The 65,358-nt window shown below is 49.2% G+C and overlaps 3 protein-coding genes across 13 annotated transcripts; 1 reads left to right on the top strand and 2 right to left on the bottom strand.

Moving 5' to 3' along the window:
• Positions 1 to 9,420: 9,420 nt before the first annotated feature.
• On the top strand, positions 9,421 to 17,615 carry SERINC3 (serine incorporator 3). The gene is made up of 10 exons (XM_040079799.2): positions 9,421 to 9,551; positions 10,035 to 10,196; positions 10,652 to 10,845; positions 11,563 to 11,642; positions 12,353 to 12,490; positions 13,322 to 13,491; positions 14,210 to 14,300; positions 14,705 to 14,882; positions 15,707 to 15,934; positions 16,687 to 17,615. Exons 1-10 carry the CDS (start codon positions 9,513 to 9,515, stop codon positions 16,823 to 16,825), a joined length of 1,419 nt encoding a protein of 472 aa, XP_039935733.1. The 5' UTR covers positions 9,421 to 9,512; the 3' UTR covers positions 16,826 to 17,615.
• A 348-nt stretch (positions 17,616 to 17,963) lies between these two features.
• Positions 17,964 to 27,483, bottom strand: TTPAL (alpha tocopherol transfer protein like). Of its 8 annotated transcripts, none has more exons than XM_040079805.1 (7): positions 27,402 to 27,483; positions 25,374 to 25,826; positions 24,463 to 24,656; positions 22,595 to 22,705; positions 21,672 to 21,869; positions 20,351 to 20,392; positions 17,964 to 19,960 (listed from the first exon to the last, which is right to left on the bottom strand). In XM_040079805.1, the coding sequence occupies exons 2-6, from the start codon at positions 25,810 to 25,812 to the stop codon at positions 20,381 to 20,383; spliced, it is 954 nt and encodes a 317-aa protein (XP_039935739.1). In that variant the 5' UTR covers positions 25,813 to 25,826; positions 27,402 to 27,483; the 3' UTR covers positions 17,964 to 19,960; positions 20,351 to 20,380. The 8 variants fall into 8 exon arrangements, with proteins under 8 accessions (XP_039935739.1, XP_039935740.1, XP_058278666.1 ...); XM_040079806.2 differs by lacking the exon at positions 27,402 to 27,483 and adding an exon at positions 27,274 to 27,330; XM_058422683.1 differs by lacking the exon at positions 27,402 to 27,483 and having other exon boundaries at positions 22,595 to 22,711; positions 24,469 to 24,656.
• Positions 27,484 to 35,512: 8,029 nt separating this feature from the next.
• On the bottom strand, positions 35,513 to 53,460 carry HNF4A (hepatocyte nuclear factor 4 alpha). Of its 4 annotated transcripts, none has more exons than XM_058422711.1 (10): positions 53,346 to 53,460; positions 49,705 to 49,882; positions 47,760 to 47,854; positions 45,538 to 45,644; positions 42,909 to 43,064; positions 39,939 to 40,026; positions 39,377 to 39,532; positions 38,868 to 39,104; positions 38,084 to 38,206; positions 35,513 to 37,456 (listed from the first exon to the last, which is right to left on the bottom strand). In XM_058422711.1, exons 1-10 carry the CDS (start codon positions 53,458 to 53,460, stop codon positions 37,314 to 37,316), a joined length of 1,398 nt encoding a protein of 465 aa, XP_058278694.1. In that variant the 3' UTR covers positions 35,513 to 37,313. The 4 variants fall into 4 exon arrangements, with proteins under 4 accessions (XP_058278694.1, XP_039935853.1, XP_039935854.1 ...); XM_040079919.2 differs by having other exon boundaries at positions 35,513 to 37,497; positions 38,080 to 38,206; positions 49,705 to 49,879; XM_040079920.2 differs by having other exon boundaries at positions 49,705 to 49,879.
• Positions 53,461 to 65,358: the final 11,898 nt, after the last annotated feature.

Here is a 65,358-nt window from a genome sequence, read left to right as displayed (position 1 = left end):
TAAATGACCTCTACAGAGACAGATTTTCACCCAGCCCAGAACATTAACCTTGTCTGCTCTGTTACTGGCAGCTCTTCCGTGGCTATCACAGATGGATGGCCCGATGCTCTCATGGGTCTGTGCCAGCAGACAGACTTTCCTCACCTAATCATGGCCAATCTCACTCCCTGCTGCTTTGAGAAGTATTTTATGTACTGCTCTTTATGTCATGACTATTCCCTTATGGCTATTCCAGCATTTCCAGTTTTCAAAGGGTTCTTCTTGCTCTCTTAGTTCACGATGTTTATTTCAGATTCTTCCTTTCTCCCAAAGCTGGGCTGGGTTTTCTTAGACAGGTGTAAAATTTTCACTTTTATGCAGGATTATGGCTTTTTGGAGACAGTTAAACATTTTCATACAGACCCCTGATGCCACTCACTTTTGTGGATCAAAAAATCTCTTTTTATAATACTCTCAAGCAATTGTTTTCAGATTTGTAAAATGTGGCCTGATAAAGTATCAAGTGTCTTTATTCAGATTGTCCATTGCAAGAATAATCCAGCAATAGGATTTAAATAGACATCAGCTTTCTTGAGCTATATGTTAAAAGCTTAGCTCCACACAGTCCTGAGTTAGATGTCCCACAGGAAGGTCTCGCAGAAGACCCTTTAATAAAAGCCACCATCCAGGCTGTCTTGGGCCAGGAACTTGCAGTCATATTTGATCTAAAATCTGTGTTTGGGGCTGGCTCCTTGCCCTCGGAGTGAGAAGTAACTGGCAGTCATCACCCAAAGTCCCCTTTGCCCAAATTGCTCTTGTGCCTCACTCACACAACGGTGGTGGCAGTGATGTGACCTGCCAGGTATGCAGCAAGCCATCAGTGTGACGGTGGTGCTCCTGTTTCTCTATGGAGAGACACATTTGTCTGTCTGAAGCCACCCTGATGTGCTGCCCATCCTGCACAGGCGTGTTCCAGGGAGGAGCTCTACAACACCTGCACATCCCACACCGGCCGCAGGTCCAGGGACTGAGCTGCTGACAGGGAAAGTGGTACCAAACAGGTATTTGCAGCGCAGAATTGCTGCACAAAAGGGCCTCAGCTCTCCATCTCTATGGCAACCAGCAGGAGATCTCGCAGGTCAGACGAGGTGTGTGCTCCACTGTAGCACTACCTGCCTTCCTGTGGGAATGAGGGCTCAAACGGAGCTACCAGGAGGGAAAATCCACTTTATTGTGGCTAAGAGGCCCTTTTAGTTATTATTTATCCAAGTCTCCAGGCACTGCAATTTATCATTAATAATATAATTAAATCTCACCTGTCTTCAAGAACAAGAATGTACCCAGCTGGGCACCTGGAAAGATTCTTTTATGCCTCTTCATTGCAGGGGAAGTTCATCCCTATCTCACCAAGAGCTCCACCAAACACATCACTTCTGTCCTGAAGACAAAAAGTCACCAGCTTTTCAGTATCTAAACAAATTTGAGAAGTAAGTCTGCTAGATGTTGTTTCACTGGTTATCAAGAAATTGTATGAAACTGAGAACTAGAATTAATAGAATAACAGACCTGCTTTTCCCGTCTTTATTAGCACAAGAGAAAAAAACAGACTCTTGAATCTACTGGTTTAGATAGATAGATATTAGATAAAAGATACATATTAGATTAGATAGATATTAGATAAAATTAAGATGCAAAATTAGAGCAACCTGATAGATTTGATACTGAAATGTTGGATGTTGGAGGGAGAAGTGTGTGATCCCACATGCAAAATAATTACTATTTTAGAGTAAACCACTACATGATAGGGTTCTTTACCCCAAGAAACAATGTGGAGGGGGTTGTGTGCTATGAATTTCATCCCAATTTGCTTCATGCTGACTTCCTCATGTAAGCAGGTCATTTTTGGCAAGGCTGGTGGAATATTTACCACTGTTTGTTCCACGGTCTTCAAACAGGGACACCACCATAGTCCAAACAACTGAGCTGTGCCTGCTGGCCATGGATCCAGCCCAGCAAGAGCCAGGAGCTGGCACTGTCAGGGATGGTATCCAAACAAGCCACATTTGGGAAGCAGTTAGGAGTCATCTGTAATCATTCAGCACTTTCAGTTGGGTTCGTTTAGTTCCAAGCTGGGTAATTACAGCCTCATTATTTTTCTTTTTTACAATGAAGACAAGCCTGCAAGCCAGGCAGAATAATTTCTTCTGCTACTGTTGCCAAGATATGATAGCACATCTACGCCATAAGGAATTTGTCATGGTATCAGTTTTATTAATGGTAAATAATGACTCTTCAGTCAAGCAACATCTTCACATCAGCTGGTGCCTGACCATAAAACACTAAGTAAATTTGAAACCCTACAGACAGGTAATTGAGTTGAGATTCCCAGTGCCAAGCATGTTTCTTGCTGACCAGCATGTGTCAGGTTTTCCACGTCATTTTTTTCACTGAAATTAATACCCAGCTACAATCAGACTTTAATTTTAAAACCACAAAGGCTCATCTAAAAATACAACATCAAAGTTCCCGTGACAGTAAATAGAAGCCAGGACTAAGGGAACGGTGGTAGATCAGGTATCAGAGAGTAATTCATCCTGTCTGTCCACCTTCACTGGCTGGAGGGAGAACTCAGTTCCTGCAGGGACTATTTCTCAGCCAGAACCCACTGTCAGTGTGGCATACACTGAAACACACAGGGGCATTGCTTCGATGGATCTTGCATTAATTGTTTGAAGACGGTAAAAATACAAAATACACGTTTGAAAAAAACAGCTTTGAAAATAAAATATCCACAAGAAAAACAGCTTTGAAAAGAAAATATCCACCTGGCCTGTCCAGGCATTGCGTTCTGCACACCTGGAAAAACAAGGTAGGAAATACAGTTATACCAGCACACTTTTTAATTAAAAATTTTAAGTCGTCTTGTAGAGTCTGAAGAAACTTCTGCCATTATCTCAAAAAGCCAACTAATTCAGAACTGAACTATCATTTGTAACGGGGGGAAATGACTCTGTTTCTGCCACTGAAACACCTGTGTACGTCATGCTGAGCACAGTGACCTGCTTTTGTTTCCTCTGGACACGCTCATGTTTGCAGGAACACGACACAATTAACGTGCTCTTCAAAATGACTGCGTGCATTTGCAGCTCAGTTTTCTCAAGTGTGTTCTGCAGCAGGAAGCTGGTTGTAAGATCCCCTGATAAACCAACACTCAGCCCTCAGTTCTTCCCCTTCCTTCCCTTCCAGGATTAAGCTAGTGGCTGTTTCTGCCCCCAATGCACGTGGATGCTGTGAATGCTGAGCCTTGTCAGCTCTTGCACTGGGCTGCCTCCTGCTTGATTTACACCCTCTTGGGCAACAACCCCATGGAACCCAGAGATGTGACTAGCATTGAATTATATTATTAGACTTCCCCAGTGCACTTATTCTTCTAAATCATCTAGGATGGGAAAAACAGTTAGATAAAAAAGAATGTCATGACTCATTCCCCAATGCCACGGAGGTTCAGAATAACCAGAAAAGAGTTAACAGCACAGACACCCTGCAGTAGTATTTCAGAGTTTCTAAATACAGAGTTTCTTTCTGAGCTGGATGCCCATTTTGTTTATCTTGAAAGTATTTCTGGAACTCTTGGCCAACTTTAAACAAACAAACAGGGAGAAATATTTGTGAAGATAACACAGCTAAGAGTGTTTGGTTAATGAGTCTTTCTAAGATGAAGGTCTTAGTTTTTAGACTATTTCTTTAAAGCTTGTGAATAGAAGAAAAAATTGCTCTGGAGATGTTAAATCACACAACCATCCAAGCTATGGCTTTGGAATAACAATCATTCAACTTAGCAAATATCAAACGTGGGAAGGGATTTATCTGACGCATCTATATGATCATGTGAACTCCTTTCTCAAGGAGAAACAGTCTCTGCTGGAGACACAAGAGGAAGGAACTGTTTTGCCTTCTTTAAAAAAATATAACAACATAAGCAACTGTAACATGCTCAAAGCTTCCTGGCACAAATGCAAAAATGCAACATCTGAAATGTCAGCTGGTATGCTGGGAGGATTTACATGATTTAAAAGATTTATGAGAAAAAACTATCTCACTGGTTTCAGAGCATCTTGGAAAGCAGCAGTGGTGGGGGGACAATGGAAAAGAAGGAAAAAAAAAATCTCAAGCTAAGAGAAATTATCATGGCCAGTATGATTCTGTATTGCTCCTTATAGTGCAAGAAAAAAAAAAAAATGTGTCAGGCACTCATTGGATTTTAAGCTGCATTTAAGATGAATGAACAGAGCCTGCCCTGACTCTGGGATATGCTCATTTTCTCACATTACATATTGACTCACATCGTCCTGCGGCTCACCTAAGCCACACAACACGTCGCTGCTCAAGGCAGGATTAAATCAAGAAATTCCTGACTTTTCCTCCCACTGTTGTTTCACTAGGAGCTGTTCTGCTGATACACAAAGGCTGGCCAGCTGGATTTCAGTGCAGGCTCTCAAGGGAGAGATGGGGTCAGAGACAGGGGAAATAAATCCTGCCTTAATAAAAATATAATATATCAAGCAAGGAAAAGGCATGAAACCATTTGAAACTATAAACTCTGCAACACTTATAAGTGTGCTTTGGCAATGTTCAAGTGGAAGATTTGCTTGCTTTGTGGCTACCCAGTCTTGAATTGGCTACTTAAAAGCATGGTCCCCAATGCCCTGCACAGCCTGAGGTGCTCCAGCACCGAAGGCGAGCCCAGCTCAGCTCTGTCAGGGGAGCAGGGGCTGGTGCTGGCTCTGCTGTGCTCCAGCAATGCCTCTGGCTCCAGGGCTCCTCCTGGGACTGGTACAACCAGCTCACATCAGCACAGGGCTGGGGCTGATCCAAGCGTGCCAGCCCCATCTGGGTCAGATCCTGCACCCCTGGGAGCCCTGGCTGAGCAGTCTGTGCTGTTTGCAGGGCACCACAGTCACCTAGCACGAAACTGTTCACTCCCTCCTCCTTTTTACCAGCCATCTGTTGCTAGTGCCTTCCATGGTTCATTCACAGATGTCACTGCAGATCTTTTGTGAAAAATATTCCCTCCAATCTATCTCTGTCTGTGTTTTATTGTTATGGTGGTTTTTTTACATAAGCTTTTATTTAATTTTGTTTAAATACTTTTCAATACATTTATGTTTCACTAATGCTTCCATAAATAATGAGATGAAAGAGATCAGTAATATCATTCCAGTGTATTAGATTAAGGTGAACATTTTTCTCCATCTGTTTCACCAATAACCTAAACTAATGCAGTTTCCAGACCAGAGCACATGATCTTAAGTGAGCTGAAGAGAGTGAAAAGGTCTCTGGTGACATATAAAGACTTAGTGGAGATTGAACAAAGGTGTCCTATAAAATAAATTTCTGGCCAAACAGAACTGGAAAGACACAGAGATTACAATTCCTCTATCATAACAGCAGTGACTCATCCAGTTGCATAGTCACTTGGGGTGAAAAAGAAAACAGTTACTCAATCTCTCAGGGATTTAGACACAGAAGAATATATTATGCAAGTTTTAGCTGCGTTACTAATGGCCTTGAAGCACACAACTCTACTATGACTCTCACTCAGCTCAGCAGATCACAAATAAGATGACTCATGTATCCATGACATGATGGGAAAATGGAGAGCCTAAGAAGTGCAGAGGCAGGTGCTAATACAGTCACAGAGAATGCAGTCAGGGGAAGAAAAGATTTATAAAATCATGAGCAAAGGACTGCAGAGAAATCACCTTGTGTATTTGAAGACTCGAGGGCATGGACTAGGTTGATTTGTCTTGGTGTCTCATCAGGAGGTTGTGAGCGTGAAGCCAGGCTGTGTGCAGAGATGAGCCACCACTCACCTGCGTGTTCCCAGGGAATGGCAGCAGAGAGCTGGCCCTGGGCTCTGCATGGCAGCGCCGAGCGAGCCCTGTACGCACAGCACACGCTGAGATCACGCTCCACTGAAAGTCATCCGCAAACTTAACAATATTTATACTTGGCAGGACTTCCTACCCTGCTGGTACATCGTGGTTTTGTAGAAGCTGTTAACTCTGGTTGTTTAAAGACTAATTAAACCCACTGGTGGTGCCAGCCATAGCAGTATTTTGCCCATTATCTCATGACTTACCTCCTCATGGATGAGGGTTTGACGGCTGTTCTCAAAGCACTGGTTAAAATCTGAATGGTTGGGCAGAGTTCAACTCAAATTCTGGACTAAACAGCAGGAAAAGCTGTTGTCCCAAGAAAACTGAAATTCTTTACTCTCTGGAATTCAAATCAAAGCACAGACGTAAATGTAAAGCTAAACATGTTACAGAAGTCCAGTGATTAGGAGGATTAGATATATTAGAAAGGTGATGCCGATACGTCTAAATTTGGAAGTTTATGCCGGCCAGAGTGCAGTAAGAGGCTTAGACCTGCATCTGAGTCAATCTAATGCTACTGTAGAAAGACAGACAATGTCTGATTATAATTTTTTAATTTTTACAGATGGTTTGGCACAGCCATTCCAATTTGCAGTTCCCATCTCCTGACTGAAAGATTCTGGGTGGTCAAATATTCAAAGGGTTATTCAATTATAATGTGTCTGTGGGATCTATTACCTGCAAAACCAAAGCCCATGCAAAGCAGGAACCCTCAAATACTCAGGGGAACATCAGGAAAAATTCTGCATTTTTGTTATCACAGAAAGGAGACCCTTGAGAGTAACAAGAATAGCACTAACGCACAAGCTTGAGTGACATTTTTTTTTATGAGCTCAGTTGCACAAAGGAACTGCAGAGAACTGCTTTCAAATGACTAAATCTGACACATTTCCTTTAAATATTACCTAATTCCAAGGGGTTTATTCTAGGCATTTCAACTCACATATGTATGGGAAGTAACATATAGATACAGAAGGGATGCACCATTTCTTTCTGCTGTCAGAGCTGATTAACAAACCAGAGCAGGGTATTTTTGTACAAACCAGGATAACCTCCTGCCATATCCTGTCTCGTTCCCAGAGCTGACAGTCCCTAGGCTGACTTCATCCTTATCTCCTGTTAAACATGTAAGGGTTTAGGTGATGTGATGCAGAATCAGAGGGGGTTTATGCTGGGAAGTAAAATGAGCATTTGGAAATCTCTTGTTACGTGGACAGTGGAAGGAAAAAGCTTTTTATCTGCATCCCTTGTCTCTGCCCAGCATAACCCAGTGGAGGATCATCAGTACTTAACAGAACTATTTGTCTCATAAATTTCCTGAGCAGAAAACACTTGCAGGTCCAAGATTTAGACGAGTTTCATCACTGCATTACTAATACACAATATTTCAATATATTTGAATTATTTGCCCAGGATTACTGGGAACACTGAATTTGTGATTGTGCCTTTATTCTGCGTATATTCATTGGAACAAACAGTGAAGGAGCAGGGCTATGGCAAAAGCCTTCTTAGAGATCCAGCTGGTGCAACCAGAAGGGTAATAAAAAAACATTAGCAATAAAGTAAAGGCTCATCCATTATCTGAAAGAAGCACAGTTTCAATGATTTATGGAGTGACCTTTTTCTGAAAGAAGCCTGTATGTCCTCATGAATAAGGCTGATTGCAAGAGATGATACTGTTAACATAGTGTTCATATATTCTGAGTGTTAAAACTGCTGTGGAAAATAAGTGGCAGGTTTACTGGATGGTCTTTGTCATTTCTTGGCAATTTCAGATGGCAGTAAAGCTGTCATTCCGATTGTTAGTGCCCTTCTGTGATGGAAGCAGGTTTTTTGGACAGGGACTGTGTGAAGGGTCTGACAGAGTGTAAAGTGATGTGCAATAGCTGGAACTGTTACAGCCAGAAAATATCCTGTAACCCCAGCTGGTCAGTTCTGACCCTGCCCTGTGATATTTTGCAACACTAATGCCAATTGAAACCAATGCAAACTGCTTTCCTAAACCTCTGCAAACTTTTTTAAATCCTCACACTGTTACATCATCACAGCCAACTCTCATCCATTTCATTTGCCCCCAGACTTTTGTGAGGAGGACTGAAATCACTCAGCTGTCCCTCTCCAACTCCTCCAGGTTGCAAGTTGTGTGGTGTGCTGGGAATCCAGACCCAGGGAGGCCCCTGTGCTCTGGGCAGCTGTAAAACAACGTCTCCTTTCACCCGGCTCCTCTGCCTTCTTCTTCTTCCACATTAGAGGAGCCCATCTGCGGCTTTTGCAGCTGTGCACCTTCCAAGTATGAACTGAGCCTGGTGTGAACTGCTGCAGAAGTGTCTCCTGGAGAAACTCCACCTCTGAAAGGCTCCTGAGCTTTCCCACTTCCACCCAGATTCCCTTTAACTATACAGGCCAATATTCATGGACACCCTTCAGTGCTCAGCAAGTCCTAAAGGAAGAGAGGGGCAGCAAAGGGATACCCGGAAAGTGTTCTTCATCCAAAGGTTGAAGGACAGGCTGGAGCAGAATCCCCAAGGCAGTGGTCACGGTCCCAAGCCTGCCAGAGCTCAAGGAGTTTTTGGAGAACACTCTCAAGCTCACGGTGGGATTCTCGGGGCTGTCCCATGCACGGCTACGAGTCGGGCTCGATGATCGTGATGGATCTCCTCCAACCTGGAACATTCTGTGTGATGGGAGCCCGGGGGCACAAGCACTTGTGTCTGTTTTCACTGTCGTTGGAATGGGAACGAGTTACAGATTCTGCCGCGGTCAAACAGCCTCGAGAGGCTGAGCGGCCCGCGGCCCTCGGGCAGGGCAGGTGACAGCAGTGTCGCCAGCCCCTGCGCCACGGCCATTGTCCGCACCGCGACCAGCAGGCTCGACATGAAGCGGCAGGAGGCTGCCCGCTCGCTTCCGCCGGCATCCCGGGTGTGGCGGTGGCGCCGGTGAGCTTAGCGGTGACGCGGGTGTCCCTCACACGGCCGTGACGCCTGTCACCGCGCCGGGTCCCGCCCCGCGGGGCCCGCGGGCTCAGCGCTACCCGGGCCACGAGCCGCGCCGGGGCGCCCTGCGAGCCGCTAGTGCCCAGGGCCGGGAAAACGCGGTGCGCTCTGTCACAACGCCGGGCGAGGCGGGGATGGCCCGGTGCCACCCTGGTGCCATCCGGTGCGGCCCGGCGCCACCCTGGTGCCACCCGGTGCCCGCCGCCCGCACCGCTGCCATGGCAACGGCTGCGCGCTCAGGCACCGCCGAGCGCCCCCAGCGGCCGCGGGCAGGTATGGAGCGGCTGCCTGGCTGCCCAGCGGCCTCACTCATTGGCTGTTAAGCTGTAGGAACCGCCCACTCACTCTCCTTTTGACCAATCAGAGTCCTCCCTCCCCTCGGCGACGGCGGAAGAAGTGTTGATAAACATCATCGCTCCTCCCGCTCCTCCTCCTGGCTCGTGGCTGCATCGCGCCTTCTCATTGGTGGGCCGCCGCCTGCGGGCCGGGAAACAGCCAATGAGCGGCGGCAGAGGCCCGTGCGGAGCCCGGCTGGCACCGCCCCCTGAGGCCGCGGGCTGTGGGCGGAAGCAGGAAGCGGAGGGGCGGCGGCGGCGGCGCCATGGGGGCTGTGCTGGGGGTCTGCTCGCTGGCCAGCTGGGTGAGTGCGGGGCTCCCCTCACACTCCGAACCTGCCCCTTCACAGCCCGAACCTCCCCTTCCATCCCGGGGAGCGGGTCTGGCCCGGAACGGTGCCTCCGCTGGCGGCCCGGTTCGGGCCGGGGTCGGGTGACCACTCCTGAGTCCCCGCGGCCGCAGTCCCGGTCCCGCGGGAGCTGAGGCCGCTCCTGCCCCTCGGAGCAGAGCGGTGCCCGGCTGGAGCCATCCCTGTCCTTCTCGGGGCCCGCCTGGCCGGGGCAGGTGGCTGCCGGACGGGGCCCGCCCTGGCGAGGCCCCCGGGGCAGCCCAGGCCGATAAACTCGGTTATCTGCGGGTGTTCGCAAACGCGCTGTCAGTCCGAAACGCCGGTTAGCCGCTTATCTGTGCGGTCCAGGACTGGAGTGTCTGTAAATGGGGTTCGGGTTTTCCTCTCGGCGTCAGCTGCGAGGGGAATGCCCTTACTATTCCTGTCTCTGCCCTTCAGATTCCCTGTCTGTGCAGCGGTGCCTCGTGTTTACTGTGCCGATGTTGCCCCAACAGCAAGAATTCGACAGTGACACGTCTTATCTATGCCTTCCTCCTCCTCCTCAGTACTGTGCTTGCCTGCATTATGCTGGCACCAGGCATGGAGGAGCAGCTGAAAAAGGTATGGAGAGGGAAAACCTCTTACTGACTGTTTTAAATGCCATTACTTGTGCCAGTGACTATTGATTTTCTTTACTTGGAACGGATTATGTGTGAGACACAAACACCCAAGTGACCTTGTTCCTGAGTTAAGAGGGTGCGTGTACTGAATGGCTTCTGGCAGAAACAGCAAATTCAGTGAATGTTCCTTTTTTAGCACATGCCTGGTCTGTGAAATCTGACCAGACCTGGACACCGTCAGTTGTTATCAGAGGCCTGCTGCTGTGGTATCTCAATCTTCCTGGGTGAAAGTGTTGACATGGGGAGAGACAGATGATAATAAGGTCTGAGCACAAGGTCTTTTGTTCTCTGATCTCTCAGGAGTTTGTTGACTGAAAACCTTGGCTGTTACAGGACTTTAAAAAATGTAATTGCAAATGCAGATGTAAATTCACGACGAAATGTGTCTTTACCCAGATACCTGGATTTTGTGACGACGGGCTTCACACTCAGATCCCCCACTTGGATGGGTTTGTCAGCTGTGATGTGTTTGTGGGATACAGAGCTGTCTACCGTGTCAGCTTTGCCATGGCTGTGTTCTTCTTCCTCCTGTCCCTGCTCATGATAGAAGTGAAAACAAGTAATGACCCGAGAGCCTCCATACACAATGGGTATGTGTGAGCCAGCTGGCTGCCCTGCCAGCTGCTTTCTTCCTCCAGCTCTACTGCTGAACACAGTAGAAATTTATGCATAGCAGGACAGCCTGGGGTTTCTTTTGGACCCAATACAGAGTAGTGCTTTGGTCTCCTTAAAGGCTTCCTATTTATGTCAGATGTTCAGTGTCCTGGTTGAGGGTGGCACTCTGAGGTGGGGTAACCAAAAAGGCAGTGCTCTGTGCTTCCATAGAGATGCCAGAGTGCAGCTACTTTATATCTCCAACCTTGTGCTGCCTCTGGCACTCATTGGGTCATTCTCAAGGACAGTCTGACTCAGCCAGCGGAGACTGGTTTCTGATTTCCAGTTCCCTGATTTAACTGAGATAGTTTTGTGCTAGATGACTGAATCATTATAGAGTCATTTAATTGGAAAGGGACCTTTAGAGAGCATAGAATCATAAAATTGTAGAATGGTTTGAGTTGGAAGAGACCTTAAGATCATTCACTTCCACCCCCCTGCTGTGGGCAGGGACAACTTCCACTAGACCAGGTTGCTCAGAGCCCCATCCAGGGTTGAGAAGTCCTCAACCTCCCTGGTCAACAGGATCATAGAATCCAAAGCCCTGGTTGGAGCAGGACCAAGCTGTTTACAGATCATGTAGCACATGAGTGCTATGTGTGAACTATGTGCAGAGTAAGACCAATATTTATGACTTCTGTCTTCTTTTAAAGGTTCTGGTTCTTCAAAATAGCTGCCATTGTGGCTATCATGGTTGGAGCATTTTATATCCCCGAGGGACCTTTCACAAGAGGTACAGTTAATGTTCATTGTGGAATTCTGACTTGTATAAGCTCAAACCTTTTCACAGATTTTCTTGGCAATAGTGAAATTTCTCTTGTAGAAGATGCAGTTTCTGCCCATCTTTGGTGGAGTACCTTGGTTCATCCAGTATTTTAGTTACCAGCTGAAGTTATGGCAATAAGAAATCCCTTTTCAACTGCATAGGTTTTGGTTATTAATAATTTTCTACTTCATGAGACAGTCACTACTGAGTGGAGTCTTCTGACACTAGACTGTGGGTAACTCAGGACACTGAAAAGTGCTAAATACTTCCCTAGAGTCTCTGAAAAATCTGTGTGGGAAACTTCTACTGTCTGGCCACATCAGAGGAACTTGAAGGGGTTGCTGACCCTCCAAGAATTATGGCATGATGGCACTTATGTACACAAAGATGCCATGTGTGAGATGTTGCCTTCATTCTGAAAACATGTTGGGCTAAACATTCCCATGCTCAGCTTGATCAGCATTGCCTGCATCCCTGATTAGCTGGAACTCCTTCCATTCTCCTGCCAGATTGAGGCTAAAGTGATTAAGAGTATCTGCATTTCTAAATACAGTATCAGATTTTTTTCATTATTCGTCTGCAGTATAATTAGGAGCTTTTTTGTTTTTAAACAGAGGTATTATGCACATGATGAAAGCTAACCTTTTTTTTTTTTTTTTTCTTGCACCCTTTTCTAGCTTGGTTTTGGATTGGTGTTTCTGGAGCCTTCTGCTTCATTCTTATCCAGCTGGTTCTACTTGTGGATTTTGCTCACTCTTGGAATGAGAGCTGGGTTGAGAAAATGGAAGAGGGGAATTCTAAATGCTGGTATGCAGGTAAGAATATTAACCTGTAAAGGATTTGCTTGTACTGCCAGTACCCTGCAGAATATTATTTACTGGTTTGCAGACATACCTAGAATTAAACTTCACGGTGTCCCTGAGTCACTGCTGTAAACACCTGAAATTAATAGCTGCAGTGTTTCCATTTTCTTGTTCAATAAAATGCAAAATATTTTAGGCTTGTGAGTAGGACATCTGACAGTCCTAATAAACCACACTTGCCTGGTTTGCAGGGCGTGTGCAGAGCTCAGAGCCTGGTTCTCTTCAAATCCGAGCTTTGCTCTGCTGTGTCCCCAGGAGCTCAGTTGTGTCTGTGACAGTGGCTGCAGTACCACACTGAGTGTGCCTTGGTGCCTGCTCCCCAGCTGGCCACTAATTACAAAGTGCTAATTGTTGTGGTTCTTAGCTCATAGCTAAGAATGCTGCAGCAGCGTTTTGTAGCTTCTTAAAAAGAGCAGAGTGGAAACAAAAATGGGTGACCTCGAGCACAGGAATCCAGGGCAGGTAAATGTCCATGAGAAGTGTGCAAAAAGCACTCTCTCATTATGCCACTGTGGCCTCATGCCAGTTAAACTAATTAAACTGCTGCTGAAAGGCAAGTCCTGTTCCCCTGATGGCAGCACTGGCCTTCCTCTGAGCTGTGCTCCTTAGTGAGCCCAAGCAGAAATTTAGCCATACCTTACAAAAATGCCATCTGTTAGTCTGGTTTTGTGACCCCGACTGCCAGGTGAGGAAGAGAGACTGTCTTATTGCAGTGTTGGCTGTTCATGTTTAGATGTACTGTTAAAATTATATGTGTAATGTAATTTTTTTTTTTTCCTCCAGCTCTGTTCTCCTGTACAAGCTTGTTCTATGCCTTGTCCCTGGTTTTTGTTGTTCTCTTCTACATTTTCTACACGAAGCCTGATGACTGCACTGAGAACAAGTTCTTCATAAGCTTTAACATGATCCTGTGCATCGCTGTCTCCATTGTTTCTATCCTTCCAAAAGTTCAGGTATTACTTTTCTCTGCTCTTTTCTTCTGACATACCAAGCAGGGAAGTGAGAAGGATGTAGTCCCAGTTCAGTCAGACCTAAGAGCTTTAAAATTTGGCTATCATAGCTATGCTAGTTAGGAACTTTAAAAAATCTTGCTCTGAAATCATTGCATTAGATAGTGACGCATTTTCTGAAGAGAGGCTTTTTTGAGCGAACATGATTTTGGACCTTGTTTCCACGTGAAGGACTGCTAGCATGGATTTAGTGGTGAAGGCCCTGGCAGAACAGAGAAATCTGTTAGGGAGTAGCAAAATAGCTGGAGATTTATTTGCTTAACACTGTGGCTGTGAAATTAGGGGTATGCTTGTTGAATGTAAGAGGAAAATTGCATGTTACTCGATTCTGAACTGGTATTGCTCAAATCACATGCTAGATTCACATCTACAAAATTGTTTGAAAAGGTTGAGATTAACTCAGTAAGAGCCCATAACTCAGTCTTGGGCACAGAAAAAATGGATTTGGTTTGCTTTCTGTGTTTGAGTTGCTTTTTGCACAAATTATATGACTCTTAAGGAGTTTCTTCCAGTCTTTTGAACATAGAGCAAAGCCCAATGCATTTCTACAGCAATGGTTTTCATGCTGGTAATTGTTTAATCTGTGGCAGTGGGGTAAAACTATCCATCTCTAGGTAAAACTTGCCCTTTGACATTGGCTTGCTCTTCTGCTTTGGAACAGGAACATCAGCCTCGCTCTGGCCTGCTCCAGTCCTCTGTCATCACACTCTACACCATGTACCTCACTTGGGCAGCCATGTCCAATGAGCCTGGTAAGCAACACGCTGTCTTGAGTCACATATTTTGGTGTGAAAGCAGAAGCTGCTGATGGGTATTACAGATCACTCTGTGGGAATTGCTGATCTGTCCAGATCAAATCCAGTGAGGCTGAAAAGCTGACGTGACTGAAACCATCAAACTGCCTCTTTGCAGAACTAAATTGGGGTGTTCGTAAGGGGGGAAAAAGAAACAGTGTCAGGGCATTCTGATGTTATTTATTTATTATGCCCTTGTGTAGCTCACAGGCAGGAAAAATATTGCAGGCAATTTCTGCCTCTGGAGAATCGAAGAGATCAGCAGTTAAAGGGGATGAAAAGTTGCGAGCTTACCTGTCATCTTTTCTTAGCTAAATGCTGGCAAAGCCCATCTCTCTAATCTGCCTTAAAATCCCTTTCAGAACGAAACTGTAACCCAAGTTTGCTGAATATCATCACCCAGATAGCTGCACCCACAGCTGTTCCAGCCAATGCCACCGTCCCACCTGCCACTCCTGCTCCGCCCAAGTCCCTGCAGTGGTGGGATGCCCAGAGTGTTGTTGGACTTGTTATCTTTGTCCTATGCCTCTTGTATTCCAGGTAGGATCTGCATTGCTATCCAGTGATAAAGAATTGGGATTTGTCTGCCTCTTTGGTTTGAATCCGTGTCTAGTGCAAAATGTTACCTGCATTTATTCACATCCAGCTGCTGTCTCGGGCCCGAGGCCAAATGTGGCTCATAAACCTGTGTTTTGCTTTGTGCATGAGGATAAGCTTTGTTAAGCCCAGGCCAGATAACAGAACAACATGTGTTACAAGATGATTAGAGGGATGGAGCACCTCTCCTGTGAGGAAAGGCTGGGAGAACTGGGTTTGTTCAGCCTGGAGAAGGGAAGGCTTTGGGGTGACCTAACTGTGGCTTTCCAATGTCTGAAGGGAGCCTACAAGGAACACGGAGAGAGACTTTTACAAGGACATGAATTAAAACTGGAAGAGTAATTTTAGATGAGATATTAGGGAAAAAATTCTTTACTGTGAGGGTGGTGAGGCCCTGGAATGGTTGTCCAGAGAAGTTGTGGGTGCTCTGTCCCTGGAAGTGTTCAAGGCCAGGCTGGATGGAGTTCTGAGCAACTTGGTCTGGTGTAATGTGTCCCTGCCCACAGCCTGTGGATTGGAACGAGATAATCTTTAGGGTTCCCTCCAAACCACACCTTCCTATGATCTGGGACTAGGATTGCTGTTTAATTAAGTTAACAAAAGCTTGGATGAAAACAGTTCGAGGAATTGCCTTATGCTTCCAAATGGATTTGAAAATACATTATTTGCTAGTCCCATTCATTCATTGTGGTCCGTTGCTTGCTTTGTTAGCAAACAGAGCCGTTAAAGGAGTTGTTAACCCCGTCTCTCTTTGGGTTACTCTGCAGCATCCGCTCTTCAAGTAACAGCCAGGTGAACAAGCTGACCCTGTCTGGCAGTGACACTGCCTTCCTGGAGGAGAGCGTGGGCACAGGCAGCAGCGCTGCCGAGGAGGGAGACGTGCGCCGCGTCACGGACAACGAGAAGGATGGGGTTCAGTACAGCTACACCTTCTTCCACTTCATGCTCTTCCTTGCCTCTCTTTACATCATGATGACACTCACAAACTGGTACAGGTAAGGGGCAGATGGGAAGTGACGGGTTCTGTGTGCTGGTGTTTCCATGAGGACAGGAGACTCCTGCCCTGCAGGCTGCTCCTGCCAGGCTTGTGAAGGTGCTGTCCCTGTGCCAGTTGCATCAGAGTTGTGCCACCTCAGCTTAGTGTTACTGAATTAAGATGTGAGAAGGCAGCACAGCACAATCAGCAGCTGTTGTTCCATGGCACTGCTTAAGAGCTGCAAGGGCAGTGTGTGTGGCTGCCATTCTTCAGCTGGACAAGTAGCAGGAAGGGTACACGTGGAGTTGGCTTCAGGTGGCCTCCTGCAAAGTTTGTTAGGAGCCAGCCTGCTGTTAGTGGCTCTTCATCCTGGGAAAGATGTGCAGGGACAGCCGTATGTGCTGCTTATTAGAGCTGTGATTTCCTCCATCTGTTGGAATCACTTGGACGTACCCTCTGCAGCTCAGAACCAGTGCTCTCAGGACATTGTATAAATTAGCAAATACACTTCGAGATCAGCAGCCACCAGAGTCTATAAATACTTGAACAGCAGCACATGAGTATGGCAAGGTTTGAAAACTGGGTTCCAAGAACAAGAGCCTGTGAAGGAGCCACAGGAAACTGCTGGTTTAGTTGTCCAACTATGTTCCCACAAAGGGTCTTGCGTTAGAATGTCCCAAAGGATTGCCCTCACTTCAGATTCATATGAGGTACCAAGGAACAGTGGGAGTTGCTTTCTGTGTCAACTAATGGGACTTCTTTACTTTTTAGCCCTGATGCAGATTTCAAAACCATGACAAGTAAGTGGCCAGCCGTGTGGGTGAAGATAACCTCCAGCTGGGTTTGTTTGCTTCTCTATCTTTGGACCTTAGTGGCTCCTCTCGTGCTTACTAATAGAGACTTCAGTTAAGTTCCTGAACCTGTCTGAGCTTACAGAAGTGGGGAACTCTTTGCTGAAAGCCAAAATGTTCATTTATTGCTTTAGTTACTGTTTCTTACGTTGGTATTAAAATGCAGTTGGATAGAAAGTTATGTATTGCATAATGCTTGATGCAGCATCAAAATTACAGTTCTCTTTCTGTTTTAACTTTACCAGGGTTATCTTATTACTGCATTTTTAAAATTCACTACAGCTGTGCTGTCAAAGCACAAAAGAAATCTGTTCTGTCCAATAGCCATGACCTTCTATTGAACAGAAGTTAACATTTAGTTAAATATGAAGTATATATATTTTAAAGAACAATTATAATCAATATAATGTACTACTGTGCTCATGCTTCAGTTTCTGGAAGTGTAAGCCATGCTGCTTGATTTCTACATTCCACTGCTAAAGTTTATTTACAGGAAATTTATTTAATTTACTTAACTTTGTGTTGTGGCAAAAAGCACCTGTATTCCTCACCAAAAGAACAGAACTCTGAAGTTGAAAAACTGGTTAACTCTTAATTCCTATTAAGACAAACTTGCCCTTTTTAAGAGGCAATTTCTGTGGTAACTGACTTTTTTAGGATGTTGGCCAAATAGAGTGGTAAGTGTATGAGTAGCTTAAGCAACTTTATGATTATGTTGGAAAAATAGAACTGATTGATTTCAGTTGTCCAATATGCTTAATAAAAGTCACATACATGGAGTTATTATTGTTATTGGCTCTAAGGCATTTGCACTGTAAACTCATTTGAATAAAGCAGACTAACTACTGACAGTGGCCCAGCTCTGTTGAAGTGTCAGGAAACAGCAGTTTCCTCTCCAGTGGAAAATACCACCTGCAGTGATCAGCTGCTGCCCTCTGCAGCTGGATGGGACTGGGTGTTTTCTCTATGCAGTAAATACCAAGTGCTATATTTCTTTTGAAACAAACAGTATCTTCCCTGTGAGTCTGTGAATGTCAAATCCTGTTCCTTGAAGTTGCTCAGTTCAGTAAACTTCTGTTCTCCAGCAGAAAGCAACACCTTTTGCTAATGCCGTGCTGTGGTGATTGTGTGCAGTAGCAACTGTGTGTAAATGTGGAACCTGTGGTGTGATATTTACAGTAAAATACCCCACCATGACACAAGACAAATGTATTGAAAATATCAAATGAGCAGCTGTTACAATGTGTTTAATCACCCAGTCATGCATCATAAACTTACACATTTTTGACGATTTTGTTTTATAAAATGCAATATAAAAATAAATTTTATCAAAATAAGATGTACACTTGACCACCCAACACCTCTAGGCTCACATCTAACAGAAGGCAAAATTAATATTTGAATAACACGATGATGAACTCAAGCCAAAATGAGATTAAACAAAAACAATACTTCAGCCAGTTCCTGAAAATACCTCAGGGCTCATAACACCCATTTGCAAGAGTATAAATTCAAGTACTTCTATGTACAGTTTGCAGCTACCTTTTGTGCCACCTAATGCCAATGCAGTTCAAGTATGTGGTGGATTTGGTAGGGATGGCTTATGAACTGGGAAAGGCATAAAACCATGGAACACAAAGTTATTTCAAGTGGGAAGAAGGAAAAAAGTAGCTGTTGTGCTGTAAAAGAAAACCAAAACAACTCCCAAGCAAAAAAACCTACCCCTTCCTGTAAGCTTTTCCTAGCTATTCTCTCTTAACTTGCAGATAAGGAGATCCTATACTGGACAGAAATGTTTATTTTCCAAAAGCTGACGTGAGAACTTCTGGGAACAAATGGATTTCTTTGCTGCAAAGTGCTGAAGCTCAAAGAACGTTCTCAGCTCTGCAGCCAGGCACACATAAGCCAGAGCTGTGCTTTCTGTGAGACATGCCAGGCCCTGCTCAGAGGTAACTTCAGGGTTAGAGACACAGCTCAGTGAAGCTGCAACTCCTGGCTGAGTTCTAAAGCCAAGGAACAGCAAATTAGAAATAACAGATGCCTGATAAAGCCTAGCTTAATTCAGCATCCTGACATCCACTGCCCAGGAGCCAGCTTTAAGAAAAAGAAGTTCTGGAGGCACAAGACTGGCACTTTTCAGCACTGGCAATTTGTGGTGGTTTAACCCCAGCCAGCACCGTGGCTGCTCACTCACACAAAGCCACACCAACTCCCATGAAGAAAATTCTACCCCAGCACAACCATATAACCTCATTGATTATGTTTAAACCATATCCTTTATTCTTAGTGAGCAGAGGGAAGAAGAGGGTGAGGTGGATCTAGTCTGCCTACTATTTAAGGCATGCAAGAAAATATAAAAGCCTGAAAAAGGGCAAATTTTGTAGAGGTTCCTCAGCTTTCTGCTGAACGCCACTAGATTTATTTCTTTTTGAAGGACACTAAATTGACTTTTGAATATCCAACCTCCCTCCCTAGTAGTTACAGAAGGGGATGAAAGTAGCTGTTCTACAGTCAATATACCCTCACTTCTAACCCTGCAACACAATTAAGGAAAGACTATCAGTCAGGCCTTCATGTCTAGGTAAAATGGTCCATTCTGTTTCTTTCACTTGTACATTGTGACTGGAATTAAGAGGCACTAAAACAACAGAGGCACCACTCTGTTCTTGCAGTTCAGCCGTGTGGGCAGCCACTTATCTGTCCGAGGCCTGGTGCTGTGTGCTACTGGCTTCTAGGTGGCAAAAAACTGAATTAATTTCTGCAAAACACAGAGCATATTCTGGTCACAAAGGAGGAGCTGCCTAGCAGCACACTTTTACCTTATTTTACGTAGATTAAAATGGTAGTTTGTTTTTTCCCTGCACTAAAGGTAATAGTTATCAAAGAGGAGTTATAACTGATGTCTAAAGGTAAGAAAAATGTGATGCTTTCACTTAGGAAAATTAATCTCTTCCCACCTTTAATCTACAGCTGTTCATGTGATGAGTTTTCTGCTCCTACAGATTCTGAACTGCCACCCAGGAAAGAAAAAAACCTTCATGGTTTTACCCCTTTTCAGAACCCAGTCTCTTTTTATAATGTTGGGATGGCATTTGCCACCCCTTAGCTCCAGGATGAGGTCTGCTGCCAGGTCAGGAAGTCATTAAGGTCACAGAGGAATCTCCTTTTGGCAGTGCAGTCATGCTGCAAGGGGGCTGAGAGGAAGAAAGACATTCAAAACAGAGTTTGGCACTTTGAAAAATGCATGTCTGAGATCCTGGAGATAATTTAGTTTTATATTTACAGAAACATAACTGGTGCCTATAATCCCATTTGGCACTAAATCAAGATTTCATCCAGATAAAGTGCTCTAGTAATAAGTTCCCAATTAGAAGGGATGTTCTTTTCCACCAAATAGCAAATTATTTCACCGTGAAGTAACAGACTGAGCTTTCCACATCCTAGTGAAGTTTCCCATCTCCACATCATTAGAGTGCAGCAAAATATGTGCAAAGAGTGTGCTGAGAGTTAAGTTCTAATTCAAGACCATTAAATGAAATGAACTTGGGGAATGGGAACAGCTTATTCAGACACAGGTATCTTACCCTGGTTTGACATCAGTGTGTGTTCTGTCTCTAGACAAAGACCTAGAAGCACAGGCATACAAGTTACGGGTAAATACCACAGAGATGATTCAAGTCTAACTTCATACAGGAACATGACAACCAAAGACAAAAGAGGTCAACAAAGTTAAAAACCAAGTTGTAACATTTCACAGAAGAGCTGACAAGCACAGTGAACAAAATGCTACAATATCAGGAAATTTAAGAATGTGCTTTTAAAAAGCCTGTCTGCATTTGGTTTCACAGACTTAAAACTCAAATTCAGCTCAAAGTAACAAGCTAAAGCAGCACCTTGCTGTCTTACATGAAGTATTGCCTTCTATACATCACATGCCAACTGCTACAAAACCTCCTCACACATCCTGAGTATGAGGTACCTACCAAATTCCTTATCTCAACCAGAAAAGAACTGCCAATGAGGGAAGGTGTCTGACACAGCTTTCTTTTATTTGGTCCTGAACCTCATTATTTGAGGCTCTTGTCCAATCAAAAGCCTTAGCAAATAATTTGAAAAACTTGCTGTTTTCTGAAAATGAAGATTGCATCTGCTGTATAAACCTTGGTATAGATACTGTGATAGTTAATCCATCAGTCACAGTTCTTCCAACTGTGAGGAAGTTTAAGAGATGATCTCCATACAGGTATTCAAGAGTAAATTTTGTTCTGTATTAATTTGAAACAAATATTCACTGAGATATTTCAGAAACACCAACTCACAATCTGAACCACGTGACAGAGGACAGGCCAAGTTAGACTTTTATGGTTTTAAGCAATCTTCTCTACAGAATTATATTTTGCAGGGTTCAAAAGCCATGTTCTTGTCTTGGATTACTGGTGTTTACAGAAGGGTAAGGGACCAGATGATCACAAAACTTGTAAATCATCCTTACTTTTCATCTGTGTGGGGCGGGGACAAGAAATCGTCAAGCTTACCTATCTGCAATAGTTTTTTCCCTTTATCATTAGAAAGAATGGGCCAGTTTGCCCCATTCACACAGAGGTTGATGAGCCTCAAGTCTTCTACGTAACTTGTGCTCTTTGCTTTTACCCTCCCCGAACTCTGCCCTGCCCCCATTGTGCCCTCTCCAGCTTCCTTTGGTTCTACAGTGTAAAGTGCCTCAGCAGTCTGTCCCTAAACTGCAGGTTTAGGAGTAAGGCAGAGTTCACAACGTCACCTAGCAGAGCAGATCTTAACTGTGCTGGAAAACTTCCCTCCAGTGGTTTGTTAGTAACAGTAATAGAGCTGAGGTTTCATCCCTCGCAGGGAATCATCACACTGCTTTTCATCAGCGTCCCCACTCACTAGCAGATCGTGGGGAGAGCTGTCACAGGGGAGCACCAGCTCGGAGAAATCATGCAGGAAGTCCTCTTCAGAGGCCAGCAGCAGCTCGTTCCAGGCAGAGATGTCCAGCTTGCCTGCAGTACCACCGTACTCTTCAGGAAGGATCACTGGAGGAATGTTTTGGTGAAGGGAATTCAGATCACAGCCGTGAAGAAAAAACTGAAGAAGAAAGCAAAAGAGCTTTAGAAGTGCACATCAAACACTTCGCAGCAAACTGCTGGAACAGTCAGCTAACAAGCTTATTTTGAGCTAAAGAACAACTTCAAGGAGTGATGTGTTCTTGGGGAGGTGACAGCACAGAACAGTGGGCCGTCAGACGCACCAGTAAGAAAAATCTTGAGGCAAAATGCACACCTCATGCAGATTAAATCCCAGCAAGAGAGACTTTTGACATGTGCCTGGGCTGAGCTTCCAAATTCAGTTCATCCCCGAGTTCACTCATGGGATTGAAAGTACTTATCCTTGTGGAAAAAAAAAAATCATCCTTGGCAACCACAGTCCTGGGGAGGGGACACTGGTGCCACAGAGGATCCTTGCATAAGGGAAAAGAGCAAGGAAGGGGCAACACAGTTTTCCTGTGACACCACCTCATAAACAAAGTGCTACTGGCCCAAATAATCCAGCCACAGGGATAATGTCCTGGATACAGGGTGTAAGTACTAAAGTTCTATACTAATATTTTGCCAGTATTGAGTTCCTCAAAGTTTCTGTCTCACAGAGAATTTTCCCAACAGGCGTATTGTTAAAAGTTAGGGCAGAAAGTAAAATGGCACCAATATTTTTCTAACTGTCAAGGTTTTTTTGTTGGTTTTTTTTTTTACTTAAGAGTGGCCAAGCAAAGACCTTACAAACATTAATATTGTTAAAATTACATAGATCCTTACCCTGTTTGCGATCTTTTCCTTCAGAAAAGGCTTGATGATTGCAAAAATGCCTTTGAATATACGAGGCTCATTTATTATGTTAACAGCCTTTATTCGAATGGGGAATCCATCCTGAAGGTTAACAAAGATTTTAATAATGCAGTTTAAAAAACATTTGCCATCTTTCTCTTTTTAAAATTTCCTGAGACTGACTACCAGCACAACCCACTGGCTCCCCAACTTTAATCTGAGGTACCAACATAAACCAATACAACAACAGAAATCCAGCTTATTAGAGAGCAGTCCTAGCATGACATCTGTGAGCATAAAAACAAAGTCAAGGGACAAGAAAACCCTCCATCAAAAAATAGTCAATAAATCCTCATTTCTAATGTTGATGTTTATTTCCCTTGACAAAAGCACTTGGATAATCCCTGTCCTTTGGCTATTCCCAGCCCTGATAAGGATGCAGCCACAAAGTGATGTCGGCAGCTCCTGAGGAGTGCACCACACTCAGTGCCAGAGCAGGCTGCTTCTAACAGTGTGTCCAGAAACAACATTTGGTGCCCAAGATACTCTAAAATGTATTTTTAAGTGAAGAAGGAATCTAATACCACTAGGACACATTGTTTCCCATATAGGACAGTTTAAAACACCAGCTTATGATGGGGTTTTTGCTGCAGAAACATATTTGCAGAAATATTTTTCATAGTCAAAAGCTCATGATCAGCAATTAAGGACTCAGCAAAGTTTCCTTCCCCTATAACCAGCTCTACATATACAAATCAGTCAGTGCTTGGAGTGACAAGCAGACAAGAGGCACTGCTGGAGCATTTCTGTCCATAGGAACGTCAGTGAATTACCTCATCTTTACAGGAGCTGCAGCTCAGCAAGGTTGATGCAACACATTTATATTCCATCACACCTTTATGTCCTTCCCCAAGTCCAGCTATTGTTTTGTACAAACAAACCCAGGGCTTTATTTGTACAAATTAAATAGGGGCTTACAGTTAAATGACACATTTAGATCATAGTGTAAAGGAGTGAGTTCTTATGAAGACCTTCCTTTACTCACCAGTCTCATCTCCATACATTCCCCTGATTCACCCTATCCTTCCTGATCCCCCCATGGATACAATAAAGGATGTAACCAGCTCAGGCCAGAAGAAAAGTAATGATGGAATGAATCCATTCAAGAGAAGTTCTCATCTCACTCCTCCAGACTGTATCGACATCAACTGAAATCATCAGACCCTTCCTGCCACTTTGGCCAGGCTACTCCTGAGTCCTTTCTCCTTCCCATTTTGTCTACACAGCTTCACTGTGTCTACACCCTTGCTCTCCAATACTCCTTCCACACATCCGTGCAGAGACATTTTCATTGCTGTCTCTTTTGCTGCCCCTGTGCTACAGGAGCCTCTGCCTTCAGGGCATGGATGGAAATCCTCCTTAAATCACACCCATTCCAACATCCTCTTAAAATCTTTGCAGCAGCACTTGAGCTGGAACCTGCACTTGCCCCATGGTTGGCTCCATCTTGGCTGACAGGAACCTTTTAAATAACAGGCCATTTCCTCATTGTCTCCTCTCTAACTGTAATTCTCTGCTCTCTTTATTCCTTACCACTACCTAGCAGAACTGCTTTTGTCTGTTCCAACCCAAAGTCTGCATTTCTAATGCAAATTTAGTTTTAGGGAGGCAAAAGTCAAAAAAAGGGGCAAGTGAGGTAAGCTGGCTGTAAGGGTGTGAGAAACTGGTCGGGCAGAGACACGTTTAACTCTGCTAGTGAAAGCCAAGATGATTAAGTCTGTGACACAGTCAAGAACTCTACACACAGAAGCAGTCATTTACAATGCACAAGCTTATTTTCCCACCAGTTCAGGTCTTACCTGAAGAATTCCAATCACTTTTTTGGCTACAAAAGGACCAAAATGAGACGCCTTAGATAAGCTGACTCCTTTGTAGTCTGCCAGGATTACAATTCCATTCACCTGGGTCTCTTCGGACTGAATGAGTTTTTCTAAGGTTAAGTATATGGCACGAATGTTCTCAGTAATCGGATAATTACTGGGTGTCCATCTGTCTGAGGTTACAAGACAGGGATGGTAAGTCGGAGAGTGAAGATAAGCTAACAATACACATTCCAAAAAACTGATTTTCTGTTTTCCTGGACTCAAAAGTTAGTCTGTATAGCCACAGTTCTAGTTCAGAGCAGCCTTTCTTAAGCAAGAGGTAAATGGCAACTCATGTTTACTTCAGGGAGCAAAGGCAATGGTTTTAAGAACCCCATTCTCCACCCAGCACAGCTCATTAATAGCAGTTTCAGCTCAGAAAGAAGGCAGGTAAATGGAAAAGAGGAGAATGAATGAAGAGAAATTTACAGCGAGCCTGGCAGCACCAAAAGCACATGAAAGACTGATTATTTACACAGGAGTCAGAGCTATAGGCTTCTCTCTCCGTTTATTGTAAACACAAATTATGAGCCTCTAAGGGTAGGCCAGCAGCCCTGTTTCAATTTTGAGTTACTGTGTATTATTTTTTCTTGAATTGCCTAATATTTCATCAACCCACCTCACTGCATTTTCATTTTGTCATGACCGCAGTTACTGCTGACACAGGAAAAGGAAACTGGAATAATGCTGGCTAAGGACCAGCAGGTGCCTTCCCCAGTCAGCCTTCCAAATCTGAGAGAGCCCACATACTCTGTGCAAGTCACCACTGCTCACAGGAGAGCAGGGAACAGGCTTTTGGCCCAGACCCGCCTGGAGGACGGGGAACAGAGACACTCAGGGCTGCGTACCTGGGCGGATGCAGACGACGTGGCGTCCCTGCGGGTCCCGGTGAGGCAGCACAGTGACAAAGCCTGACTCCAGGACAGGCTTTATTGCAGATGGCTTCAGGTTACTGAACACCTCTGGCCAGGTCCTCCTGCAGGTGTGGTAGTTGACCAGGAGCTGAAGCGCTCGATCGTAGTCAAACTTCCTGGCTCGGAGGAACCTTAGCAAGAAAGCATCGTCCAGGCACGTCCCCAGGGAGGGATAGTCCTTGCACACCATATCTCGGAGCGCCTGCACGTCGCGGAGCCTCCATTCAGGCTTCTCCTGGAGCTCCTCCCGGGCTTTGGTAACAAGATCAGGAGACAGGGTACAAACATACTTTGGCCGGTCTGGCAGGAGCTCATTGTCTGATGGAGACCCTGCTGACGGACTTGTCCTGGTGCAGTCGCTCTCTCCTGACATAGTGCAGCAGGAATCTGTCAAAAAACAAGTGCTGCACGTGACAAACAAACCCACAGACTTAAAACCACACCGACTATTTACGTCTTTATTATGTTCTGTATCCCTCTGTTTCCTAACTAAAGACTTGCCTTTCCAAGAAGCAGTGCTACAGTCAAGGTACTCGATTCACTTTAATTCTCCTACCAGGATTAGAAAGTGCAAGTTACTCTAATCTCTTTATCCTACCTAGCAGGTAGAATGCTGCCTTGGATGAAACCTAACCAAATAAAGTTAGAATACAGAATTACACAGCTTCATTGCAAAACACAGAATTTAATTTGCCTTAGTGCTCATTTCCTATGTCTAGCTGGAAATTAAAGCAAAGCAAACATCCCAGTTTGTCATGATTCTCACATTTGGTCGAATAACACCCTCATCTGAAAAGCTCCCCCATCTAAGCCCAGACAGCCCGGAGTTTTCCTTAACTTCTTTGGCAAACACATGCACTTACCAGCACCTCTGCCCAGGTGAATGTTTTGAGCAATTCAGGAGGAGCAGCATTGGGAATATAAGAAATGGCTGCACTGCTGAGACTGGATGAGCAGGTAAGAAAATTGCAGACTCTTATGCCAGCACTGCATGGGTATTGAGGCTGGCTTAATCTAATTTTAACTTTTCAGTGTGATGACAATATGTCTGACCTGGGAGCTGAAATGCCAAATCCAGTCACAAGTGGATAGAGATGAGTAAAAATTAGAAAATCACGAGCCTGCCATAATGCCTGTGGCTGGACCTGGGGCTGGCAGGGAAACATGGCTTTATTTTGCTGCGCCTTTCGCATTCAGAGTCACTCCCAGCACATCGCACCGCTCCTGGCTATCACACGGAACCGCCTGCCACAGGGACACTTGTCACCCACACCTTCCTCCTGCACTGACAGAGCTCTCAATGCCTCGCTCCCGCCTCACCTGCCCCAGCTGCTCGGGACGGCTCCCGGGATCGCCCCCACGGACGCGTTTCAGCCGGGTACAGCCTGAGCCGGGCAGCGCCCAACCCCGAGCGCCGGAGCGAGGAGGCTGCCAGGGACCGCCGGACCCCGCAGCCCCTCAGCCCGGCCCCGGGGCCCGCCCGTACCGGAGCCCCCGGCCCCGCAGCCCGCCCGTACCGGAGCTCCCAGACCCCGCAGCTCCCGGGCCCGCCCGTACCGGAGCCCCCGGCCCCGCAGCCCGCCCGTACCGGAGCTCCCAGACCCCGCAGCTCCCGGGCCCGCCCGTACCGGAGCCCCCGGCCCCGCAGCCCGCCCGTACCGGAGCTCCCAGACCCCGCAGCTCCCGGGCCCGCCCGTACCGGAGCCCCCGGGCCCCGCAACCCGCCCGTACCGGAGCCCCCAGACCCCGCAGCTCCCGGGCCCGCCCGTACCGGAGCCCCCGGGCCCCGCAACCCGCCCGCACCGGAGTCCCTGGGCCTGCAGCCCGCCCGTACCGGAGCTCCCGGGCGCACAGCCCCCGGGCTCGCAGCCCCTCAGCTCAGCCCCGCGGTCCCCGGGCCCACAGCCTACCCGTACCGGAGCCCCCGGCCCCGCGGTCCCCGGCCCCACCGCCTGTCCGTACCGCAGCTCCGCGGAGCAGCCGCGTCCCGGCCCCGCCGCCCCGGAACGGCCCCGCCGCTCGGAAGTGACGGCCCCGCCGCGCCTGCGCCATGGCCCCGGGCGGTCCCCGAGCCTCCGGCGGGCTCAGCGCCGGTGCGGTTCGACCTTGGGACCGAACCCGGGGGCTCCTCCATCTCCAGCATCTGCTCCGTGCAGCCAGAGGGAGGCCCGGGGACGCTGCCCGAAGGGACATCTGCCCTTCAGTTCCACCTTATCGCCTGTGACAACCGCAGGCCACTGCCTCCAGCCGTGAGCCACGAAAGCAGAATTTTATGTATATACACATACATACATACGTACATAGATATGTGTTCGTGCGTGTGTATACACATACATGCATATATATACATACATGCATGCATATATCGATGCACAAACATTTATATAAGTAATACATATATTTTATGAAACACATTTTATAGATACATATTACACCTGTAAAATACATTTTTATGTATAGACTATATTTTGTATAAAATATCTTTTTATTACGTGTATATATGTGTATATATACACATATATGTATGTGTACATATACATTTAAACACACACATATATATTGCTATATAATGCATGTAACTATATGACATGCGGCAAATATATTTACCTGTATAATCTATAGATGACATACTCTTTATATATAATATACAGTCACATATAAAATTACATTTTTATGTATATACATATATACACACACGCCCATACATATACAAAAACATATATACATACATATACATATACACATATACACATATACATACATACATATATACATATATATATATATATATGCGCATCTCAGGGCCTCTCCCAGGCAGAGCACAGCCTTTGTCCCCCTGTTGTGGCCAAGCCCGTACCTGTGAGGCAGCAGCGACACGAGCAGAGGGGAAATGCAGCCAAGAACGGGGCCGCAGCACCATCTGCGGGACTAAATGTTAATATAAGGAGAATTTGGGGGTAGCTTGGCTTTGGTTTGGTTTTTGACAGGACAGAAAACCTTATTATCCCCCAGGAGGTCATGTGGTGATGCCTGACCTGTCTGCATGGAATTTGTAATAAAATCTGGGCACTCCCGGGTTTGCTGCATTAAAAAGGGTTCTCCGGGGAGGGGGAAATGGCACGTTTATCCCCACAGATAACGCAGAGGTTAATTGCAAACGCCTCAGCATCCTGCCAGGGACCGTCCCCAGGGCGCGGTGGTTTCCGCTCTTCCCTCTCGCTGTAACCCGCGTTCTCAGCCAGGAGAGGGAGTCGAGGATAGTTGGACAAAGAGTGGGAATCCCAGGAACCCGCAGTGGGAATCAAGGCCCTCCTGCACCAGACAAGATTCAGCTCTGATTTGTTTCTCTGCCAAGGGTTCACCCTCCCAAAGTAGAAAATATTTCAGTGACACTGTACCTGGGAAGAGAAATTCCAGCATGGAAACAAATGGAGTGTCCCAGGCGTCCATCTGCGTTCCAGGGAAGGGGAATACATTCATTCCAGCCTGTGCTCAAGGTCAAGCCCAGACCTGGGTGCAACCTGGCAGGCTGGTGACTGGTTTGGAGCTGAATAAACTGGACCCGTTTGTGATGTTGCTCTGTGCCCTTTCCAGTAGATTTGTGGGATAGATGAGGTTGGAAGGGACCTCAGGAGGACAAGAGATTTTGCATTGCTCCCATTTCCATTCATACAGCTCCTGGGCACAGAGACCTGCAGCACAAGTGTGACAGAGACAGCCAGGTGGGACCTGGAGTCCCAAGTGTGTGCTGTGGAGATGGATCTGTGGCCTCCCAGCTGAAGGGATAACAGAATTTCCTGGATCCCCTGATCCACCTAATTGCTGAGCTGAGAAAATGCTTCAGAACACCCAAACAGCTGGGAAGTACTGGAGCTGCTAACAGGAATTTATGCTAAAGGTTGCAAAATCTACTTGGAGTTTGTACCTCTCAAACAAGTGAGGAAAATTTAGCAGGGAGGTGACAGTTCCAGTCCTGACTGGTTAATGGCCGCTGCAACAAGGTGTTAGGAGCGAGTAGGGATGTTTGAAAGGAGTGACATGTGAATGAAGCTCAGTTTTAGGGAACAAGAAGGGCAGGGAATAAGGGAGAATCAGTAACGATCAGTTGAGAGATACGGAAAATGAAATTAAAGGGTAAGAGCCTTAGGCAGGTGAGAGAGAATGATGAAGGAAATTAGAAGTAAGGATACTGCACAATGAGGAAGAGCTAGGAGTGAAATATAATCTGGGATGGCCCCAAAATGAAATGACTGCCTTAACTCAGCTTTTCTTATGTGGGGCATGTTGAACTCATGCAGAGCAGTGGGTGGTGAATGAGGGGGTTCAAGCATCAAGTCAATTTGTTGAGGGAGTTTGAAAATACTGGCACAGGAAATCACAGGAACTGTAGCAAGAGCATCTGTAATTTACTCTTCCTGGTGTTGGCGTCCTGTGACTAGAAACCAGTAAAGGCAGAACCTGTCTATAAGGAAGTAAGAACTAAAACCTGAAAACAAACATCCAGGAACTGACAGTCCCAGGAGACGTGATAGCTGTAGCCTGAATTTAAATTCTCCTTCCTAGGAAGGAGAGTTTTGTCCTTGTCCACTGCATCAGAAGGGAGAAGGACACGCAGCACCACACGCCCACAACCCTCCCCAGCTGAGAAGAGATGAACCCCACCGACTCCATCAGGTTCAAACCTACAGTTTTCATCAGGAGTTGTGTTGTGACCTTGAGAACCACACCTGGAGCCCCGTGGGGAATCCAGCCCTTCTCCTGTTCGTCTCTCCTATCACATGTGATTCATACCTTTCTCAGCTCCACTCCTGGGTGCTCCCATGCTCTGCCGTTGTGTTATAAATGAGTGGCTGTTGGTGTTGGTTGATATTTAATGAAGCCCACGTAATACTCTTCACTTATTTACTTATCCAATCCCAGTCTTAATACCCAGCCTGGGAAAGTTATCTTGGCTTCTTTAAGCTTTTCCACCATTAGCAATAAACGTTTTACAGTCTTGGCAAGCTGAGGCTGAAAAGCGAGAGCATGACTTCAAACAGCACTGGTCACAGAGAAGGCTTTAAGCTGATATTAAATCACTAAACTGCACAAACATAACAGTCCTGTAATAAAGATAATCTGAGAGCAGTTCAGTCCAGGAGGGGCTCAGGGTTGCAGGTGGAACCTCTGAGCCCCAAAACCTACGGAACCCTTTTGGGCAACTCAGTGTCAGAGCAGAGAGCCACTCATGCTGGACAGGGTCTGCCTGAGTGTGAGCGTTTCCTTCTCAAGCCTGAGCTGCTTCTCCTGCACCAGTGCAGCAGAATGGGGAGGAGGGCTGTGGAGGAGCAGCAGTCCCTACTAATCACCCCAGGCAGGGCCATACCAGGCTCCAGACATGGTGTCTGGCTGTGATACAGTCCAGCAGCTATTCCTCTGTGCTCAGAGGATGAAGTGACTAAGAAAATATGCCACAAACGACCATACATATACTACTCATGGCCTGGAAGCGTGCATCCTCCAGGACAGGCTTCCGTGCCTGCTGTCACCCTGCGTGTGGCGGCGTGAGGAGGGGATCTCACAGATGGGAGCCTCAGTTGGGAGCAGCACACTCTGAGCTGCAGGGGTCCATCCCTGCTCTGCTCATGCCCTCCCCACGCACAGACGGCAGGCCAGACCCACATGCACAACGATGGAAACAGGCACTAATGTGCAAATGCACACAATCTGTAGCATCTGCTGCCAAAGCAGCTGTACACAGGCAGGCACTGCCACCCAGGCTATAAAGCTGTGCTAAGGTGCTGAGAGACCCCCAGAAAGCCCAGAGTGTGGTGGGACACAGACACACAGCCTTACCCAGCCCAGGCTTTGAGGGAAGACTTCCCCTCTCCTTGGCTTTACCAGCTTCAAGATGAGCAGTGTTTTTGCAAAAGCTCGGTGAGGAATGTGCTTGGCAGGACCTCTGAATGTTTTAAATATTCCAGGATTTCTGTAGTTTATGGAATCACAGAATAACTTAGGTTGGAAAGAACCTTTAAAGGCCATCTCATCCAATGCCCAGTTTGCTCTGAACTGAGCATTTCCTTTCACTGAGTTTCATGATGCTCTTGCACACTGGAAGGAGAGCGGCTCGAGGCAGGATGGATCCCTGGCAGGATTAACCCTTGAAAGGAGCCGTGATGGGGCTGCCCAGGGACCTTGGCAGCTGCTCCTTGCAGCCCCTCCATGGCACAGGCTACTGTTGGAGCAGTAGAAACACTCAGGTTTGCTCCTGCAAGAAACCAGTTGGTGCATGGTGGAGGATGCTTTCCAGGGGCACAACGAGGGAAGCATTGCTGGGTTGGATTGGGTGCTCCAGCTCTTGGGGCTTTCAGCCTGGGGTTCATCAGAAGACCTTGTATCAATGGGAAGGAGTGAAGCAGGCTGTTTAGAGTAACCTCTGAGTGATATCTTTGCACATCCTTGGCATGGAGGAATGCAGCTGCATGATGGACTGTGAGGGGAGGAGCTGCATCCAAAAAATAGTAGGATTTCAATGGAAAATTAAGAGCCTGGAATGCTGGAGCTGTCTCCTCTGCCTCCTCAATGCAGCACAGCAGGTCTCCTGTGTGCTCTCCCAGGTGAGATAGTGCCACTTTAACCCCACGCCTTAGAATATGGTTAAGAGAGGGCTAAAATCCACTCAGAAGTGAGGATATGCATGGCTATCCTTTATCTGTGCTGGAAGTGCTGTAGGTCTGAGTCAGGCATTCTGGGTTTGGCACTAAGGTTTCTCTTTGCTGCTTCTGCCTCAAGCTTTTTTCTCAGTGGCTTGTCCCTGGAAATCAGCTCTGAGTGAATTCCAGGATATGCATGAGCCAGCGTGCTCCATGTCAGTGGTTAATGGTAAGCAACCCATCAGCAGGATTAATTAAAAAGTGGTTTTAAGGCACAGTGACATTTTGGAGAGTCGTGGAAAGGAACTGAGTATTATATGTTACTTTATTGTAATGACTTTCCCGGTCAGTGAGGGGGAACATGTCATGTTCCAGCCAGTGCTGACACCTGGGTTGGCAGCAGCAGAGAGGAATTCCTGTCTGACTTGGGATGCTTTCTGTGGCGGTTGTCTACCCAGGCATTCCCTCAGGCAGCTCTTGTGCTGTTTCTTGCACCCAGAGCAGTTTCTAGGAGGAGCTGGGGAATCACAACAGCTCCCCCAGACCCCTCATCTGGTACAGGGTCCCCCAGGCTCACAGGGGGACTCTGGTCTTTGTGAATCCTTGGGGTCCCAAGGGATTGCAGGTTCCAGCCAGGCAGGGCCACCAGATGTGAGGGGCAGGAGAGGAGCCTGGCAGCAGAGCCCGGGGCTTTGTGTAACCCGTGACTGAACTCCAGGTCAGGGGTGCCCTCAGACCTCTGGAAGATTTTGGTCACAATCAGGCAAGCCTGGCACCACTCCAGATCCAAAGCTAGAGTAAGCCTAGGAAATACAGTTCCCAAACCACCTTCTTTTCCAGACCTTCTTCCCAGCTCTTCTTGCCCTGAGTTTGAAGTGGGAGCACTCTGTTGGTCCCGGCAGCCTCCTCTCTCTCTCAGCACACTGAACTGCAGGTCACGACTGCAGAGTTGTTTGTGCCAAGCTCTCCTGCTCACTCTCACATAACGAAACTGACAATATATTGCCATTTTTATTGGCCTGGATGGCAATTTTTCAGGTGCTAGGTGTGTTTATGATTGTCAGGGTCACGCCTCAATTCGGATTGGGGACAGGGATTTTAGACGTGCCCACCACACCTCACCATCCCTCCTCCAGCCTCTCTGAGTGGAAAGGACTTGTGCAGTGTGTGGCCTGAGTTGCCCAGTGGGTTGGTGATATTTGCATGAAGCCCAGAGGGAGGTGGCCAGCCTGGCACATGGAATTGCCTGGCTCAGCAGTGCCACGTTGCTGAGCCTCTTGGTGTTCTCGACTATCTGTGCCTGTGTGTGCACTCGCAAGTTTAATAGCAGCAATAGTTGCTTTTGTCAGAGATGATATGCAGGCCATAAAACTTGTTTGCCTTTTTTTCCCGCCCCCCCTTCCCACTAAGATAGGAAAGCTGTGGAAAAGGCTCCAAAGCCTGCTGGCTCTTTCAGATGGAAGTTATATAAGGAATATGAAAAGCATGCATATCATAGTGGCCAAAGGACCTAAAAATACCACTTTCACAGATCTTTGCTAGGACATCATGAAAAGATTCTGCAGTTGGAGATGGTGCTCTCCAGGAAATCATCCCTAGGCTGAGCTGCAGGCACAGAAAGCTCTTGTGTTCAAAAGCAGTGTAAGAGGAGTTGTGTGTCAGAGGCCAATCCTCAGAGCAGCTAACTCCTGTGACATGGGACATGGCCTGTGGGCTCCAGGGAACCCAGCAGGATAAAGCACATGAGTGGCAAGAGCAGTGTTTCAGGAAGATTCCAGGCTGGAGTGACAAAAGAGGTGAGAGTTTGGATTGAGGATGCCAGCTAAGGACAAGGCTGCTTCTGGGACAGTTCATGGGTTTTTTTCCAAGTGAGCTGAATCCAGCAATAAGGAATCTCCTGTAGGAACTGCACTGATTTACAATTAACCAGATAAAGGGCAACCTTGATAGAGCAGTTCATGGGAAGGAGTCCAGGAGAATTTATTGCTTCAAAGATTTGATATTACATATATGGAGTTTTTAGGGCATATACCCAGGTGAAACCAACCATGAATCACAGCAGAGGAGTCCCAGGTGTTTTTTATTCCATATTAAAAAGAATGAACACACTCCTTTTCTTTCTCTTGACTGGACTAACCACTCAGTCCTGTGTGTGCTGGGATAACGTGCTGTGACTGCCTTTGGCAGGCACTCAGCACTGCTGCTGGGGCTCTGGGTCATCACAGGTGCACAGGTAGTGAGAGTGGGTTATTTGAGATCTGTTCTCCCAGGTCCTCCACTCAGAGTGCAGACAGTCTCTAGATGCTGTCTCCACACAGACCTCAAACACAGTCTGGATCTCATCCCTGCATCTCATCCCTGCTGACAGTTTTCACCAGCACGGCTGTCACTGGGAAGCCACCGGATGTGTTAATGGGATGGAAAATCAGGCTGCTCCTCATCCCTTGCACCTCGGGCGAGACTGCCCACCCCAATTCTCATCAGAGGTGGGAGGTGGGGGAACATGAGGGCCTGCTCCTGCAGACCACAGGTGAAAATGCTGGATGTTGTTCCTTCCCAGAGACTTAATCTTTACAACCATCTACACCTCTCTCCCCACTTCCTCTTCTCTTCCTGGGCATACAGCTGAGCACAGGCTCCCGTGGTCAGAAAAGCAGGTCATTAAGAGCCTTCTCTAATTGCCAGTGTATTTCTTTACCTTTACAGCCAGTGATAAATTGATTTTCACTTGATCATTTTACTGTGCCCCATAGGCTCAATCTGGCTCTCACCTGCTGCCAGCAGTAGGGTGGCTGTGTTTGAAACAAAGGACAATCACCCTCCCCAAAGTGCTCAGAAATTACCTTTGAAATGCAAGAGGGACATAAAAATGAACATGTTTGAAATGTGAATAACATACTTTAGCTTCCTTTGCTTGGCTTTCAGAACGTGGTTACTTCAAGCCTTTAAGCTCCCTGGAATCATGAAAGCAAATATTTATTCTTCATGTTTGTTTTTCTTTTAATGAAAATTGGGATTGTCATTCAATCTTATGATTCCAGCACACGTGGCTTCAGGACAGACACCAGCTAGCACTGGGCTTGCCAGGAAATAGTGACAGCTGGCAACAGCATCAAACACTTGTTTGGGCTTTTTTTCTCCATACACATATGCTTTGTGCTCAGACCAACAGGGAAGTTAGCCCCTTGATTTAAAATAAATCCTCCCAGAAGAAAGAAATCCATCTGTCTGGGAAAAGTTAGAAAATGTTTTTGCATTTATTTTTCTTTTTTTTTTTTTCCTTTTTTTTTTTTTTTTTAATGAATACAAACTCTTGTGAAGAAATATTCTTCTGTTTCCATTGGAAGGCAGAAACCAGCAAAAATTAATGTACAATATCGAGGAATACTTGGTGCAAATGGACCAAAAAGGATTCCCCAGTATGTCTACGTACAGGAAAAAAGGTTGCTGCTGTTGGAAAAGACAGCCTGGTTATTACAGGGTTGGGTTTTTTTGGTTGTTTTTTTTTTTCATTTAATCTCCCAATTATAAATAATCAATGTGATTTACAAAATAATTTACAGAAAATGATTGGATTCATCATTGCAATAAATTACTTGGTACGATGCCACCAGCATTGAGACCATACAATAGCTCTGACACCGCCAGCACGAGGTGTTTCATTTTTGCATTGGAAATCAAGGGACAGACGTGCAGCTCCTCTGGCTGAGCTGGCTCAGATTTGTCCCCACCAGAGACCTCTTGGCAGCCGTGGGTCACCATCCTCATCCTCCCGAGAGGCCAGCAGTGCCTCAGGCTCTGGGAGCTGCAGCCCTGCTGGCACAGGGAGCAGGAGGGCTCCTTTCCTGGTTTCAGCTGTAAACCAAAGGTCAGATCCAGAGGTTTTGGCACAGGCAGGCACAGGGGAACAGGGACAGGGGCAGGAGGGAGCAGAGCAGGGCGGGCAGACCCAAGGCTGGGGCAGACCCAAGGGGCTTGGGTGAGACAGGGTTATTGCTTGACCTCTGTCGCTTTTCTCTGCAGGACTCGAGGAGCTGTATTTTTGAGGTTGGTGCTCTCGAACACTCTGAGGTCTGAAGGAGTCATAACGAATTATTATCATATTATGAAAACCTATAAATCTGTTATCAGCCACTCACTCTGAGCTGAAGGAGTGGCACTGCACTGGAGAAGTAGATTGTGTGGCATATCTTAGCATTAAAGTCGGGTCTGAACTGATATCCTGGGTCCCAATGCTCCCAGCACTCAGAAAGCCCAAGACCTTGGTCCAGTCTGTGAGGCTCAAGCTCTTCTCACCCCACTGGTCTCTCCCTTTCCTACATCTTTCCCCCACTTCCTTCCAAATAGGCATCCAGTGGTCTTCTTCTGACAGCTGAGGAGCGGTAGCTGGCACAGTGACAATTTGGGCAGTGCTGCCAGCCTGTAAAGGGGTGACCCCATCCCATTAGCTGAAGCCTCTGGAATCCCACGGTCCCACAAATTCCCAGGAGGCAGTGAGTGGGGCAAGGGAAAGGTTTGGCAGTGGTTGCCTCTGCGAGCATTGTGCGAGGCAGGCCTGGCACGGAAATATCAAAACCCCTCAAGAGGCAGAGGGATCCAAATAGTGCAGTATCTTGGTGGGTCAGACCTTGCCCCAGCATCAGCTGAAAAGGTTTGTTAGATCTGGCTGGGGGCTCAGTGTGCTGAGGAGTGACACCACACTTGGGACTAGCCAAGGCTGAGGAGCAGTTCTGGCAGTGCTGCCTGGGCAAACCCCATGTGCTTCACCTGCTGTGATGCTCCTGGGGGAGCTTCCACCTCCACCAAGTCTGGCTGGACTGGGGCCTGTCAGGGGGGCTGGCATGGCTGTGGGAGGGAAGCCCTCCCCACGGCACAGGGAATTGCTTGTTCGCAGGGTCAGCTGTGTGCTGAGCCAGTGCTGAGGTGGCAGCGGGGTGACAGCCTGTCCCCAGCCAGTCACTGCGACCTCCCCACAGAGCGAGGCAGGAATCTGGCCCTCCTTACAAGGACTGAGGGTTTCAGCAAGGCTTCAGCCTTAGTTCTGGGTCTCTGGGGCTGCCCGTGGCACACGCTGTCCGTAGCTGCAGGAAGACAGCTTCTGGTGGTGGTCAGTCCAATAAGCAAGTCCGTGTGTTCGTGCCCAGGCACCTCTGGATGGCTTCTCTTTTCACAGTGGCACAGTCAGGTGGGGCTTTTCTCCCACACAGTGTTCCCAAGGAGGCTGGCTGGTGTGGGGTTGCTAGATGACCTCCTGTTTTGTGATGGCAGGCTGCGGGATGGACGCGGGCTGCTTTGCCACGGTTGCAATGGCTCCAGGCAGCAGCTTGTACTGCTCTGATCCTGAGCCCGCGGGCGGAGAAGGCTGCGGAGTTTCTGGAGTAGCTGAGGAGAGAGAAACCAAATTAGAAGAGGGCCTCACACACCTGACAGCACTGGGATCTGTCCTCGGTCGTGCAGGGTTCTGATGTCAGCACAGCAGAGGCTCTTAAGGGCTTGTGTGTTTGCTGTAGGGTTTGATGCCCCAGGAGAGTCATAATAACCAACATCAAATAAAGGGAGCTGCTGATGTTTTGACCTGTACTAACCACATTTCTGGTCAGCCAAGGTCTTCTCAGCCCCAGGTCCCCTGTGGTGGCCCCATGTGGTGGGCCAGATCCTCCTGTGTTTAAGCAGAGGACAAACTGGGGTGTGTCTGAACCACTCCAGGGAAGAGGAGCCTTTCCACTGATTTCACTAAGCTCTGGATAGGCTCATTGATCCCTTAAGGGCTATGTAAAAGTTGCAGTCTGCCAAGGAGTATCTTGTTGAATGAGTTAGTCTGGCCTGATCTAATCTAACCCACCTCTCTGTTTGTCTTTCCCTCCTTTCTGCATAGGAATTTCTCACACACTCATTACCAGAGACTTTGTCTTGCTTGCAGATTTCCTTGCAAGGTAGAAACTGCCTCCATGGGCACAGTGGAAAGCTCCTGGTTTCTCCCAGGAGCTCCCTGTCTGTGGATATACTCACACATCTGCCCGTTGTGCATCTGAGGAGGCATTGTGTTGGCCACAATGACGTTTGTTCCCAGGTTCTCCTGGATCAGATGAGGGTGCAGGGGGTGGTGGGCGTGCGGCGTTTCACTTGATGAGCCTAAGAACATGCATAAGACATTAGTTGCCACAATGGCAGAAGGAGTCAGTTCAGATGGGCAGACCCACTGCACCCAAATGTCCAAGGCTTTGTGCATGATCAGCTTGTGCACAGGTGACTGGAGCACACCCTTCCCTTTTTCCTCCATGGATGCCTTGAACTAACCCCTGCCCGCAGCCTGCATGTCCTCTCATACAGGATTATATTCCCTAGTCATACCTCCACTTGAAGAATAGCACAGTGGGAACTTTTCATTTTCTTTTGTCCCATTGGATGCTCCCTCCAGAAAATCTAGGGTGTTCTTCCAACCTGAGCTTTCAGACCTTTTTGTTTTGATGAGTCCCTTCTGCCAGAGGAGGATTGGTGAAATGTTTGCCAGGTAGGAGTCTGGGGGGTGCACAGCAAAGTTTGTCAGTGTGCAGAGGGCTGGGGACGCCTCTCTGTAAACAGAGGCACAGCTAATGCATCTCTTTAGGTGAGAAGAAGTAGAGGCCCCTTGGTCAGCCCTGTCAAGGACAGGGGAGATGATTTTGTGTGAGTCAAGGGCTGGCCTGCAGACTGGCTGTCTCTAACATTTCTAGGCAGGGAGCAGCGACTACGGAGGGTCTCAAGGGGACAATAATCCGGGAAGGCTGAGAGGCCCCTTGCCTCAAGTACTCACCTCCCAGCAGCATCTCCTGCAGCAGGTTGTCAATCTTAGCCATGCCAAAGAGCTTGACGAACTGGATCTGCTCTATCATCTGCCAGGTGATGCTCTGCAGCACGGGCAGCAGCAGCAGCAGCTCCCCGAAGCGGCCGCGCGAGTCGTACTGCCGGTCGTTGATGTAATCCTCCAGGCTCACCTGCACCTGGTACCGCATCCGCTTGATCTTGGACGGGTCGCTCAGGCCCTTGGCATCTGCAACAACCCACACAGCAAACGCTGCAGGCTGCTTCCCTGGGAGCTGCCTGTCCGTGCCAGCATGAAATCTGGGCACAGCCCGAGGTGAGGTGCCTCTGATTGCCCGTCATCTGCTGCGATGGACGGTTCTTCTCTTCTTGGATTGAATTCTCCCCTCCCTCTCCCAGATAGGAGCCCGGGCAGCATTTCCACCACTCAGGACCGGTGTTAGTCAGCATAACCCACAACTAGGCCCCTCTGATGGTAACCCCTACCAAGCTGGGGCATACCTGGGTCAAAGAAGATGATGGCTTTCAAGCAGGCATATTCATTGTCATCAATCTGCAGCTCCTGGAAGGGCAGGACCAGCTCGTCCAGGATGCGGATGGCCACACGGTTCACCTCCACCAGCTCGGGGCAGTTCCGTGGGATGATGTGATCATTTCCTTCAGACAAGCAGCACAGAGACCATCACCCTTTCATTGCTCAAGACTTATCTGGGGTGACAAGGAGTTCAAAATGCAGGTAACTAATGCTGAGATAATTTTGGGGGTGGAGGAATTAAGAAGTTCCTCCTTCAGCCCCTACACTGTCCCAGAGCACCAGAAATTTTGATCTGTTTTGCCAGAACAGCTTCTCATTACGCTTTGCCACATGCCATGGCCTTGAATGTCAATGTCAGCCAGGCCTAGCCGCACCCAAAGGTTGTGCTGGGCTTGCTAAAATACGGAACAGCTCAAGCCACCACCCTTGCAAGAAGGATGTCCACAAACACTGAACCACCCTCTCCTTCGCCCCAGCAGGAGAGCGTCACAGAAGCAGATGGGCTGGGAGCAGAAGTGCAATTTTTACCTAGGAGCAAGACATCCTTGAACACCATGGACCTCTTGGCAGCTCCCAGTAACAGGTGCTCCCCTGCGTGTGCACGTAGCAGCGCTACCTGCAAGGGCAGGGAAAAGTTATTTGGGTGATGCAGAGACTGAGACAAAGCTGTGATTTCATGTAAGTAAGAGGGAAAGCTCAGCATTCCTGTACTGCACTCAAGGATGGGGAGTGAGGGCCCCTCTTCAGTTACAGGCAGAGAAAGAGGCCAAAAAATGGTCTGTGTTAAACCAGTTATAAATCCAGCAGCAGCAGCAGGTGGTAGACAGCACCTGAAATATCCCACATTCAGGACTCATGTCATGAGCAGGGCCATGCTAGACGGTCCCAGGACCTCCCACCGGTGTGGGCTGTGTGCAGACAGCTGCTACCACGTGCAGAACCAGGGACCACACTCCATCCCGGGAGGTGGGGAGAAGTGCAGTCCCCTGCTGTTGGACAGCTGCTGTCCCTCTGGGCTGTGCCCACCTCCACTGAAATCACACCCATGGGGACCCCTGTCTGGCCAGTGGGGTCACCCCCTGGCCATGCATCCCCTCCACAGCCACAGGAACTGGGGACAGGGAAGCCAAAGGGATGTTTTTCTCCCCTGATGTTAATGATTGAAGTGTTTCACTTTACACCCTCCAGTGGCTCCTTAGAATGTTCTGAATCTTTTGCCCTCCTTCAGTTAAAAATTTCAGAGATTTAGGCAGAAAGAGAAGTTAACAATTGGACATCCTGACACAGAGGCTTCTTAATGTCCAGCCAGGAGCTTCTGCTGGGGAAAACAACCATTAAACATTAATAGAGAAATGCTGAAAAGTATGTCCTGATGGGAATTGTTCCCTTTTCCAGTGTGTTATCCTCAGCATCTGTCAAAGCCAAGAGAAGTCTTACCCTACCAGAAATGCCAGAATATATCACCCATAGAAGAGAGCTCTGGTTAGGAAAGATACTGATGTCTAGGAAAGGGTTTGTTAGGTGTTTTGGTGGTGGGTTCTTTTTTTTGGGGGGGGGGTGTTTTTTGGGGGGGGTTTGTTTTCTTTTTTTTTTTTTTTTTTCCCCAGATGGTAAAAATGGTTATGCAAAACAAACAGAGTAGAGATCCGATACTGGGGAATCTTATCTAGATGCCAAAATCTAGCCTCTCTCTATTGCTGTCCAAACATGGGTGGATGTGTTAGCTGAGCTGCTTGTAATTACCAGAGCTGCACAAAACTGAGCTTTCCTACCTGACAAAACTTTGATAAGGAAAAAACTGCCAGTCCCAGGGGGACAAATTTCCTGTCTATTGCAAATTCAAAAAGGTTCAGTTTGTAACCACCTTTTTGTGTCCATAAAATTTCCTTGTTTGAGCAGGGTTAAAGGGAAGACCTTCAAGAAGGCCAAACCATCTCACTTGGTATTTGTTCTTGCAGTGGTGAACTGAGATGCATTGTTCTATTGTGAACTAAGATAAATATACAGTTGTACCACAACAAAGGAGAACTTGAATTTTGAGATGAAATGGCTTTTTCCCACCAAACATGGTAGTTTTGACGTTCTGGTGCAGAAGGAGAATGAGGGGTTGAGTATGATCCTTTCTATAAAAGGAGATCTATTTCATAGTTGTGGAACAGCCTCTCCCTTGTGGGAAAGCAGAGTTCAAACTGTGTCATCTTTAGGTTTTGTCTTCTCCTTTGAGGAATTTTGCAGCCCCACAACTGTAAAATGAACTCACGTGGAAGTTGCTGTAGTTTGCAGAGTTACTGGCCAGGTTTAGGGCCTCTGTTCCAAATGGCACAAGGATGTGATGGGTTGTGCAGAGCTGTCCCAGGTCTGTGCTGGGCTGCAGCCTGTTTGCCATGTAAATGGCATTTACCATTGGAGTCCATTTTGATTTCCATAAATCATGAATTGTATTTTCCTTAGCATTTTGATGGATTAATTATAATTTTAAACAATTTAGCACTTGCACACAATAGAAAAAAAAGGAAACATGCTCCCATTTTAAGAGCACTGAATTCCTCAGAGCTCTGGGTGCTGCTGGGTGGTTACTAAAGAGCTCAGATTTAGGATTTAGGGGGTTTTGATCAGCTGGATAACCTCAAATGGATATCCTTTTACTTCATTATATAAAAATTACCTCTAGCTACATAGGAATGGAGACTGGTCCTAGCTGAAGAGAACACATGCTGGTTTTGTGACTGTACACTGGACAGACTGGAAACCCCCTCCTGCCTGTGACAGGACCTGTGCTGGCCCTGCCAGAAGTGCTGTCCCAGCCACGTGTGCTCTTCAAGGCTGGGCACACATCATGTCTTCCAACACCTGTTGCATACCTCTAAAATTTAGACTTCCTTGGGAGGCCTCTCCTTGTACCTCCTTGAGGCTGTCTGAGATCCTGCAGTGGACACCAAACCCACTGTGCTTATCTTCATTGGGGAACCCACAAATGTCACTTTAGTAATTCCTGTTAAATGCAAATAAATTCTTTGCTCTTTAATCCTGGAAGAAGGTTTTCTACTGCCTTGGGAGCAAACTAGTGTGCAGCTTCAAAATTCCACGCTGGGAGCCTGGATACAAACATACCCCTAGGCAGGAGGCAGCAAGAGAGGCAGATTTTAAGTTTTGGGCAGACCTTAGGCCAGATAATTCTGATTGCTCCGAGCATTTGTATAACACTTCAGGTTTTCAAAGCGCTGCGCAAACCATAATTAATAAATGACTGGCTGACCCCAAAATGCTCATCTGGTAACGACCTAACTCAAGCTCAGCGTTATCTGGCTGTGCTCATCGCTGATTAGCAGCACATGCAAGTGGCCCGTGCTGGCATTGTATGGATGCTGTTCCCAATCAGCTGCAGCAGTCAGGATAACAGAGTGCACAATGAGCGTTTTCTTTGAAGGTCTCAGCTGGCTTTGGCTCCCAGCTGCCTTCACCAGGGCACAGTGAGGTGGGGTGGATGGGGGGACTTGCCTGGTCATCCAGGGGCAGCTCACAGAACGGGGGGATGTACTTGGCCCACTCCACCAGCACCAGCAGCTGCTGCTTCATGGACTCACACACGTCGGAAATATTGGCAATCTTCTTCCCTCGGATGTCTCCGTTGAGCACAGGGACCGGGGATGATATCTGGAAAGAGAGAAGAGATCCTTCAGCTTTCAGTGCCACAGAGGAACCACGGAGAGGAAAGTCCCCGGCCCATGGGTTGTGTTGGTGCAGACTCCAGAAATTATAATTACATTTTTCTGCTGCACACACCCAGCTCCCAGAATAGGTGACCCAAACAAGACTCATTTAAACCGAGATCAGCTCGGGGATCTGTGAACACGAAACGCTGCAGAGCAGAGGCTGTGCCTCATCTTGATAAACTGTAATGCCTTGAATAGACTGGAAAGCACAGAAGAAGCATTCCTAAAGCCAGGCTCTTCCTCCCACTGAACAAATGTGCTCAGCTGAGATCCAGGAGGGAACAGAGGGGCTCGTGTGGCAGTCAGCCTCACCAGTAGAAAGGACACATCCAGTAGCTGCTGGAGAAGCTACTTGGTGCCACCAAAGTGCAGAGAACTGCACCCTGCTCCAGAGGCAGTGCTTGGCCAGAGCTGCTTTTCACAGGAGGCAGGCAGGCTCTGCTGCTCTCCTGAGTCATCATGAGCACACCAGGCCACGGCTCTCTGGGTCTGACATTGTCTTCTGTGAGCACCAGGTCATTAATATTTGACATCACCCACTTTGAATAGCTTAAGACAGACTTTAAAGATAACATTCTCCCACCTCCCATTGGATTTAGGTTCTTTTGGCAAAACTGGGCAAGTGCGAACATGCCCACAACAGAGGTCACGTTTGTTACACGGCAAATTATTTGTGATTGCCATTTCATTTGCAAAGGACAAACCTGACAAGTCTGCAAGTGCTCTCACACAGAGCTGGATAGAACATCTGCCCCAAACCAGGCACCCAAACTCCTGCCTGGTTCTCATGCATAGCTGCTCACCCAGGTCATCTGAAAATTTGCCCTTAGTCACTGCTTTATCCTCATGCTTCTGTAAGCAATTAACTCAACCCCATCACTGCCCTCTGCCTGCCCTCTGTGCTCTTGTACAACATCAGCGCTTCCTGTCCTGTTCCTGCCAGCATTTTCAGATAGGACCTGCCAGCCTCCCCAAGGAAATGCAATTCAAATACCACCTGCATTTTTATTTTTGAATTTTTTTTTTTTCAGGTTGCATTACCTGGAGGCTTTCCAGCTCACCAGCTATTATTGAATAAATAAGATTGTAAAAATCTCACCATGTATTACCCTAATCAGAGGGCCCGGAAGGCTTAGCAAACAAATAAAGACCTCTGAGCGAGTGACCCTAGATCTTGGAGAAAGCAGCTCCTCAGCAGTATCTTGTTCTAATTAGCCAGGCACATAAAAGTTACCAATTACCGTGCTGGAGCCTGCCTTGTTTAATGAGTCTCTCTGTGCTCAGTGGGAGAGCGGGAGCTCCCCTGGGTTTGTCGATGGTTGTAGTTTTTATCAGCAGCCCCTGCTTACACGTGATGGCACTGCAGGATTCTGAAATGTCCTTCCCTTGTAGATTTGGTGACTTGAGACCCCATTATCCCACACCTCTGGGAGCAATCCTATTTTTAGAGGGTATGTAAATATATTAGGGCCTGCATAGGACAAGGTGAGATGCGGGATGAGGTTGGATGTGCTTTTTGTGTACAAGATTAGCCCTTGGCCCTTCTGGTGTATCCCCTCCTTGGGGAAGTGGACCTTACAGCCTGAGCCTAACGTGGAGCCCAGAGCACAGCACGTCCTGTCCTGGGGCATCTCGCAGCGCAGCCTTCAGGGTGGTGTGACCCTTGGAGCAGCATGGATGGCCAGCTCAACCCCGTTTGTCTTCCCCAGGACACAGAGTGCTGCTCTCCCCAGCTCCCACGTGGAGTGGCAGCTCTTTCCTCCAGCACAGCTCCTTCCTCATCACTTGTTCTTGGACAAACCCTCCCTGCAGGCTGTGTGAGCCCATCCTGTCCTGTGTCCTCCCAGAGAGTGCTGAGCTGTGCACACCATTTGTGCTATCTAGTCTCTTAAATCAGAGTCATCTTTTCAATGTGAACGCTCGAGGAAACGAATCTTGGCAGTATGTGAGTGGAAACAGGGAATTTCAAGCAAGCGCTGGAAAAGGTATCTGCATAAAACAAGCAGGAAACCGATTCCTCATGAAACTGTGCAGGAATCCAAAGCTCCTAACAGCTCATGGGGAAGGGAGGCTGCTCACGCAAGGCCAGCCCCTCGTGGGCTCGGGCAGCCACAGCTCTTTGGATTGCAATGATTCTACCCTATTTTCTTCCATCAGGCTCTCCAGCCTTCCTGCGTCCCGTTAAAGCAGAACAAATCATAGCATATTGTTACAATTGAGTTCTGGACTAAGGAAATTTAAAGGGATGGTTTCAGGTAACAAACGATTTTTGAAAAATTAGTGTAGCGTAGGCAGATATGACACTTAGGAAAGAGGTGATAATTTGAAGACTCAGCTATGGAATACTCAGCTGGCTCTACAAGCCAGGTAGTGCCTGATGCTTTTGTGTTTGCTAAAGAAGAAAGAGGAGGTACCTGCTGTGCCAGGGCTTCTGCATGCAGGAGGGCATTGATGGAGGGCAAGCTGCTGTCCTCGTAACTTGATCTGCGGGTGCTGATTCGGTCCCGTTCATTCTGTACAGCTGCAAGAGAGGGTTTTGGCTGAGCTGCAGGTCGTCCATGGCAATGCACGCTGAAAACTAGCACAGACTTTTGGCGTTCCCCTTCCTTAGCTGCAGTTTCCCAGGTTCCCTGCCAGGCAGGGCGGAGGTGCAGCTGTGTCTGGTTTGCGAGGGGATGCCAGCGAGAGCTGACTACATCTGGTGGATCTGATTTCTTATTTGCTTTACTAGACTTTCCAGGGATGGGCTTGATTCAGAACCCAAACACCTGTGGAGTTCAGAGGGGAAAATTTCCTGGCAAAGGGTCTGAGTTTTTTGATTCCATGATATGGGGTTTGGAACGGCGGCCATGCTCATGTATGCAGCCCAAAGCTGATGTGTGAAATGGAGGAATATCTGCAGGATTTCCTTGCCCACATGACTCCATTCAGAAAGCTGCTGCACTGGGTAGGTGTAGTTGGAAAACTCCTGCCTCGACTACAGTAAGGAAGGACTCGCAGACCTGCTCCTGCTTATCCACCCACAGCAAAAGAGCTGTCTCGTACCTTATTGTAAAAGCATCCCAGGACAGGTTTGACCCCGGTGTGCCTCCCTGTTTGGTCTAGTCTTGAGAGCCTTGAGGGCTTTGAGGGGTAGGATTTGCCTGCTCTGTCTGTCACGAGGCTTGGGCTGGCCCTAACTCACGCTGGCCACGCCACTCAAAGCCATCTGCTCAAATAAGCTATTGATCCATGGCAGGGGGAACAGCACAAGCCCTGCCTTGGGCTGGTGGCTCTCTGGATTGATACGTTCTCGATGCATAAATCCTCCTGATAAAAAGCAATAATGAGGCTGGGCCAGGAGAAAAGCCCTGCAGTCAGCGGCTGTAAATAGGAGCTCTCAAGGTTATGCTGCTTGTTATCAGTAGCAGGCCCCCGAGTTCAGTCACGCCATGATGTTTTCCAAATGTTTGCTCAGTATTAGCTGGTCATGCACCTAATGTAACTTCTATTGAATATTAACAGACAACAGCACAGCTCTGGGCAGGGGATGAGCTGCATGGAGAGGAGGATTCCTTTATTCTTCAGGAAAAGTCAAGAAAAGTTGCTTGTGATAACCTCATCCGCTTTTACAAGGAATAAATGTTCCTGCTCAGAGGTTTTCCTGCAGCCACCAACGTACCACTGGTACTTCCCTGCTGTCTTCAAGGACCCTTTTACTCCAAAGTTTCTCCTTGAGGGGGTGTGAACTGGGAGGAGCTCTGTCCTCCCGGTGGTTTTAATGTGGTTTTATTTCCCTGCATGGAATAACAGGGCCAAACACCTCCCACTTGTCCCTTTGCAGACATGAGTGGGGTGAGCTCTGTGGGATGCCTCTGCTCCTGGCAGTTTGTCCCTCTGCTAACAGGACCACCATCAAAGCCACTAGGTTTTCCTGCCACTTTTCCAAATGGGGCTAAACAAGGGGAGGATCCTGCCGTGGGGACCTGTAAGGGCTGCAGAGACAGGGAGGCAAGGAAGCTGAGGGGGTGAGCATGGCCCAGGTAGGGATATCTCTACTCTTTGGACAGTTAAATAGCAAAAATGCTCCACTTTACTCTGGATCCTTTCTGCTGTGGCTGAAATGAAACTCACTGCCTCTCTGCTGAGGGTCAGCAAGAGCTGATATATCTATCAGGAATAAAAAGGTGCAAAATGCCAACGTGACTTTTGCTGGACTCACCCATCCAGCTGTGGATTTTGTGGTCACTCTGGGACAGAAGCACTTGGAGCAGGTTTACCCAAGTTTTCCCAAATTTCCAGGCCGCCTTTGAAGTTCCTGCTCCTCAGTGATGTGGAGAAGCGTTCCCAAACCCCTCCAGTGGACTGGCTGTGTGGGAGCCCTGGTGATGTGTGTGTCAGTGTGAGCAAGAGTGAGCTGAAGAGTGTGATTTGTGTGCACAAGGACGAGTTGTGAGACACAGGCACGGACTCTCCCTAAATCCCCCTGTGGTGGGGGTCAGGATCTGTGCCCAGGAGAGCGCTGTGGAGGGAAGAGAGGGCTAAGGTGTCTGGGCAGGTGTGCACCTGGCAGGGACCAGCCTGGGGGGCTGCAAGGGCTTCCTCAAACATCCACAGCACGAGGGACTGCTGCTGGGGGAAAGCCAGAGTCACCCACCTTCCTTCTTCATTCCTGCTCGGAAGCACTTCTTAAGCCTGCAGTACCGGCACTGGTTTCTTTTGTCTTTGTCTACCACACACTGCCTGTTAAACCTGGGAAGGGGAAAAGAAAGAAAGGTGTGAGGAGCAGCAAGACTGAGGCTGGAGGCAGGACGAGACAGGGCCCCAGGCTCCAAGACATGCTCAGAGCAGGTTCCCAGAGAGTCACCCTGAGAAAGGAGCCCCAGTCTGTGACTTTCCCACTCCTGCTTTAGCTTGTGGTTTCTTTTTTGCACCAAACACCTCAGCTCTCCCCTCTGCATCTGGATATTCAATAAGGGCAGACTAGAACTGAGTCACATGCAGGAGCTCAGGCTGCTGGTCTTACGCAGTAACCATTAGGGATGGGATATCCATAGTGGAATAACAACCCTCAGGGAAGTTAAAAGTGTGATCTAGGAGGGTCAAAACCAACTTGGAAGCTGCTGTTATAAGTTAGATCCCATCAGAATGGAAGCAAGAATGCCTTTATTCTGATTTTAAAAAGAGGTGGAAGGTTGTAGTAGCCTATTTGTGAGATTAAGAACTCAGTTTAAGTTCTTGCATCTCTCCAGGGCTGTGTCTGGGATTCTTAGAGGTAGCTTCTCACCTCTGGACAGCATTGCTGATGTGCAAACTGCTCTGCTGCCACTTGCACTTCAGAGAGGACTTGGGAAGCAACCAGCTCCTTCCCTCCAGGCTTGTGTCATCAAATCCTCTGCACATGGTGGGGAAAACACTGATCTCCCATGTGTGTGACTCACGAGCCTGGTGGCCACTTGCAGCATGAATTTCACTTGCAAATTTGCTCTAACTTACAGCAGATTGATCCAGTTTGCAGAGTAAAAACAATGGAGTACAGAGCTGGAGAAGGGCTCCCAGCCATGCTGAATTCTGTAGCTTTTGAAAAGGCTTCCTTCTGTTGTGCTTTTTAAAGCCCCCAAGTCATGATTTGCCCAAATCATCCCCATGGATGCCTGAAAGCGGCTTTAAAAATATTCCTGTAGTGCGTATAAAGGCCTCAGCTTCTAAAGAACTGGGCACCTTGGCTTTTCTGATGGAGTTGTGGGGAAGGGGCTCCCTGGGCAGCCACCTTAAATAACCCTGGGGTGCAAATGATGATGTGCTTCACAGGCACTCATAAACCTGGGCCTTCCTTCTGTCACTCAGGTGTTAGAGACATGTTGCTCTTCATGCTCTCCAAGTGGCTGTCAGGCCATCAGGAGTAACGGGCTCAAAAAGCCCAAGGGATTTAGACACTGTGAGCTGAGGATTTTTCAGTTTCCTCCGTGGCACTCTAGGTGTGAGTTGCTCAAAGCCAGCAGCAAGCGGGTCACAGCTGCTGATGGCACAGGAGAGCCATGGGCCACCACCAATGGCACGAGTGCATGAGTTCCAGGAGCCACACGAGTGCCTGATCCTCAGAGAAGAGCATGTTGTGCACGCATGTGTCCCTCGTGCTGCCCCTCGGGCGTTCCTGTATCACGGAACAGGCAGTGACAGCACTGTAGCTGGATGGCAGGCACACACCCGTCTGTGCTGGAGGAGGATTGCCCCCAGGGAGTGAGCAAGGCTTGTGCTGCACCCAGGGCACTGAGTAGTGAGGTGCCAAGTCCCTGAAATGGGGCTTCTCCCCGGGCATCTTGCTGCTGGCCATACTCGTTTGCAAGAAAGTGTGCTTGGCCCCTAAAGTACAGGGCAAGACCTCGCAGGGTCTTTACCCAGTGATCAGTGGAGGGCAGTCCCAAAGCCAGGGCAGTCACTGACCCCTCCCAGCCGAGGGCTTAGGTCAGGGGCAGAGGAGGAGGACGCAGGGAGGACGAAGAGCATGAAGGGCCGCGCTGCTGCACTTCGAGGGCTTTGCCATTGAGCTGTGAGGGGCTGTTCTGTCTGGGCCACGGGTGCCCGTGCCCTCTTGTCCTCACCTGCAGGAGTACATGTGGTTCTTCCGGACGCTCCTCCTGAAGAAGCCCTTGCAGCCATCGCAGCTGGAAGCGCCGTAGTGCTTCCCCGTGGCGCGGTCCCCGCAGATGGCGCACAGCGTGCTCACCCCAATGCCGCCGGAAGCGTTGAGGTTGGCCGCTTCTGACGGAGACGTGTCTGCTTGGGGGAGGGCACAGCAGGGAGAGGACAGTGAGACAGCCAGCCAACATCTGCTAGCTCAGCTACCAGCCAGGGACCCTTGGGGCAACCAGGCAGCCAGCCTGGGGCGGTCAGAGAGGTGTGCAAGGAGAGAGGGTGTAAGCTCTCAGCGCTTAAGTGATGGCGTTTTGGGTGCACTAAAACAGCCTGTGTTCCATGGTGGGACCCCTCTTCCCAAAGGCCTGGCTGCAGCAATGCCTTTGGATAGAGTGGAAGCCCATTTGCAGGAGTCACAGGGCAGAGCCAAAATTCCTCGGGGATTTGCAGACACTTTGGGCGGCGGTAGCGTGGCCAGAGAAAAAGCTGAGGTATTACAGCTCAGGGTGAGCAGCTGATTTATTAGGGAGGTGTTTGTGTAAGAGCGCTGAAGGAGCCCAAGACAGCCCTGAGCAGCTGAGGTGAACAGTTCCCTTCTCCTGGCATGGAGCTCCATCCTGCACAGCCCTTCTTTGGGAAAACAAGACTTTAGGTAAATAACAAGCTCAAATGACTTCAGCTGGAAAACTCATGTGGGCAAAGGCTACCCAGGCAAGGAAGGACTGATTAAAGAAAAAAGGTGGCACTCTGGCTGTAGGCTGGGTATCTTCCGGAGTCTGGTAGCATCACAGTGGACATTGATTTGTCTTGCAGTCCTTACAGACCACAGGGGCTGGGACTTGCAGGGCTTTTTTTGGAGGATAGGGAATTGCAGCAGCCTCTGAAGGAAAGGACATCTGAAAGGCTAAAAACCGTACAAGGGCTACACTAAACCCCTCCAGCAAGCCAAACAAACTTCAAGGCTGAAGGGATCAGCTCTTAATTCGGTTGATCTAATTGTCCCCTCCCATGTACATTTTTGTGTCAGCACAGGCACATCCCCCTCCCTCAGGGGAAATGCCAGTCGCAGATCACACCCAGGATCTACAAAGCCATAGAAACCTGCTGGGATTTTTAATGCTTGAGTCTATTGGCCCCTGATTTCTGGGTTTTTGTAGGGACTCAGTTGAGGCTCACCCTGGAAAGGGCCACAGCTGCTCCCACCTGGCACCCAGCAGAAGGGCTGGTCGCAGCTGGGCTCCCCATGGTAGCCCAGCTGTGGGTGCTGGGGGGGCCCAAGGCAAGTCTGGCTGGGGTAGGGCTGCATTTTTAGCTTTTATTTTGCAGAGAAAAGGGTATTTCAGCAGGTGTGCACATCCTGCTCATGCCACCCTTCAGCAGAAGCAAGTGGCACAGAACCAGCAGTGAGAAAGCACAGGGTTTCTTGAGCCATCCCTACCTCTGGCAGCATCTTTTATTTCCCTGCCTGCTTTCTGTCTTTCCAAATCCTCGTGTCCCTCCTGTATTGCTTTCTGAGTCCATTTGCTGCCTCTCTGTGCCCCTGCCTGGCACACCCTGCCATGCAGCTACAGCAGTGGCAGTGCAAAGCTCCTGTCTCTGCTCCCAAAGCCCTGAGCTTTCCCAAGGCTGTCCTGGCTGTCTCTTGTCCCTGTGAGCAGCTTGCTCCTGAAAACATCCTTCCTCCTGAGGGCTCAGCTGGATGCAGGTCTCTCCAGAAGGAAAGTCAAATTCCCAGTTTCAGCTAAACATAGGACTTAGATGTGAGAGGATGAGCTGATCTGCCTGTAATCCCATTACTTGTATATCTGTGACAGCCCAGATAAATCCCTTTTTAGCAATCCATCACACTGTAATCAGATGGACACAGAACAGGAAAAACTGGCACTCTTATCAAAGAAATTGCAACATCTCAGCCTAATAGTCAACAACAATGAAATTATTGCCTAATGGATAATTTTCCAATTAAGTTTATTTTGCTAAATATGTGCCAAAAATGTGAGCTCTGGCTGCTGCAATCGAGTGGCTGGAGCTAAGGTAAATAGAGGAGAGAAAAAAAATCTGACTTTGAGACCTCGCAGCTGAGGACAGGAGCTGCTCTAGAGGTCCCTGAGCCGGTCAGAACCTGGGATGCATTTTGCCTGTGAGAGGCAAACTTGGTCCCTGCTGAGCAGCTGCCCTGGGGCTGGAGCTGCAGAGCTGTGCAGGGCAGCGGCTGGGCTCTGATGCAGTCCTTGGCCAGAAGAAGAGGCACAGGCTCTGCAGGTGGAGGTCCTGCAGGAGGTGTGTCCTCCAGGGCAGCTGCTGCCGTGCCAAAACAGCCCTGGAAGCAAGGGCTGTCCCTGGCCTGGAGCTGGGCCCAGCAGGAGAGGAGCTGGTGCTGCCTGCCCCAGCTGACTCATCCACCCCTGGAGTGTCACAGCACACTGGATCTTGTCACAGGAAATTATCCTGTCCGTCCTCCCCATGGAGCCCTGGCTGCGGGGTGGGCAAATCACAGCCCCTGGTGCAGATGCTTGCTGGATGGAGAGGGGCACGGAGAGGGAGCAAGGCTTGAGCTTGTCCCAGAGTGTCCAGAGGGATAGCAGCAGAGCCAAAGAGGGTGACTTTTGGCCCTGAGGCACCTCAGTGGGTAGGATCAGCCCCCAGGAGTGGAAAAAGGGCAGGGACCCGGAGTGGCAGGGGGTTATTGCACAGCAAAGCCACTTTGACACAACACATCCCTGACAGAGCAGAGCCATAACCCAGGGAAGACCCACACAGGCTGTGATGGAAGAGTCCACACAGCCAGCAAAGCCCTTCTGGGACAGAGGTGCCCAGCAGCCCCCGTGACACAACCCATGGGAGGAAAGGGCTTGGAGGGCCACTTTCTGTGGCTTCATTTAGTCATTAACCTCATATTTAGAGAGACTTTAGAGGGATCTCAGAGAGGGATCTCTTGTTATCTCTGAGCATTTAATCACCAAGACCCTTCGGTCCCCAAATGGGTGGGCCAGCATTGCGAATTCTGGAGGGTTCGGTGTGATGCTACCCTCCTGAAGGGATGGGAACATTTGTCTATCCTCTCAAGGTCCCCTTGTCCCTCTTACTGGGAGCTGAGCCAGGAAAGGGGATTCCACCCAACGCCCGGGCTGCACTGGGGAAGGGCAGTGCCTAAATCACTTCTCATAGTGATTTTCACCCTCACCAGGTGCTAAATGCCTTTCTGCTCCAGGGACCGGCTCTCAGCTCTGGAGACATTGGGTCAGTTGTCTGTCTGGTGTTTCAGGCAGAAACTTTTGCCTGGGGTCTGGGAGACCCCCACCGTGTCCAGCCCCAGCCCCATTCCCTGGGCGGCATGTCTGGAGGGGACCTTTCATTGCACCCAGCTCCTGGTGTGTCCCTGCTCCCCAGGGCCCTGGGCTGCAGGACCCCATCCCACCTGTACCAAACACAGCTCTGCTCTCCCTGCTCTGTTTTCCCCAGGGGAGACAGAACCCCCCATGGGATCTCCCCATCTGACACCCCTTCCCTCCCCGTGAATACTTTTGTGGTCACCCCAGAGACTTCTCCTCCTGCAGCCCCTGGCTCACCCCACCCAGCAGAGGGGAGAAGACAAGAGGGGACTTACCACTGCCCATAGCCAGCACCTGCATGTTCTCAAACTCCAGCGTGGTGTAAGCCGGGTCTAGCGCCGCGCTATAATCTGCCATCTCCATGTCTATGAGGGCTTTGGAAAGGCGCATTATCCTCGGCAAACACGGGCCAGATTGTACCGATTCCCTTGTCCCAGGCTATTGGCCCTGCTGCCTCTCTCTGCCTTCACTGCGTCCCCTACCTGTTGTCTTTTAATTCAGATATTTCTCTGAAAGGATTTGCTGAGCCTCAAGGCCTATACTCCCAGAGGGGTGGAGGCAGGAGGCAAGGGGGTTAATCTTTAATCATCTCACCCATTGCTGAATACTGCTAAGCTGGTTTCTTTTTTCTTTTTTTTTTTTCTTTTTTTTTTTTTTTTTTTTTTTGGTGGAGCAGCAGTGATTCTTGTTGACTGTTTATTATTGAATCTCAAGGCGTTTCTGATCCTGACTCCTGGGTGCAGGCAGCACCACGGAAGCAGGCACTCACCAAGAGCTATTGACCTTGATGCTGAGCTGCTGGTGTTGCTCTTGATTATAGCTGGAGTGGAAAACTTGGAAAAAACCCTACCCGGAGAACAAGGTTCTTCTCCACTTCTGTCATTGCCTTCCTCTCCTCACCACTGGTTGCTTACACCCCTGTTTTTCCCTTCTCTTGTTCCCTCCATCCCTTCAATTCCTTCTCCTTTTCTCTCCCTCACGGTCAGAGAAGGTCAGCTCCTGCCTAGAAATTCACACGTTGCCATGCAAAGTAAAACGTGTGACTCCTTTTACTTCCCTATAAACCCGGTTTTACAGGGGGCTGGGTGCCCTATAAACAGACCCCATTCTGCGGCCATGCCCAAACAGCGAGCGGGGCCGAGGGGCGGCGCAGACACCCTGGGAATCGCCAGGGTGGCTCCTGTCCCACAGCTGAAATCGCTCCGTGCCAGACACCCCCAGCCTTGGGTTTTGGCTGATATGCCATAAAAGTTTCATGAGACGTGTTACAACAGCGCAGCAGGAGTTTTCCTTGTGCGGGTGCAGTGTCTGCTGTCAGCACCGACAGCGGTTCTGTGCCTCGCCCACCCCTTGGGTCTGACCCCGCTGCGGCCAGAGCCGCCTGTGCTCTCCTCCCCAGCTGCCCCACGGCTCATCCCTCCTCCACTTCAGCCAGGACTGAGACTTCTCAGCGCAACTGCGAGACCATTGAGTGGGAATTGAATCGATCTCGGAATGACACGGGCCGCGTGGCGCAAGAGAACCGGCAATTAATGGTTTGGGTATCAGCTCGCTCCGCGTTGAAAACAGCGCCGCGGTTTCGCAACCAGCAGCGACCGAGTCCACACGCTGCTGATCTGGGCTCCCGGTGCCGAGTGTTTGTTCTTCCCAGGCACCCCAAAGCAGCCCCAACCCCACTGGCACCGCAAGCTGCCCTGGCCACCGTGCCATCACTGCCACTGCCTGAATCCAAGGTCTCTGGCTCCACACCAGTACACGCCTTTGGGCAGTTATGCTAGTGATGGTTTTCTGCTCGCATTTCGGGAGCACACGGAATTGTTCAAGCGGCCGTTTGCTCCCCAAAACCGTGACTTACATACCACCTCTAAACAGCTGAAATACCCTGAGGCTACAGGTCTGCAGGAGTGAATCTGAGTACCTGGGAAAGCCCCTGCTTTCTTACTTGGGAATGGTGATAAATGAGCCTTTGCTGCAGGGGAAACAGGCATTCAGTCAGTGCTCCTGCAATGGTGGCTCTTCCTCTAGGCAGATACAGTCCTTGCCAAAAGCTGGTTTTATGATGTGCAGACTGGGATGGAGATGCAAGAATAGAGCATAGCCCCCTCCGTAACCCCATCCCAGGGACCTCCGTCCCAATCCTGGCCAGCCCACTGTGATCCCTTTGATTAGATAAATGCTACAGACACCAGCTCAAATATGTGCAGGATTTTCCACAGCGTCTAGTAAAATATCATAAAAACAGGGCCTGTCCTGCTCTGCTCAGCAAAACAAACCTTTTGCTTCAATAGCCTGCTGAGCAAGGAGGCTGCAAAGACCCTTTACTTTCCAGGCAGGAAGGATTAAAAGGGCCAGGAATAGAAATCGGAGAGGCAGTGTGTGCAGGAGAGCAGCAGATAAGGAGCGGGGAAGTTTGGAGAGCATTAGGGGGCTCACGAGGCCGGGGCTGTCAGTGGGACGTGGTGTTTTCCGCCCAGGGTTGTGTTGGCTGTTGTTTTGTCACTGCCAGTGTCCTCTGTGGGTCACCAGTGCCCCCTCCCAAATCCCTCGTGCTGGTGGGGAGGTCAAGGGCCAGACCAGCCAAGGACACCACGTACTTCCTTTGCCCTGGAGATGGGCTCTGATGGAAACGCACCGGCTGCTCCCCAGGCACTGCTGGAGATGATGTCTCCCCTGGTGTCCTCTGCCTGGGAGTCCTTGTGTCCCCCTGGCATCCTTGTGTGCTGAGTTTTGGGACAGCTTGCCAATGCAGTCATGGCTGGTACTGGCCAACAGGAGCCCACAGCTCTGTGGCTCTTTTAGGTGGGAGATGTTTGGGTCAGGGGCTGCTTCAAACACTTCTGGCTACAGAAGATGTTTTGCCATTTTTATTCCACAGAGAGACAACTCATAGCTGGAAGACCCCCACTGATAGGTGAAGGCTGTTGCCAGGCTGGGTGCTCCGGGGAGGTTCAGCTCCCAGATCTGCTCCTCTCTCCTGTGCCCATTTTCTGTACTCTCCACCCACTGTTTCCTGTGCCAGGACATGGCTGCAAAGGAGACCATGACAGCTCTGGGGCATGATCTGTTCTGTGCCAAGTGATTATTTAATTTTTATCTGTTTAGCAGCAAGCCCTTCCCCACACTGGAACATCATGGCACTAATTCTGCCTTATCTATATATTCCCATCTGGCAAATGTATGCAAACCTAAAGGGGATTCCCTGGAAATAAGATCTGTGCTTCTCAGTAGATGAGGATCAGGAACAGAGTATTTAATAGGGCATTTTTGATAAGGGTGCCATCACCTACTGTGCTTGCTAGCTCTGCACGTCAAGCAGGTGGGCAGGCTCCTCTCAAGGACCTCCTCACTGTTGCTTCTTGAACAGGGTGCTGTAGGATCAGAGGATAATTGATGTCAGAAGAGACCTCAGAGTCTCTTCTTCCAGTCTCTGCTGGAAGCAGGGCCAGCTGTGAGAGCAGTGTGGGTTCCTTGCAGCTTTATCTAGTTGGGGTTTGACCACCTCCAAGGATGGAGAGCAGCCTCAGCAGCCAGCTGGTGCTTGACTGTCCTCATGGTTAGACACTGGCTGAACCTCTCTCCGGTTTTTATGCCCCTTGATCTCCAGCCATGCACCTTGTGAGGAGCCTGGCCCCATCTTTTTGATGCCCCTGTGTGTGTTGTGCTGCCGCAGTTCCTGCTGGCCCGTCACTCCCCTCTGATGCAGGACGCAGCCCTGCCTGCCAGTGGATCGATCAGGCACCCCAGTCTGGGGCTGCTTGCAAACTTTCTGAGCATGGACCACGACCAGGGGCCCTCCTACACTTTGCTTTTCTCTCTCACAGCTCTGCACTCTTAAGAAATGCCCAGCAGAAGAGCGAGTGCCCAGAGCCAGCAGGAGCACCCTCGCTTTCATGGGCAATGCCATGGCTGGCCCTGGCAGCGCTGACTCCAGAGCTCTGCTCTCGTGTCTCTCACAGCTCCAAGGGGCCACTGTAGAGCTGGAACGTTTCACATGGCTTTGCCTTTTTTTTCCCCCACATGCACATGAAGCAGAGATGGGCTCATGTGTGAAACCTCTCCAGAGCAGCAGAGCCCTGAACACTCTCAGGGCCCTGCTCAGCCATTTCACGAGCGAGCTGTGGGGAAGCAGGAAGCCCAGGTACGAGACAAAGAACAAAAGTCCCAGGGGAACGTCACCAGCGTAGTCATCTCCACACATGCAAAGGTCCCTTCTGCCTTTTTTTTTTTTTCCCCTTTGAAATTTCAAATTCCAGTTTGTGGACAAAGTCCTGCCTATCTGAGAATATAGATCTCCGACCACTGACCAAACTCCACTTCAAGCAGTCCCGAGGACTGCTCTTCCCCTTGCCCACGGACCTGTCTGCTCAGTCCTTGGATCTCCCAGGATCATGCCGAAAATTTTGCTCTGGGGTACAGCACTGGTACTTGCACAAAGAGGATTTTGCTCTTAATGTCAGCAGCTTCCTTTCTGGGAAGAACCTCAGGAATAACCAGGTAGGAGCCTTATCACCTGCAATTCATTTGGCCAGCCATTGCTGAGAGAAAATGAGAAGGAGAAACAAGGGCTTCCATTGTGCTTGTACCAGCAATTTTAGCTCATCATTTAAGTAAGGGAAGGGGGGGGGGGGGGGGGAAAAAAACAGCTTCAGAGGGGCTGAAAAACAAGAGGGAACATGAGCTTGTGGAGGCAGAGCCACTCTGAATGGTTAACTGATAACTCCAATTTGCCTCTTCCCTCTCATCTTTTCTGATTCTCCCAATTAAGCTCAACTTATTCTCATGCTAATCATTTCTTGACCTGTTTATTCTGCATTAAAAAATTAACAGAGAGCAGTTTACTGCATGACTTGCTCACACAGAGCTGCTACAGATTAGCAGGCATGCTCTAAGCCCCTACACAGGACTTTTGGGTCTCGCAGCCAGTCTGCACAGCTCGAGGATGAGCTTTTTTTTCCTGTTTTTAAAGAACAGCTTTTTCTAAAGTCAATATAAACCCCCCTCCTTTCATGCCTTGAGTATATTTGCTCGGTGACTATTTCCAAATGGGAAAGATAAAGCCAAGGGCTTGTGTTTTGTCAGACTTTTTGTAAACAGGGGTATTTAGGCCATACTGTCAAACCCTCCTGCCTTCTACCTCGGCGTGCCATGACTCCAGAGCAGAGTTGTCAGTGTGTTAATAAGCAGCTCCAAGGAATTTGTTGGGGCTGGGGGGCTGCAGGTCAGTGCAGCTGCACAAGCCCCCAGCTCAGGGGGCAGATCTTTGCCTCTGCCTCTGGGCAGTCATATGACAGACACACAGATAGGGGTCTGCTCCCCTGTCCCTCCCCAGAACGTCCCCAGGAGCTGTGAGAAGGCTCCAGGAAAACAGATGATTCAGCAGAGGTTGTTTAGGATCTGTTTGCCCCTTGCCAGCTGCACACTGCATATCTATGCCCCAGAAAAACACTTTGTGGTGGTGAAAATGAGCCACCAGTCCCATCCAGGGAGGTGGATCAGAAAGATCCATCAATGAGAGGCAGGAGGAGACCACAGCCGTGTGCCAGACCTTGCCTGGGGAAGATGCAATCAATTTTATCATCCTGTTCAGCAGCAATAGCTCTTGGTGATTTACTGTCCCCAGGGCTGAAGCGCCTGTCGCTGGGCTTGGGGCACATTTGCTGTTGGGAGCTGGGGGCAATGCCCAGGACAGACAATCCCTGAGCAGACCCCAGACACATTGTCACTGATGAGCATGTGACATGTGGCGGCACCCCAGGCTCCCCAGCACAGCTCAGGGTTACACAGGCAGCTTCACTGCAACCTTAGGCTGTTTCTGACCAAAGTTATCAAAAATAGCCAAACCAACCAGTACTGTCCTGGTCCCCAGACCACAAAATCCCAGTATGGAGAATCGAGGCAGCTTTTGGGCATGGCGAAGAGTTACTTTAAAGAAGGTATAAGACTCTGCCTGAAGTCCTCTCCAAAAGCAACATGTGCATTTCCAGCCAAAGCTGGGATGATGTTGGGCCTGGAGGCAATTATTGGAGCTAAACTAAATTGCTGCTCTGCAGAAGTGGTAGGGAAAGAACTGCAAACATGGGGACGGACAGACCATTTCTGCATATACTGCTCTGGTGCTAACACCGTGCCTGCCTTTCATCCCAGGACTGGAGAGGGGTTTATTATCCTGCCTAGCAAGGGCTCTGAACTCTTGAGGAAGTAATTATTATTTCTCTTGGGAGCTGTTATTATGCAAGGACAGTAAATCTGAGCTGTTCCCAGAAGGGTGGCTGTACTTGAAAATGCCAAGGCATTTGCTGGTGTATGTTTGCCATCACTTTGCCTGCACTGCAGCCCCTGAAAGCAGCATCTGGCTCTGGGGCCTGCAGTTTTGCAGTTGTGACTCTGTCTGCTCTGTTTTCATATAAAATGACACAACGAGCCTGGGGCTAAGAGAGAAAGGGGAACAGATTCATCTTCTGCCATTACACCACAGGCTGCAACTTGGCCCAAGCTACAGCTCCCACCGCTGCTCCCACTTGCCCCCTTAAAACCCTACTCCACAAGCACTGTACTCCATCCAAACCCCAACCCAGCAGAGACCTTGACACTTTCCTGCTAAACACTCTCCTGCCTATTGGGAGGAAGTCCAGAAAAGCTCTGACTTTGCCATGTGCTGCTCCAGGTTCACTGACTACACTGGCAAAAGCTTGGCTGAAATCCAGCTTTAATGGATTAAGCCCCATTTAAATGGAGGAGTAGGAGCCTCAGGGAAGCAGCAGCACTGGAGAGAGGGTTTGCTGCCAGCAGCAGACAACTATTGCTCTCCATGCCTCACCGGGTCACACATTTAGTGTGGCAGGGATCTCAGCAGCCTGCTCTGGACCTGGGGAAAACTTGTTTAGCAGGTGGATATGATTCCTTTGAGCCTGAGGTAATCCTGAAGCTTCCAAGGAAAAGGATCCTTACTGAGGTCACAGTCTGGCAGGCAAGTGAGTCTCTCCCTTCAGCCCTGCCAGCTGTTTGCGGGGCTTTTATGTTTCATTGACTTTATACGTTCATTATACACACATGAAACAGCCCCTGAATCGTTTCAGCTGTGGAGCAATAGGTGAAGCAGGAGAGCAGCCAAAATCAACAGTGGTTACACATCAAGTTTTACCTCTTTTTCTTTTTTTTTAATATCTTTTTGGAAAGATGGGTGCATCAGCAAGCTATGCCTGGAAGTGACCTCCAGTGGCTGCTGGGGCTCTTGGGATCAGCCCTCCCTCAAAATTAAGGCAGGAGACTGCAATGCTGCTGAGGGGTGGAGGGACAGCTGCAGCAGGGCAAAGGTGTCAGGGGACGGTCTGAGCCCATGGCCCCGGGGGAGGGCAAGTCAAGGGCACCTCAAGGGCAAAAAGCATCTTCCTGGACCCAACAGCTCCAGCTGCCCTCCTGCCCCTGGCTGGAAAAGGCAGCCCCAGCTGGGGAGCTGAACTTGGGGAACATCTCAGGACAGGGCCATGTGTGCCTGATGGGAGGGAGCACGAGGAAGGAGGGAGCACTGGCAGGTCTGAATCGGGGGAGGTAGGCTGGGCACGGAACAAAAGAAAACCCACAAAGGGGTGGTGAGTTCAAATTTGGGAGATTGTAGTTTCTGGAGACCGGAGGAAACAAGTTAGTGCAAAATGCTTTTTCTCTGCAGGAGTGTGCAGAGTGCCTGAATAACCTGTCATGTCCCCAGTGTTCTCAACCACCGGAGCACAGCAAGGGGTGAGTGAGAACCAGACAACACTCAGGAGCTCCATGTCCACAGCAGCTGCACGCCCACCACACACCCCCCTGTGTGACACAACCCTCCTGCCCACTGCCAGAGAAACAAAAAACACAGCAGAAAGCAAGGTACGGGAACATGGGAGCCTTCTACGTGCAAGGCTTGTTGCATGGGGGACAGCAAAGGCGAGGGATCACACGTCCCTACAGTTCCAGAAACCCATGGCCAGGACACTGCAGGAACCAGCTGCCTGGCTGCCAGCTAACCAACATGGGAAACTGCTAATCAGCCTGTGAGTATTCAGCCTAGGTCTGCAACACTGGATAACACCATTGTTTGTCCCTTTACATTCCTGCAAGTCCCGGTGCCATTGGCCTCTTGAATCATAAAGAAATTAAAATATATTATGACCATAAACGACATCATTTGAGGAAATGAACCACTTCTAGTAAACGTATCATGGGACGCTGAAGCCGTGAACTTTCCTAGATCAATTGCCAGCTGATAAAGAGTGCAGGAACTGCTGTGACCCCCCCAGTGGCATGGGGAGCTCATCCCATGGGATGGTGGCTGGGGGTGCAGGCTACCCCAGGAAGCACAAACCCCACCACCAGCACAAGCCCTGCTTGGGAGGAATTGCTCGAGCAAGAGGATCAGCTCAATTTTTGCTGAGTCCCGGAGTGGAATGGAGGCTGCTGGGGTCTTTTGGGGATGAGGTTCTGTGAGGCACAGGTGTCCAGAGTTCAGGAAGCACCAAACACGTCCAAGTTCCTCACGGTTCTGGCAGTGGTCTGCAGGAACCTGGACATGTTTGGTGCATCCCAAGCCCACCCAGCCTCCTGGTCTCCACACCGAGGTCCCCGTGGGTGCTGGGGCTGAGGGGCTGAGCACAGAGCTGGCTGGAGGGGGCCACAGGGGGGAATCCTAAAAACCCTTCTGATAAGGACTCTGTGCAACCAGTAAAGGTTGCACTGCAAGTGGTTTTTCTTAGTTGCTTTGAAGTTTTCATTATGAGGGTTGGGAAGCCCCACTGCAGACCTGGCTCAGGAGCAGAGGCTGTGCTGCGAGTGTCAGGATCTGTCCCCAGGCCAGCTGAGGCTGCAGCCCGGGACTGTAATGGCAGGCACTGGGAACTGGCCTGAGAACGACTGAACCATTTCCCAGACAGCACAGGCCGTCACTGGCATATCCATGGGACGCCAGCCTAACTCTGTCACCTCTTCCCCCAGCAGTCGCTGCACCCACCACGCTGCTCATGTCAGGGGATCTCTCTCTTGAGCCCCAGAACCCACCTGGGGACATGAGCCATCACCACCCACAAACCTGGGGTGTTCACCCTCCTCAAAGCAAAACAGAAACCAGAGTCGTGGGGGTCCCATCCGATGGGGACCAGCAGCACCAGCGGGAATGAGCTCACTTTGGCAGCTCCAAATCCGCGCTGGAGCCCGTCAGTGCCCTTCACTCACGTAACCTCTGCGGCGCTGCTTACGCAGCCGCTTCTCTCCCTGCTGCAGCTGCTGGGGGAGCAGGGGGGTACCTGGCGTTTCCTGGAACAGGTCGTATCTGCTGCCATTCATCTTCCAGGGGCGCTCAGCTCCGTGGGCAGAGCTAGGGAAGCGTTGCCCCTGGACGGGGCCGCGCGGGCAGCGGGGCACCGGCCATGCCCAGGGGCTGCTTGTGGCGCAGAGGCAGGGACAGGCTAATCCCTTAATGCTGGTCACAATGAGATTTGATGGGGAGCAGGAGTTTGTGCCGCAGAGCCGCAGGTTTTAAAGGCTTCTGGCCACTACCCGGAGGAAAATTATAAGGTGGCTCCGGGTCTGTGCCCCGCTGCCTGTGCCCGCAGCAATGCCCGCTGCTTTCTGGGCCTCCTTTCTGAGGTCCTCACCCTGGGCTCTGGCCTGCCACTGGGCTTCTTTAGGGCAGGGGGTACCTGGCCAGATGTGCAGCCCTGGAGGTTGATCCAGACAAGGTGCCTGGGTGTGTCTAACCGTGGGAGTGGGTCTGGCTCCTCAGGGGAGAGGCTGACTGCTCTTGCTTTAAAGTGTTTCTATATAAATAGCCAGAGCACCATATCCTTGAGCAACAACCTTGGTCTCCCCTCCCAACTGGCATCACAACACAGGATGGCTCAGTCCAGAGGGGAGCAGGGAGGCTGCTGAGCACCCAGAGTTTTCTCCTCTGCAGGAAGTGTGTTCTGGCAAGCGTGGCCCTGTTTATAATGAAAGAAGAAAATCGTGTGAGGGAACAGAGTGGCACTTCACTAGGGTTTCACAGGCACTGAGTGACTGAATTGCTGAAAGGGAGACCTGGGCACCTCTGAATTCAGCCTTGGGCTGCACAGCTGTGACTAGGGCCAGGTCTCATCGGCTTCTGTGTCCAGAAGAAGCAGCTCAGGGACAAACCCATCTGAAACACCCATTTTCCTGCACTTTCCTTCCTCTTCGGATGACTCTCCTCCTACCAAGCCCACCTCTGCTTTTGCTGTGCCAAGGAGAAGAGAGCTCATTCCTGCCTTCAGACATTGGGCCCAAGTACCACCTCGAAGGCACCAGTCTAATGCAGCAAAACATTCCTAAACCATTCCTGTCCTGTCTCCACAAGCTTCTGCTTCCACTCAGGCCTGCCTGAGGTGTATTTGAGTTAATTCGGAGCGCCCACAGTCAGCAGCTTCCAGAATGCTCCTGGTGGGCCGGGCATGGGGGGTGCCCAGCAGCTCTGTCCCTCAGCTCTGTGCCCAGGGAGGGTGTGCTGGCAGCAGGGGCTGATGCCCAACATTCCCATGTGGAGCAGGGAGCAGCGTCAAGGGCAGGGCCGGGACTGAACTGTGCCTAACCCCGTGACACCTCCCTGCACCCCTGTGTTGCCACACAGGTTTTAGTGGCTGTAACGGGGAACCACACCCAAGTCAACAGACATTTCTCCAGACAGTGGCAGCCTCCAGGCACACGCCCATGGATGAGCCACAGGCAGCGCTGGGCTCTGCTCCCACCACCTCGGTGGCAGCGGACTCTAGGCAGGGGAGCAGCCAGGGCTGTGGATCTGAAGCTCGGCTGTTTGTCCCCTTGTCCCTCCTGCCTCCTTATTCCACTCTTCGTTTCCTGTTGCCGCCTTTGGCCTGCCAACACTGAACTCTGCACGAGCTGGCTCCTTCAGGCATCCACCAGTGCTTTTCCCATTCTTCCCTGCTGGGCCAGCTCCCCCTGAGCGTGCCTGTCCCTGGCACAGGACCTGCTCAAGCTGCAGTGACTGCAGCTGAGAGGCACTGAGCTGCACGGGGGCCTGCAGCAGCAGTTACTGCACACCTTCTGCTGAGCCCCCTGGTGCTGCCCCGTCCACTAACCTGACACCCTGCCCGCCTCCCAGCCCACGGCAAGGCTCCTTGGGTGGTGTTAGCACCAGGGAATCCTCTTCCCACGCTCAGCTTTCGCCAGGGTGGTGGGGTGGATGCTGCCATCCCACCTGCTGGATGGGATGGAGGCGTTGCCCAGCTGGATGGAAGCCAGGGCGGGCTGGAGTGCTGCAGAGGAGGAGCGGCAGCCTCTCACCGTGGGGTATCAAGGCTTTGGAGACCGTGTGGCAAAATGATCGGCATCCCTTGGGAGCAGAGGGGGAGAGAAGTGGCTGAGTGGGGCAGGAGGAGCTGGGCTCTGCCCCCATGAAGGGCACTGGGCCATAAACCCAGCACGGTGGCTGTCGTTTGTGTGTCGGCAAACACGTTGAGTGGGCTCACCTATTGATTCTGACCATATAAACCGGTGTTGTGGCACTTGTGCGGGTTTGTGCAGGTTTTACAGCTCTTGTTCTGAGAAGTGCCCATGTATTTGGCTTTGCTCCTTCCTTCAGGTCTATCTGTTGACATTGGCTCTCCTAACCAGAGCGTTGGCCACGCCAGGAAGCTGACTGTGCCTCTCTCCTTGTGTGTTTCCCACTTTCCCAGGGGTTATCACCTATAAAATCACACACACACCCATGGCTGGGACAGATTTCTGGTGCAGAGGCAGGTGAAAGGTGTCTGCTGGTCCCCAGCACTGCGGGTTTGGGATCCCTGTGCTCAGTGACAGGAGGTGAGCCACCCACCCTGACAGATGGATGAGCAAAGCTGCAGGGAAGGTGCTGCCCTGGGGAGTGGAGTGAGCAAGATCTGCAGTCTGTAGGGCTGTGATGATATTCAGGCTGTCAAACCAACTTGGATGTACAGAGAAGATGATGCTCCCAGAGCATTGTCACAGGGAGTATGGGCTATGCCTTGTCACCTACGATGGAGGCACACACTATCACCCATTCCCTACCTGCAGTCCTCTTCCCAACAGGAGCTGTCAGCAGCAGTTGTGCCCTCAGGGACACCTTGGTGCTGGAGACTCAGAGGGTTTGAGCTCACAGGGATGCTCTCAGCACCAGACTTCCATTATTGTGGGAGTGCAGCTGGAATCCCTCTGGTGCCTGCAGGATTTGGGGATAGAAACTCTGGTCCAGCCTCACAGAGCCAGGGTCTGTTTGCTCCTTGACTGCTGCTGCATTTTCACAGCCACTTGCTCTGCATGAGCTGCTCC

The sequence above is a fragment of the Hirundo rustica genome, chromosome 16, assembly GCF_015227805.2.
Source record: "Hirundo rustica isolate bHirRus1 chromosome 16, bHirRus1.pri.v3, whole genome shotgun sequence".
In the NCBI taxonomy this organism is placed as follows: domain Eukaryota; kingdom Metazoa; phylum Chordata; class Aves; order Passeriformes; family Hirundinidae; genus Hirundo; species Hirundo rustica.
The sequence above is the reverse complement of the archived record's forward strand: the minus strand, read 5'-3'. Positions and strand labels throughout refer to the sequence as shown.

What these genes read in the sequence shown, in the direction of transcription:
- TTPAL (XM_040079800.1), bottom strand. Translation starts at nt 25,812, where the DNA reads ATGTCAGGAGAGAGCGACTGCACCAGGACAAGTCCGTCAGCAGGGTCT. An exon ending in CGTCGTCTGCATCCGCCCAG is followed by an intron (nt 24,657 to 25,373) that starts GTACGCAGCCCT and finishes TTGTAACCTCAG; the next exon opens with ACAGATGGACACCCAGTAAT. An exon ending in AGGAAAAGATCGCAAACAGG is followed by an intron (nt 21,870 to 22,594) that starts GTAAGGATCTAT and finishes TTTCTTCTTCAG; the next exon opens with TTTTTTCTTCACGGCTGTGA.
- SERINC3 (XM_040079799.2), top strand. Translation starts at nt 9,513, where the DNA reads ATGGGGGCTGTGCTGGGGGTCTGCTCGCTGGCCAGCTGG. An exon ending in TCTGCTCGCTGGCCAGCTGG is followed by an intron (nt 9,552 to 10,034) that starts GTGAGTGCGGGG and finishes TCTGCCCTTCAG; the next exon opens with ATTCCCTGTCTGTGCAGCGG. An exon ending in CTATGCCTCTTGTATTCCAG is followed by an intron (nt 14,883 to 15,706) that starts GTAGGATCTGCA and finishes GTTACTCTGCAG; the next exon opens with CATCCGCTCTTCAAGTAACA.
- HNF4A (XM_040079919.2), bottom strand. Translation starts at nt 53,460, where the DNA reads ATGCGCCTTTCCAAAGCCCTCATAGACATGGAGATGGCAGATTATAGC. An exon ending in GGTGCTGGCTATGGGCAGTG is followed by an intron (nt 49,880 to 53,345) that starts GTAAGTCCCCTC and finishes TCCCCCAAGCAG; the next exon opens with ACACGTCTCCGTCAGAAGCG. An exon ending in AGCAGGAATGAAGAAGGAAG is followed by an intron (nt 45,645 to 47,759) that starts GTGGGTGACTCT and finishes CCTCTCTTGCAG; the next exon opens with CTGTACAGAATGAACGGGAC.